The 69,950-nt window shown below is 49.8% G+C and overlaps 4 protein-coding genes and 1 long non-coding RNA gene across 7 annotated transcripts; all 5 read left to right on the forward strand.

Moving 5' to 3' along the window:
* The first annotated feature begins 9,734 nt into the window (after positions 1-9,734).
* On the forward strand, positions 9,735-11,549 carry lingo4b (leucine rich repeat and Ig domain containing 4b). Its single transcript, XM_068760416.1, has one exon. The coding sequence runs from the start codon at positions 9,735-9,737 to the stop codon at positions 11,547-11,549; it is 1,815 nt and encodes a 604-aa protein (XP_068616517.1).
* A 3,990-nt stretch (positions 11,550-15,539) lies between these two features.
* si:ch211-113g11.6 (uncharacterized protein LOC559008 homolog) lies at positions 15,540-30,537 on the forward strand. Its single transcript, XM_068760418.1, has 14 exons — positions 15,540-15,618; positions 19,376-19,515; positions 19,949-20,011; positions 21,637-21,732; positions 21,982-22,087; positions 23,542-23,649; positions 23,800-23,939; positions 24,841-25,019; positions 25,705-25,813; positions 25,894-26,101; positions 28,087-28,202; positions 28,571-28,743; positions 29,404-29,459; positions 30,203-30,537. Exons 1-14 carry the CDS (start codon positions 15,540-15,542, stop codon positions 30,535-30,537), a joined length of 1,908 nt encoding a protein of 635 aa, XP_068616519.1.
* A 3,142-nt stretch (positions 30,538-33,679) lies between these two features.
* On the forward strand, positions 33,680-34,762 carry LOC137917694 (uncharacterized). Its single transcript, XR_011106669.1, has 3 exons — positions 33,680-33,757; positions 34,326-34,474; positions 34,554-34,762. It is a non-coding gene; the product is annotated as an uncharacterized lncRNA (long non-coding RNA).
* A 4,238-nt stretch (positions 34,763-39,000) lies between these two features.
* tlr18 (toll-like receptor 18) lies at positions 39,001-44,665 on the forward strand. Of its 3 annotated transcripts, none has more exons than XM_068760414.1 (5): positions 39,001-39,067; positions 39,298-40,295; positions 40,957-41,916; positions 41,989-42,139; positions 42,459-44,665. In XM_068760414.1, the coding sequence occupies exons 2-5, from the start codon at positions 39,310-39,312 to the stop codon at positions 42,900-42,902; spliced, it is 2,541 nt and encodes an 846-aa protein (XP_068616515.1). In that variant the 5' UTR covers positions 39,001-39,067; positions 39,298-39,309; the 3' UTR covers positions 42,903-44,665. The 3 variants fall into 3 exon arrangements, with proteins under 3 accessions (XP_068616515.1, XP_068616516.1, XP_068616514.1); XM_068760415.1 differs by having other exon boundaries at positions 40,957-41,127; XM_068760413.1 differs by having other exon boundaries at positions 40,957-42,139.
* Positions 44,666-44,962: 297 nt separating this feature from the next.
* Positions 44,963-46,731, forward strand: s100a1 (S100 calcium binding protein A1). Its single transcript, XM_068760419.1, has 3 exons — positions 44,963-45,162; positions 45,300-45,455; positions 45,532-46,731. The coding sequence occupies exons 1-3, from the start codon at positions 45,055-45,057 to the stop codon at positions 45,724-45,726; spliced, it is 459 nt and encodes a 152-aa protein (XP_068616520.1). The 5' UTR covers positions 44,963-45,054; the 3' UTR covers positions 45,727-46,731.
* The last annotated feature ends 23,219 nt before the right edge of the window (positions 46,732-69,950 follow it).

Here is a 69,950-nt window from a genome sequence, read left to right on the forward strand (position 1 = left end):
AGGCCGGGGGGAGGGGCTCCTCTGTGTTTCAGGAAGGGGAATTACATCTGCTTTCATTCTGAGGGCTCGGATCCCGAAAACAGATGTCGTCTCAGGTTACACTCCAGACTCGCTGGCGGTGAACTCGAAGGCCCGAAGGCGCCAGACACCTCAAAAGAGTCGAGCGTTGTTGCATCACATGACCTTGAGAGCTCAACTCGGGGGCTTGGGACTTCTAAACCGTCTAGATGCAACGTTTGGGCCCTCAGGGCCACCGTAGGGCCCGCCTCTTAGCCCCACCTTTACCTGTCGGCTGGTCGCTGGGCTCCTGGTGCGGAGGCCAGGTCGACCGTCACGTCGTTGCTTTCTGACCCTCCGTTTTTCACCGTTGTGCTTTTGGCGCTCGGGGGACGATGACGTCACCGAAAACAGCGACGGTGAACATCCGAGCAAGAACTTCCCACAAAACCAAAATAGCTCGGACATTTATTTAGTCTCCGAGGGATTATTAGTTCCTCTTCTGTTAGTCGACGGCCTCGTGTGTGCGTTTATAAATGAACACCGCCGTCTAAATATACCAGCGTCCGACGGTGCTCGTGCGCCGCGTCGACCGACGGGTGCTTTATTCACCCAAGAACAAAGATACGAGGCCGAACATTCGTACGTGACTCACTCCCGACCGTCACGGCGTTCCGTAGGTAAAGCAGGATGAAGGCCGGACAACCGGAAACCAGGAAGTGTGTTTAGGATGAAGAACACACCGGTTCCTGTAGGAAACGCTCAATGTTTGATCCTGACACCGGCGACGCAACGTGGAGCTAACGCGCGCGTTAGCATCCGGTAGCGGCGCTCCGTAAGGAACGCCGCCGAGCTCGGATGAACTTCAATTCAAACGTCTAACGTGTGGCAGCAAATGCAAATGCATAAATGCTCTTTGGTGTTCAACAGGATGAACTCCTCCAGGCCTCCCGTTAGCGCCGTTAGCGCCGTTAGCGCTTTTATTCAACACGCGGATTGTTCCCACAAATGTTTAACGTGACGACTGCAGGTCTGCTGATCGGCTACTAGCGGTTAGCATGACGTCATTAGCTGATGAGCGTTGTCTCTGAACGCTGCAGCATCAGCACCGCTCAAGGTCAAAGAGAAGAGGCGGGGCTAAAGAGCCGCCGCTCGCCTCCTGATTCCTGTGTGGACACTTTAGATAATGAGACTTCTGGACCACGGTGTCTTTATTGATCCACCGACCAGCTCCGCCCCCTCCCATCTCCCAACGAGGCGGCAGGTCATGACCCGTGTGGAAAAATGCGTGTGTGTCGGATGAAAAGGGGAACGGCTGCAGCCTTTGATTTATAATCCAATATTCCGGACTGCGGCGTTCATTAAGCGCTCGACGGCGCTATTTTTATCGCTGCTGTTAGAACATCGATCAAAGCGTCTCCACAAGCTGACCGAGGATGGGATTCCGTAATCCCGGATCGATTTTCCCTTCCACTCTTCAGCGTGATCACTGGAGATTAAATCACCGCCCCGGCTGGGAGGTAGGTTCCTCTTCCTTCCCTCCTTCGGGGGGCCATGTCTGTTCCTTATTTTGGTGAACGCTGTCCGGAAGCTGCTCACCTCCCAGGATGCTTTGCTCCGTTCACAAAAAACATTTCCTATAGGCGCTGCCCCCCCCCCCCCACTGGCCAGATTACGCGTTCGTACATAAACACAGATTACGTAATCCTGATGATGTATCCCGTTGAACGCCGGGACACATCACTTTGAATCCCGATCTGGACCGTTTGCACTTTTCACTGACCGGTCCAGAGATTAGAGCCGCCGACACCGAAGAGGGTTTAAAGCTTGTTTTCATCCCAGCAGATTAGACCTTTGTCTTTTTTTCATCTCAGATCGGATTGTTTGTCGAGGGAAGTTGTTTTGTTCACGGTGCGATCCCGATCCCGATCATCAAATTAAAGCTCCGACTCTACATTTCCTGGAATGTTTTTTCCTCTGGCATTTTGCACGGACGGCTGTTCAGTTATTGTTTGAACGTAAATAACAGAAAGGTTCACGTTTAATGCTGCAGAAGCTTTTAACTTTGAATAATTTGGCGTTTAGACTCGTCAGGAAGCAGAAGAAACACAGAATGAAATGACTGATGATAATTAACCCCGCCCCACCGGGGTGAAACGTGATGATGATGAGTCTCCGCCCTCAGGCGAACAGACGTCTCACCGTTTCCATGGAAATGAGACCTTTTATGTCATCGGGAACACGGATGACTCTGATGAGGAAGGTGTGTGATGATGATGATGATGATGGTACAGCATGTCTTCACCTGAACCGGATTATTCCGGAGGACCTTTTTGTCCCGCCCCTTTTGCACCGGACATCAGGAGCTTTCGGAATGTTTTCATCCAAACAGATTAGATCAAATTTAAAGCTTTTGATTCCGGGTTTAAGACTTTGGACCCAAACGTGTAAAACAAGCCACGACAGAATAATGCTATGTGTAATAAGTGTGTAATAACAGAGTTCCTCCCCCGGGGTGTGTGTGAGACTCTTCTGAGTTAAAGTTGGGGGAAATTATTCAGATTAAATGTCCGGATATAACTTTGTTCCTGACCTCATTCTGGATCAGAACCAGAAGACATGTTTCATGACGGTTCATATCGGACCCTCTTATGATCTTTGGGGAGTGAATTAAATGCAGATTTTATAAGTAAATGGGAAAATCCAGATGTTTTTGTATCCAGATGGGAATCCGGATCGTTCTCAGAATTTAATGGTTCTAAATTCTAAAGACCAGGACCATCTTCAGATTTTTGTTCATCAAGATCCATCCAGCAGTTTTTCTGTAATCCTGCTAACAAACACACAAACAAACCTTCAGCTGTGTGGAGAGGAACGTTCTCTTCCTGGTTGCATCGGTGACCTTTATTTGCTGCTGTGTGTCTGTGCTGCAACGTTGGAGGGATTAGGATTTATCCTGAGCAGACGCAGACCCCCCCCCCCATTCACAAACACAAGCTGCAGCACACATTCACAATATTCCCGTCACGTGCCGCTCCATCTCCTGATTCCCTCTTCGGGGATTACAACACCGGAGCTCTCCTCTCTCCTGTCCGTTAATTCATATTTTTAGATGTGGGGGTGGAGCAGAAAATCCCTGACACTCGAATAATAAAGTGGGATCAAGATTCGGAGTTTAAGTGACGCTTTCTTTAGAGCGGGGCAAATCTTATAACCCCGAGAAAACCCTCAGCTGCCACCGGCAGCTGAGGGTTTAGAGCCCATGGTGGTCCATCCTTGTGACCTTCGGACCGCCGGAGCTCCCATTCATCAAGATTTACATCAGCCGGGGGGGGGGGGGGAAATGCCCCAATTACACCCTCACTAGCAGTGAAGATGTAGCCTCAAACAAAGGCTAGCGGTGAAGTTGTAGCCTCAAACAAAGGCTAGCGGTGAAGATGTAGCCTCAGACAAAGGCTAGCGGTGAAGATGTAGCCTCAGACAAAGGCTAGCGGCGAAGATGTAGCCTCAGACAAAGGCTAGCGGTGAAGTTGTAGCCTCAAACAAAGGCTAGCGGTGACGTTGTAGCCTCAAACAAATGCTAGCGGTGAAGTTGTAGCCTCAAACAAAGGCTAGCGGTGACGTTGTAGCCTCAGACAAAGGCTAGCGGTGAAGTTGTAGCCTCAAACAAAGGCTAGCGGTGAAGTTGTAGCCTCAAACAAAGGCTAGCGGTGAAGTTGTAGCCTCAAACAAAGGCTAGCGGTGAAGATGTAGCCTCAGACAAAGGCTAGCGGTGAAGATGTAGCCTCAGACAAAGGCTAGCGGCGAAGATGTAGCCTCAGACAAAGGCTAGCGGTGAAGTTGTAGCCTCAAACAAAGGCTAGCGGTGACGTTGTAGCCTCAAACAAATGCTAGCGGTGAAGTTGTAGCCTCAAACAAAGGCTAGCGGTGACGTTGTAGCCTCAAACAAAGGCTAGCGGTGAAGTTGTAGCCTCAAACAAAGGCTAGCGGTGAAGTTGTAGCCTCAGACAAAGGCTAGCGGTGAAGTTGTAGCCTCAAACAAAGGCTAGCGGTGAAGTTGTAGCCTCAGACAAAGGCTAGCGGTGAAGTTGTAGCCTCAAACAGTAGCAATGCCGCGTACACTAACTATCCAAGTTCATTTTGTGTATTTTTGAGCATTTTTGTTCATTTATAACATAAATTAAATCCAAACAGTGAATTTTCTGGAATTGATCAAGACAAATTACACACTGTGGATTTTCTTACAGATTTTTAGCTCCAGGCTAAAATCATTAACCCTTGATTTATTTAAACATTTACTGATCATTCCTTAATTTGCATCATCAAACAAAGCAGAATGACTAACACACACACACACACACACACACACACACACGCATGAGCCACAACTTCAAACAGAAAGGAGCGCTTGGCGGTAACTCCCCTGGGACTGATTCTCCCCGCCTGCGTTCGGACTCGATGGACGCCGGCTGTTTATTTCATGCTGCCGGGGAATCCCGTCACGTTCCTGCCCGCTGACGCGGAACGTGTTCCGGGGAATCCCGTCACGTTCCTGCCCGCTGACGCGGAACGTGTTCTCTACAAATTAAAACAAACTCAAGAACCAAGGATGGAAATATGAGGTTGAATTTGATGAGAAGTGGTCACGCTGCGGTGAAGATGTTCAGATCTCTCTATTGACCAATCGCATGACCTTTGCTGCTCGGCTTTCAACAGGGGCTCCTCCTGGGGGCCAAAGGTCAGGCTCCATGATTCCTCTCTTCCAATTAGCTGAGGCTTCCCTTTGTTTACTGTACTGACTCCTCCTCTAATTAACCCCTCGGGACTTTGATGCTATTCCCTGCGTCCTCCCACTGATGCAGCTCCACATGTAGCTGTCCGGCGTTGCTCGGGGCAACGCGGTCGTCTCCACGCTCAGCTATTGATGATCTGTCGGCGTTCCGGCGCCTTTCTAAAAACGCAGCAGATTTATTCCTCCCCGCGTGCCGTCTCATGCACGCCTCCCTAACCTCGTGCACGTCGACGCTCATCCGTGAAGAGTAGCTTCCTGTCTGGCAGATGCTCCGCGCTCTGCTTCAGGGAGAAGAGGAAGCACAAGGCTGCCCCGCTCCAATCAGAGGCGGATGGATGGAGGATTCATTAAAATTGAGCAGGAGGTTGAGCCCAAATCTGCAGCATCGCATTCAAAGCATCCTGAAAATCCGGAGAACACCGCGGCATCGCAGGAAGAGCCGGACAGGGGGACAGGGAATTCAGGCTGCTCCAAAACCAACTCCATGTGGGAGCGAGCGGAACATTCCCAGCGCTGAAAGTTAATGAAAGATTCCTGCCACCTCACTCCCACACTGAGGAAGCTGCACCGGCTTCATGTGCCTTGCTCACCGGCATAACCTGACCTCCACCGTCTGACAGATTCAGTTTGTGTTAATAATGAATGGACCCCCGCCTGCATCCAAAACAAACGATGGACGCCCCCCCGGGAGGAGAGACGGACGGCCGGACATATTTATGAGAAGATTTTGAAAAGTCATCGAAGGATTTTGGAGAAAGTTGTCCAGGTTTTGAGGAGGATCCGGATGCAAAACAAATAATAATCGACCAATCAGAATAAGAACCCGCCTCCAGGGGCAACTGGGTCGAGGTCGGGATCCAGAATCCGGTACCGGTGTTCGGTGCGTGCTGGGTCGCAGTGCGGTAGCAGAGAGGCGTGGGCCCGTTGCAGCACGTGACCCAGCCAAAGAGAGCGCTTCCAAAGTAACGACGTTACTCTACTCGTTACCGGAGCATTTAAAGCCGGACGCGTGGCGCGGAGGGATGGAGACGCGGAGGGCGCAGCATCAGCCTCTCCACACCGTCACCACGGCACGCGCGAGACGACCTCATTATTCCGGTGGAGCAAATTAACGGCATTACCGGAGGAGGCGGACGCGGCGGACGCGGGCGGGACAGACGCCGGAGAGGTCCGCGCGGACCAGAGACCGTCCCGCACAGAGATGGACGCCCCGCTGACGGCGTGTCCTCCACGGACAGCTTCTCCCGGTGAGTTCGGGCTCCGGTTCTTCGTTGGGTCGGGCGGACCGGGTTGAGCCCGGTGCGGACCTTTCTGCTTTATTTGGTGTGTGTGTGTTTTATTCGTGTGTGTGTGTGTGTGTGTTGTTGTTGTTGTTGTTGTTTTTAACTGTTTGTCCTCATCCGGATAAAGATTCGGATCTATTTGGAAGTTTTAAGGGAGCAGAATTCATTTATGTCCATCAGGTGAGAGCAAATCCCAAGAATAATCCCAGCTTCATAAAACTTCAGCTTTTATGAAGCTGTTAAATAATTAAATGTTGATATTTTATTTCTTTAAAAATCCCAAAACTGATGTGACTTTTGAGTTCCGTCCCAAACAAATGGGGGTCCGAGCGGTCCCGAGCACACGCCCACCTGGTGTCAGGTGTGATGCAGAACTCTGGAAGTGGACATTTAGATTCTCTCTGCATTCGTTTCTTTTTTCTTTATTAAACGCGTCGTCGGCGTGGCTGTCGCGTTTCACTCCTCCGTGTGAAACGCGACAGCTTCCACGTGGCGTTGAGCTCTTTCCATCGGCAGCACCTGGACCCCGGACCTGCTGTCCGGGTCCGGATGTGACCCCGGACCTGCTGTCCGGGTCCAGATGTGACCCCGGAACCTGCTGTCCGGGTCCAGATGTGACCCCGGACCGATGCTTCCCGGTCGCCGTGCTCGTCTTCGGCAGGTTCGCGCGTTGAAACGTTAAACCGAAGCTCTATTCAGGCCAGGCGTCCATTTTAGCCTCTTTATAGATGAACAGGAAGATCGGATGCTGACGGCCCGTCGGGAGCAGCCGGGACATGAATGAGGAGCTGAATGGCGTTGACCCGGGGCCGGCGGCGGCGGTGGGGGCTCGCTTTGATTCCCTTCCTGCACGGTGCACGTTTTCTTGCGTGCGTCCTTTCCAGCCTGATTGTACTGCTCTGTTTTCAGGGGGGGGGGGGCTCTTGTGTTCGACTCAACCCGCCTCTAAAGCGCCTCTTTGGTCGCCGGCTTCCGTCGCTTCAGGCGTTTGTTCCGCTGAAGCTCCCAGAGTGTTGCATGGATAGAAAACGCTGCAGCAGAGAATCACGAGTCTGTTCTCAAAGGCTAAAGTTGGAACGGGGACGGGGACGGGGACGGGGACGGGGACGGGGGGGCAACAGGACCAATCGGGGCAGGCTTCGCTCATCCCGTAGGGAAGCCTGGATCGTTTTCCTGTCCGTGGCTTTAAAGCTGCTTGCCTTTATCTATCAGGCTCCCAGAGGAGCGATCAGGGTGAATGAATGGGGGGGCGGGGGGGGGGGGGGGGGGGTGTGTTTACTTCACAGAGTAAGAAACACCCTAGAGTCGCGTTAAAAACACAACAAAGACGGCGTCGGATGGAGACGCCTCCGTGGTCACTGATCGTTCCCTGTAGCCGATTAGCCGTTTAGCCGATTAGCCGTTTAGCCGGGCTCGCTGGCCTCAGCGAAGACGAGGCTGGGTTGGGCCTTCCTCGCCGCTCCAGCGATCAATAATAAACCCAATCGTTCACCGGAGCTGACGTGATGATGTCAGGAAGCCTTCTTTACGTTGTTTCTGGTATGGAAACAATTGACCCGAGGTCACGGGTTAGACAACTGTCCCCGTCCCCCGTCCCCGTCCCCTGCTGTCTTTACCGAGTCGCCCCGCTGTCCTTTCAGCATTCCAGACTTGAGCCCTTCGTCTCCTGTCAGCTCCTCTTCAGCGTTTGACCTCTCCTCTTCCTCTGATGCGCGCCGAAGCTTCGTCGCTGTTCGCCGAGACGACCTAATTTGTCACATCGCATCGGCGCCGAGCTGAGACTAATTCCCTTCCCTCATTTATTCGTGCTATTATTAATATTGTAGATGGTGCACTTTAACGCCGTCACGCCGGGTGACCGGTAGAATATCTGAAGGATGCAGGAGAAGGAAAACCCGCTTTGACTGACTGGAGGTCGACTTCCAGGCGTTCCTGCCCGACAAGCCCAGACGGGAAAGCCCGGCCGGCGTTGAACCGACAGCCTCAGCCTGCAGGGGGTCCCGGGGGGGGCCGCCGCTCTGCAGCAGGTGCCAGAAGCTCATAAAAAAAAGAAAGGTGCAAACACACCACTCAAGCCGGCGTTCCCTGTGATCCCGGCGCCGCTGCTCCGTTCCAGCCGGTTTAATTGGGGATTTGAGCCGAGCTCTCGTCGTTCTCGCTACGATGAGCTAAAAATAGCTCCTTGACAAGTGTCAGGAGAGCCAGCCGGGACCGGGCTGCGCATTCTCCATCAGACGGACCGGCTGGCTCGGATATTCACAATCGACCTTTGACTGGACTGAAGCCTGATGATGTTCGCAGAGGCAGAAGAGAAGCGTTCCTGGTTCCTGATTGGCCGGAGGGGCGCAGCAGCTGACGGCCAACCCACGTGAGATATGACACACCTGTCACTCCGTGTCTCTCATAAGGCTGCTGAAGCATGAGTGGGGGGGAGGAGGGGGGGGGGCACATTTAAACAACGAGCCCCTCCCATGTAGGGCATGCCCGGAGACTGAGCAGGCAGATCTTGATGGCTGCTGTTTACTGGGGATAAACAGTTTGTTTACATTCCGATGTTGGTGTCCAGAGCGGAGGGAGGCTCCGACAGAGCAGTCGGACCCTCACGGAACTCGATCCGGGTCAACTGGCTGCAGTCCAGCACAGAATAACCTGCCGGTACCGGCGTCCGGCGTCCCGGTGCTCTGACCGGAGTCCTCGGAGTGTCGGGTTGGGACTCGGCGTTCCCAGCCGGGATAAAGAGCATTAAGAGCTCAAATGAGACGGAGCGGACCGGCGCCGGCGAGGAGTCGCTGCAGGCCGGGCCGGTAAAGAACGAAACGAGCGCGTCTTTCTTTGGGTTCCTGTTCGGAGGTGATTTCGGAGGTTCGTTATTTGTTGCACGTCTCGCCCTCCGCGGCGCTCGAGCAGAGCGTTATTCATAATTTACCTCGATTCCTTCCTCAGCTCTGGTTTATTCAGCAGGCAGAGCCAGACGCAGCCGGAATTCTGCCACGATGTCATAACTCGCTGCTGCTTCCCGACTCCTCCGTGCTGTTGAGTCATCTTCACGGAACGTCGTTGAGACGTGGACGTAATTGGGCTTACGTTGTCTGGAGCGCCGTTTCATCAGATTAAATTAAATTAAATGTATGAAATTCACTGATCGTGTTTATTGAGTTATTAAAGAGAACTAATTGCAATAAAACCAATTAAATTCATTCAAGTGTGAAAATAATGACGCGTGGATTAGTTATTAGTTACGCTACCGGTGCAAGTTAAATTTATGCGCGTCCAAATATTTGGCGCCGTGAGGGTTGACATGACGTTCCTGCGTGACTTAGATCAGTCCAGGTTTGTATCAGTTAAAGGTGCGTTAATGCACCTGAGCGTGAGTCACCGTGAGGCCGACGCCCCTAAACGATGCAGGCAGATAGAGCTTTACCTCAAAGACCTCCAGTGTTTCCTGAAATGCTGTCTTCTCTGTTCCGTCCAGGATTCCCTGAAGGCCTCGTCTTTGAAGGCACCACGTTCCTCCAGAGGACTTAACTCCACTCAGATTTCAACTGGTTATGAAAATCTGCACTCGGACCCTGAAACGGTGCGTCTGAGGACAGCTGAAGGGACGTTCGGGATACTCGCGCTAACGTCTCTATGTCTGTGTCTGTTTCCAGGCCGGGGGTAAGATGTTTGTGGAGTCAGTCGTCCGATGGGGGGCCTGGGGGGTCCTGCTCCAGATTGGACTGTGTGTGGCTGCGGGAAGCTGCCCCCCACGCTGTGTGTGTCGACCCGATGCCAAAGAAGTAATCTGCTCTGGCAAACATTTGAACTCGGTGCCGGAGGGCTTCTCCGGTGATGCCAGGCGTTTGGATTTGTCCCACAATAAGATTAAGACTGTGGGACGGCGCCAGTTCTCCAGCCTCCTGCAACTTCAAGAGTTGGATCTCAGTGATAATATCATCTCCGTGATTGAGGTGGAGGCTTTCCAGGGTTTACAGAATCTCAGGACGCTTCGGATTCAGAACAACCGACTCAAGATCATCCCGGTTGGGGTTTTTTCTGGCCTGGCCGGTCTGCGCCTTCTGGATCTGAGCCAGAATGAGATTCTGGTGTTCTTGGACTACACCTTCAAAGAAATGGTGAACCTTCAAACACTGGAAGCTGAGGAGAATGACTTGGTCTTCATCTCCCAGCGGGCTTTCATTGGTCTCCAAAATCTGCAGGAGCTCAACCTGGACCGCAGCAACCTGACCTCGGTTCCCACCGAGGCGCTGTCCCAGCTCCAGAGCTTGACACGTCTCCGCATGCTCCGTCTCACCATTTCCACACTGCCCAACAACGCGTTCCGACGACTCCGCCGCCTTCGGAGCCTCGTGGTTGCGAGCTGGCCGGCGTTGGACACCGTCGCCAGCAGCAGCTTTATTGGGCTGAATTTGACCTCGCTTGTTATCAGCAACTGTAACCTGAGTTCTATTCCTTACTCGGCTCTTCGTCACCTGGTGTATTTGAGCTACCTGGACCTCTCCTACAACCCCATCACTGTCGTCCAAGGCAATATGCTAGGCGACCTCCTGAGACTCCAGCAGTTACACCTGGCCGGGGGGGGTCTGCTACGAATCGAGCCAGGGGCCTTTAGAGGACTGGCCTACTTCCGAATGCTTAACGTGTCCTCCAATCGGCTGACCACTTTGGAGGAGAGTGTCTTTCACTCTGTGGGCAACCTCCAGGTGTTGCGTCTGGACGGGAATCCCCTGGCATGTGACTGCCGGCTCATTTGGGTCGTCCGCCGGCGGTTGCGACTGAATTTTGACGGACGCCAGCCAACCTGTTCGTCTCCTGATGCCGTTCGACAGCGGGAATTCAGAGACTTCTCAGACAAGGAGCTGCCGAGGCTTTTTACCTGCCGCCCCGCCCGCATCATGGACCGCAGGCCACAGGAGGCGAGAGTAGAGGAGGGCACCACTGTTCTCTTCTCCTGCAAGGCTGATGGGGATCCATTCCCATCCATCACCTGGATCTCATCCCACAAGAGTGTGGTGTCTCCAACGGGACGGATCAGAGTCTTGCCCAACGGCACTCTGGAAGTTCGTTTTGCCCAAGTCCAGGACGGTGGCTCGTATCAGTGCCTGGCGGGCAACGCCGCTGGCAACGACAGTCTGACGGTTGGTCTGAACGTTAGGGGGCTCCCCCACAATCGATCCATGCCCTTCTTCTCGGAGGAGGGATGGGTGGAGCCTTCGAATCAACAAGCTGCCAACGCCTCAGCTGAGAGGCCCAAGCCATATCCGTTCGATGCCAAGACCCTGATCATCGCCACCACCATGGGCTTCCTGTCGTTCCTCAGCTCCGTGGCGATCTGTTTCGTCTTCATGTTCTTCTGGAGCCAGAGCAAAGGTCAGATCAAGCACACGGCGACCATCGACTTTGTCCCTCGTGCGTCCGTGGGCGGTGGGGGAGGGGACGGAGGCGATGGAGGCAGATTCACCATGAAACTCATTTAAACGCCAAGGACATGGTCTTCTGCGGACGCCTGCTTGGATGCTGATGGACATCACATGACCCCGGAACGGAATGACGGGATCTCGCTCGCGGTTCCTGCTCGTCATCAACTTTTACTTTTATTAAAGAAATAAGGGATTTATGTTTTTAAGCATGCAATTTTAAAAACGGCAGGACGGTTTGACTCCTGCTTCACCAGAACACACGCTAACACAAGCTAAGTGCACATGTGTCCCGCTGACCTTCACATGTGTCCCGCTGACCTTCACATGTGCCCCGCTGACCTTCCAGGTGACGTTTCTGCATCAGAGCCGATGAAGCTTTTGATAATTGCAATAGATTTATGGAATAAATAGCCAAATAATGTAGATTCTCAACTTTGTGCGGGTAAATGTTGGACTTTGCTGCGGATGAGTCGCATCTTTTGAAATCTTGCTTGCATTAAACGATAAACGCAGACGCGTGAAAAGACTGTTTGCATCCCATAATGTACGGAGAAGGCCTCCATTATCGTTTCTTGTTTCAGTGGGATCCGGATCGGATCAATGTCTATCTTTTGGAACTTCTTCTTTCAGCATGTGCAGCTGGTCCTCACTTAACGACGGAGTTACGTTTGTGTTGTTAAACGACCCCCCCCCCGGCCGACCATCATGCGCTGGCGACGCTTCCGGGGTGTACCCCGCCTCTTGCCCGTAGAAAAGCTGTGATAGGCTCCAGCAACACCCGTGACCCGCAAAGCAGTTAAAGCGGACATTAACGTCGTCGTCAATAATTGAGGAGCAGCTTTATTTACATTAGACGGCACTTTGTCCAATCACAGGATTACTTCGTTTTTATATTTCAGGAACTACTTTAAAAAATATATATTTTACCCTCACAAAACAAAAACATGTGCCTGAGCAACGACAGAGAGAATAATCACCCGATCGCTGAGAGAAATATTTAGGCAAAGTGTGCATTGGCTGTCGTACACGCACACACAAACACACACGTACACACACACACAAACTCTTTCATTTGCTCTCTTGTGCATGAATTAATATTTTTTTTATTTCACTCTATTAAATGCCTGTATTTAAACCAGCCTTGTGTGTGTGTGTGTGTGTGTGCGCGCGTGTGTGTGCGGATGCTTTTTGGAATTGCTTCATGTACAATATTTTGGAGTGTAACCAAACTGATCCAATCATCTTAAACCCAATCTCTCAGAGGATCTTTGTCTGAAATGAGTCCGCTGTTGGGGGGGGGGGGGGGGATTTGTTACGCAAGGCATGGCGCCGCTCTCCCGCCACAGCGCTTAATCTCTGCGCCGGCAGTCCGGCGTGAGAAATGCGTGTTCAATTTGAGACCCAAAGTGGCCTTGTTCACGCCGTAAGACGGCGACGCTGCAGCAGTTAGTCGAACAATCGTCCGTTTATCCTCCTTTGTTGGAGGCGCAGGATTACGCCTCCAGAGGAAGAGCACAGCGTTCCTGTGGGGGCCGCGCCGCTGCCATGCTCTACGCTGACGACTCCCCCCTGCACTCAGAGGATTGCACTTGGGGGGGGCAATAAGCTCAACGTTTTAATTACCCACCTCAACTCGGAGCATTTCAGGGACTTGCGGTGCTCTGAGTGGATTCACCGGACACCAATGATGTCTTTCCATCTGATGCAGGCGACATAACCCCCCCCCTCCTCCCCCAGCCACAAAAACACTGAAAAAAGAAAAGCAAAAATGATAATCACGTGTGTGAGCGAGATTTAAACCCTTTGGATTACCTCTGCGTGTCTCAATCTGTTATATGGGTCCGCCTGGCCCAGCTCTATTTTAATACAACCGTTCACTCCCGTCGGACGGAGGGCCAAAGGGGCAGATTAAAGCGGTGTTCATAAGCCACCCCCCCGTAAAATCCTTCCTGACTGCAGGCGTTCACCGCAGGAACATTATGGTCTACTCACATCTGCTGAAGGACATGAGTAAGGTGAACACGTAGGGACGGCGGCGTGCACGCTTCTCCCAGCACCATCTTCAGGTGGCAGACGATGATGGTAGCTTCCTGTGGCGCTCACATGATCCACATGACCGTAACCGCTAGCGCTAACCGCTACCGGCGAAGCTCCAGGTGTGGCCAACAGCAGAGTGTGACAAATGAAGTCATCACTTATATGCAAACACATCCCACCGCCGCCGAACTCACGGCGCCGCAATTACATGTAAACACGCCAGCGGCCGCCCTTTAAAGCCAGAGCCCAAAGCAGACGTTAGCTGCTAGCAGTCCGTAGCCTGGCCTTTACAGCCGGAGTCTTGTTTTTGGAGCTCAAAGCAAAAGTTAGCTGCTAGTGGTCCGTAGCCTGGCCTTTACAGCCGGAGCCCACAGCAGACGTTAGCTGCTAGCGGTCCGTAGCCTGGCCTTTACAGCCGGAGCCCACAGCAGACGTTAGCTGCTAGCGGTTTGTAGCCTGGCCTTTACAGCCGGAGTCTTGTTTTTGGAGCCCAAAGCAGACGTTAGCTGCTAGTGGTCCGTAGCCTGGCCTTTACAGCCGGAGCCCACAGCAGACGTTAGCTGCTAGCGGTCCGTAGCCTGGCCTTTGCAGCCGGAGTCTTGTTTTTGGAGCCCAAAGCAGACGTTAGCTGCTAGTGGTCCGTAGCCTGGCCTTTACAGGACGCTGGATGACTTCACATCTCTCAGACCACAACCACGTTTTGTTTTACTTAATCTGTTTAGGAACAAATAAATCCATAAAAGGCAAACAGCTTGATTATAAGTAAATAGGAAAATCCAGACCGGTATTCCGGATCACTCTCAAAATTGAATGGGATCTAAATTAGACCGGATTTTATTCAATCAGCAGTTTTTTTCTGTAATCCTGCTGACAGTCAGATAAACGGCGTCAGAAACAGAACCTCCCCCTGGAGGTGAAAACGGGTTCACGGTGATCATTCCCGGGTTTTTGCTCCGGACACCCTGCAGGGGGTCTCTGGGGAGGATTCATCATCTTAAAGTGAAGAAACGGTGATTGAAAATCCTTCTGTTGCTGCCATCTAGTGGTGAACACGTCGCGCACTCTGACACGACCCCGACTGCGTTAACGTGAATGACGTCACCGCCGAGTGAGGTCATACGCAGAGGCTTCATTCCATAGGATGCCGCCCCAAGGCAAGTAGACAGAGGAAGAACATAGTGGTGGGTGACGTGGTTCAGTCTGGGACCGGGAACCAAAGCACCCCCCCCCCCCCCCCCCCCAGCTGCAGCCCGACTGACCCGCAAAGGTTTTATTTAAAACCGCACTGGCTGATAAATACCAGATAAACCTCCAAGCGGTGCACAGCAAGAAGGTTCCGGGTTCCGGTCCAGATGTGGGGCCCCTCTGCGGGGTTCAGGCCCCCCAGGAGAAAACATAAAAGACGCTTTACGTCCCTGAACGGAAGCCTGCTGGCGACGGGAGCGTCTGTTCGGTTCCTTCCGTTCACATTTACGGAAGCTCAGCTTTTCAGAATGTGCCTCGTTTAACGAACAAACACGATCCATCCGGCTGCTGAGGTGGCAGCTGGGCAGCGAACATAAAACGGCCTCATGCGACGTGGTTCTGCGCGCACGGACGTAAGGGGGGGGGGGGGGGGGGGAGTATTCATGGCGATGTCATTCTGAAATAAACGTGTTCCGGATGAGAACATGACGTGAGTGTCCGGATGGAATGAAAACCAGCACGAATCCATTAAAGGGAACAGAACCCGAGCATCACTACCAGCAACAGGTTCGACGCGCGCGCGCAATAATCCACGGAGAGTGTTCGTCGGCATTTTCTTTTCTTTTCTTTTTTTTCAATTCCACTTTTCATCACCGCGTCCCCGTCGAGCGGCTGCACTGCCCGCTGCGCCTTTTGTTTCCGAGGTGGAGCCTGCAGCCCGACTTCTCCGAACTGAACCGGCGGAGCAGACGGACGCGACCGGAACCGGGACCGGGACCGGCAGATCTTTGTGGAGCGCATAAAAACGACTGGACGACGGGAAAGATGAAGTCTCTCGTCCTGGCGTCGCTTTTGGTCACGATCATCGCCGGAAAGTCGCCTCGGCTGAAATTTGTTGTGCACGGTAGGAAGAGCTGCGTTCACATACATATCGAGCATGTTTATTAACGTGGAGGATGAATGCACGGACGGGTGGATGGATGGGGGGGGGGGGGGGGGGTCGGGTATTCACCGCTCCTTCTCTCTAACCCATATTATTGTCGTGTCCATCGCTAAAGACGCACAAAGACAACTAATAAATCCACCTTGACGTCCCTGCCTCTGGATTAATCTCCTAACCCCCCCTCCAATGACCAAGTAGTAAATTACGCGCTCCACCGTTCGGGCCCCGCGCACATGCCCACAAACCCGAAAGGGACGAGCATCTGGCGGAAATGCCATTTTATTGTGTGGCTGTTAACAAAGGGAGAACGGAAACGGTTCTGTGTCCGTTAGATGTCCCGGTCGCCGCGCGTGCGCGCGCCCTCGGACGAAAAGCGCATTCCAAGAATCTGCATGTCATCTGTGCAACTTGTGGCTTCTCTGTTGGCCCGTTTCCGCGTTACCGCGCTGCGTGCCAGACTTTCCAACGCATCGTTCATCAGTTCGGAACTCCTGGACGGGAATCGTGCGTCCGCGTCCTCGCCGCCGCGCGCACCGAACGCAGAAGCGCTCGACGCAGCCTCGTCCTCCGCCGTCCGCAGGAACATGGCGCCGGTGCGCCGCGACGCGCCGCGAGGTTCTACCCTTTAACCCCCCCCCGACTATAAATGTAAAGCACGAGTGTTTGGAGGGTGTCGCTGGAGCCCCCGCGTCCTTGCGGGGCTGCATGCGGGACGCGGCAGCTCCTCCACTGCAGCAGAAGAGTCCCCAGCTCGCTTTGGGGGGGGGGGGGGGGGGGGGGGCAACCGGCACAAATACACAAGCTGCGTGTACAAATACACAGATTGAGAGACGGGGAGGGGGCAGCGATGAATGGAAAATCCCAACCTCACTTATCTATTCCACGCACGCGTTTTTACACATCACGCGCTCCTCTCATGTATTCAGCAATCAGCAGCAAGTCGCGCCGCCCCCACTCCCCGTGGAGGAGCGCGCTACAACACGCACGAGAAGACTGGCGTGCGTGTCACACCGAATCACATTTTGCAGAGAATTGCAGAATGAGATGTAAAAGCCTGACGTCGGGGGCACGCGCGCGCGCACGCGGTGAAAGCTCCTTCAGTTTGAGGCTGAAAGCGGAAGGAGCTGGCGCCGGTTCAGCACCGCGGACAGCGCCGAGGTCCTCGCGAGGCACACCGCGGACAGACTCGGGGGCATCTGGCAGCTTCAGGGGCCCCAGCGCGGGGGCTCCAGTCTGGGTCCGAGTTCTGGTCCGGTTGGAGGTTAAAAAAGAGAAAGGAAAAGAGACACATCAAGGGGAAATATTTAAAATATAAAATATTTATAGTATAGTTTATAAAAGCACCACAACTTCCTGTAAGTCAGGAAGTTAAAGCAGCTTCCTGGTTCTGACTCCATTACATGGTTTCTTTAGATGCACATAACTACAGCGCCTTCTCTAATATTCCAACATTGACGGGTTTTAAAATCACGTCAGGCCCTAAAAGAAGTGTTTAATTTAACTGAAAATAGTAATAATATAAAAAAGGACCTTATATTTCAGTAAACACACTGGGTGCACCGCAGGTCTGTTTTTAGGAGTCGCATAATGCTGTCTCTGTCTCCAGAGGGAGATGAGTCAGCTGTAATTTTCCGTGTGCTCACATTTTCAATATGTCAGGGCGACACGGAGCAAAAAGCAAGCGACCCGAGGAAAAGAGAGAAAGAAAGAGGCGCTGGGGAGAGATGGATGGGCTGGAAGACTGGAAGACAGACAACAAGGCTAATTTGACGTCTCCGGCTGAATCCAAACCATCAGAACCTCAGTCCAAAGTTCAGATGTTGTTTGACCTTCTCGGCTGAATGCTGCGGAGACAGAAATGTTTGATCCACGAGTCCAAGTTCACGATGAAGGACTTCAAATCCGTCAAACAACATCCAGGTGTGAAGGGATGTTCTGGATCTAAACCCAAAAGCTTCTTGATCCCATGACTTTGCCCCCCCCCACACACACACTCTTTAATTAGGAATGATTTATTCAAAAAGGGACTGTCTGGTGTGAAAACGTTTTCTCTCCTGGTTCCCGGTTTAATGAAGCCTTCGCCGGGAAAACAAGGCTGTTTGTCTTGGTTCCTGAAAAGCTGACCTTTTAAGAATTCTCATCTCGGCAGCAAGGATGAAAGGTTTTAGGAAAAAGGAGCTCCAGGAGCGCCGGCGGAAGAGCGGTTCAAATCAGGTGCACGGGACAAGCCAGGCGTTGGGACGGACACGGAATAAGACACCGTTAAGATTACAACGCATCACCTCTGGGAGCGTCTGGTTGGACAGAGGCTCGTTGACCCCTCTCGGGCGTTCCTCTTGTGAGCAACAAGCTTCAGCAATTAGATTACAGCCAATCAGACAGGGCCGCTGTTTCCATAGAAACTTAGTTGGTTGGCTAGCAACGTGTCGCAGCGATCAGCACCACTCCATGGCGGCCCCGCTCTCAGACTGGATGTCTGACCCGCTCCACGAGGAGAGAATCATGACAAATATCACGTAACCATGGCGATCTAATTGTCCCTCGACCTTATGAGAACATCTATTCATGCTGAAGCATCAAGAGCTCTATGAGTCAATTTGCAGTAATTTTCAGATGAGATTTTCTACCCATAATTTTTTTTATCCTTTATTTTCTTGAAAACGAAAGCGGGATGCAATCAGCGATCTGCTCCGTCTCGCGTTCCTGCTTTTTATTAAATCATCCCGTGTCTTTCCGGAGATGCCTCCCGCTGCTCAGAATTCACGTTGTGTCTTTTGTGTGTTGGCGGGACTCTAAAGTGGTGGTGGGGGGGGGGGGGGGGGGGTCGCTTTGAACTCTATAAACTTGAGCTTTATGAAACGTCTGTCAAGATGAATCTATAAAAGGGCTTTTAAAAACGGAGAAGCGTTCCGCCGCCGCAGGAGGGATGGTTCGGAACGGTGACTTGTTCAGACAGAATGAGCAGAAATAGATTGTTTGTTGTGAATGATCTGAGCTCCACTCGTCCTCCTGCCGTGTCTTCCGCCGTCGACTCGCCTGAGGAGAATCAAACCAGCCGAGTCCGGATCCTTTTCAATAACTTCCCGAACCTCGATGCTGCTTTCAGGCGTCGACCTTTTCGTTATTGTGCTTGACCCCGACTTTATTACAGCGCTTTGTTTTCCTGCTTTAGCAGCGATGACATTGATCCTCCATCATTTGCAAACTGCGCTCCTCCCATTCTCCTTCGTAAATAGAAGATCACTCAGAGAGCACAGACCTCCCCCAAGCAGCTCGTCCCCCCTCTTAACTGGATCTACACCGTTCACATGGTGATCTGGATCAGCACCAGAAGGTTCTAGATTGTTCTCGGTATCTTTAAACACCAACCATGAAAAGTCAAAGTGAATCAGAGCTGATGTGTGTTTTTAACTGATTTCTGAATCCATAAATGGGTTTAATGTTAAACTGGAATCTTTTCTTCCTGACCTCATTCTGGATCAGATTTTTATTCATCCAGATCCGTCCTGCAGATTTTCCGTAATCCTGTTCACCTCCTCTGCCGAGGTAAATATTCATTTATTCGTGTCGGCGGTGAAAACTTGGTTCGGTCAGTCCGTTCATTCCTCTGTTTCTGTTTGCAGAATAGTTTTTTCTTGTCTCCCAGAATGCATTGCACTGTGAGACATTAATACCGTTTCAGCGTTAATTTATGGTGCTTTCTTTTTGTGATTCACAGAACCCTCCAGGTTCCACTTCAGCAAACCGGAGAACTACATCAGCATGTTCCACCAGGAAGGCAGCGACACGCTGTACGTGGGCGGCCAGGCGATGATCTACGTGCTGACGTTCACCAACAGAGGCGTCCGTGACCTGCAGGTAGGCCTGTCCTGATTCGCTGATCTGTCTGCAGGCGTTGTGGTGGAACGTTTTCGGAGATTTGATCTCTCAGCTCCAGACGGTCTGGAAGGACGAGCCCGCTGAAATGAGGAAAGCTGCCAAGCATTTCCATTATTCCACTTTGAAACCGAAAGGCTTGAACAAAAACAAGAACCTCGGAGTGGTCCGATGATGGGATGAGAAGATGGACATGTGGGTTTCATGGACTGCTGTCAGAGCAGGTCACATGTAGCGATATGTGCTAAAACAGGTGTGTGTGCACTCTGGAGAGAGCTAGCTTAGCTCGTGCTTCCTCATGGTGATGCTAAGCTAATCAGTCATTAGCTTATCTTGCTGTGTGGGTTGTCCTCCGGCTGCTTGCAGCAAAGGGGGATAGAACCTGGCACAAACTGAGCGCTCCTTCGTCCTGCAGATCCCAGCGGTGTCCGACCAGACGGCGATCGATACCTGCAAGGCCAAGGCTGCACCACTGGAGGTAGAAGCTCATCCTGCATCGCGTCTGCGAAGCCCCCTCATCCTCCATCAGCGTGTGATCATCCTGTTCCCCTTCATCATCATCATCATCAACACTGGCGCGACAACCAAGTTAGTGCTGCAGCAAATGTAATGACCTTATTTCGGTTACGTTAATGTCTCCGCGGGACTTGGGAGACCGATAAATGCTCATTTATCCAGATGAGATACGATTACCCGGGAGACCGCCTCCCCTCTGAGCAAACAACCCTAACTCTCTGCAAACCAGGCAGTCGCGGCTAATTGCGCTAACTGACGCTGAGAGATTCCAGGGAGCGCCGGAAATAACGCGGGGATCCAACAGGGATCGGAATGTTCAATCAATAACGTGAACCAGTTCTCCTCGAAGTCCTCGGATCAGGTGGTTTATGGTTCTTAGGAGTAAATCATTGTTCCTTTCTTTAGGAGTTTCAGCTCAAAGCACACGAAAACAGAAACGATGTTCTCTGTAAGGTCCATTAACATGTTCCGTGTACCAGTAGCGCAGGCAGCATCATCGAAATGTGATTCCTTTAGATCGCTAATCAATAGCTGTGGGGATCTAATAAAGCAAAAGCAGGAAGAGAAGAAGTGATGTTTCAGCTACACGTATGAAAATCAGCAAATGTTCCTCATCTGAGGAGCATCCGTCCTCGCTTTAAAAAAAACAGGGCGGGGCTCCGGATCTTATCCGACAACCTCTTTTATCATGACGGTTTGTAAAGTGGATCTTTTCACAAATCAATCTCAAGTACAGTTTCCATTTCACCTTCTCCCAAAATCAGTTTTCTGGCACCTCTAGGAAATAAAAAAGTCTGAAGCTCCAAGGAGCGCCGGGAGTGTTTGTGCTTTTCCGATACATGTAGTGTTTAGCGCTTTAGAGGAAGGGCAGAATTTGAACCTCTTATCTAACTCATTTTCTGGAAGAAGTTTGGTACTCCGTCTCCGTTACCATGGCGACATGGCCGGCGGTTTAACCCTGACGTTTCTTGCCCAGGCGGCAGGTCTGGAGTACAAAATGAACGGAAAAGCATTTCCCTGAAGGATGTGAAGCTTGTTCAGCCCTGCGTGCTCCCGCCCCCTCACCCGCCCCCTCACCTGCCCACACCCCCGCTACACGCCCACCTACACTCACTTACACAAGCTTGGTTTTTGGCACGAGGTGAAGCACTTCTTCTTCTTCTTCTTGGGTTTTTCCTTCCCATCGGAATATTTGCATGTTACAGACACTCTCCAACAAAATGCTCTCAACAGGGAAGAAATCAAACGTGCAGCGTCGCCGTTAGGGGCGGAGTCCGACTTCATCCTCCATCCAGCGAGGCCCGGGGGGGCTCCGCCTCCTGAAGGGCCCTGCCTCCCGTTCTTCTGAAATCCCTCTCTCCTCGTGATCCACCTTTTGTTCGACTCTCTTTGTTCCTTCATCCCACCTTCCTGTGCTTCCCCGTTTGTTTTCCTCAATCTCTTCCTCTCTAATCACCTTTTCATACCTCCCCGCCGTAATCTTTAATCCCTCTCCTGGCCTGAGTATTTTCCTCCCTCTTGCCTCATCTTCTGCTCGTACTCCTCTCTCCCCCCCCCCCCCCCCCTGCCTGGCTCTTCCTCCCGCAGCTGGAGTGCGATAACTTCATCACCGTCATTCAGAAAGTGAACGACACAATGATCGTCTGTGGGACGAATGCTGGGAGCCCCAGGTGCTGGATGCTGGTAAGAGTCTCCTCCCACCGTCCTTGGAACGCCTCGAGCGGCTCCTCGACTTTTAAACCCCTTAGAATTAGCATTTGTTTATTAGCTCACTTATTCCTTCCTCGGTTTGGTGCCTGATTCATTTCCTTCACGGAAAGGTGGATTTGAATTTCCTGAATTTTGTGTGAAGACAAAGCCACGCCGGAGTGTTTGGTATTGGAATGTTAAAGTGTAACACCGTGACAGCTTAGGCTCCTCCCTCTCCGACAGGTGAACGACACGGTGCTGACTGGCGTCCAGGGAAGCGGTCGGATCGGCTCGGCTTCTGATATCTCGCCGCCCTACCCTTCACAGAGGTCCATCAGCTTGCCTGCAGGTAGCCAATCACCTGTCGGCATGCAGGAGCTGAAATCATCCGCAGCTTCCAGAATAATCTGATTATTTCATTTAGCCTGGGCGTTCTCTCCTTTAGTTAGAGCTCGTTCTGTTACCACGGTGATAGATGCTATAAAATAATAGATGGGTTAGCTGCTTCAACCAGAAACAAAGCGATGGATGGAGCCTCCAGAAGTGTCACGCTAACAAAGTGCAGCGAGGTTTACCGGGCTTTACCGGGCTCACCTTCCTGCCATAAATCTTTCCCGTGTCACAGCCGCGGGCGCCGGCGGGCCGGCTTCATTCTTACAGCGCGAGCCGTCAGGTCGAACGTAATGCTGTTATTCCCGAGTCTTCGGTTTTAACATGGAATACGTATATTATTTGTACATCACCGGGAGATCACACCGTCCTGAGTGCCAAACAGAGTCGGCCATCTGGCATTCTGGGTAAAAAAAAAAATCCCAGAGGAGCCGTTGTGCAACTCAAACGGATTCAGCGACGGTGAAGGCAGAACTTTGTCCAGACTTCATGCAGAGCGAAGACAAAAGAGTCCAGCCGGGCCGAGCGTCTTCAGATTGAAGTATTCTTGTTGTTGAAGGTTAATTAAACCGGAACGGAGCGTCTGAACGAGCCCCGCAGGTTTCCTGGGCTTCCATTCATTCCTCATCGACTCAAATAGCTCTCCTCATTCCCTGAGTCTGACTGACTGGAACGTTGTTCTTCCTCTTGATGCTGCCGGTGGAAATCCAATCAGGAGAGAGAAGCGAATCCAGCATTCATGATTTATTCCAGCAGATGATGTGATTAAGTCTTCAAAGATTGGGATCAAGATGTCTGCCCTGAGATAATTCCCCCAACGGGGTCCAGGCGCCGGCCGTGGCGACGACGGCCGATGACTCTGGCGAGGTCAATGAATTTATGGAGCTGGTGAGTCAGAGCCAGAGACGCATAGACGATCACAACCTTCCAAAAGACGGAAGCAGGATGATCGGTAACGACGAAGGTGCGTCGCCGGTGCTTTAATCGAGCTTCGCGGGCGCGCTACGTCGCGTTAGCCAAACGGAGACGGACAAATCGTCGGTTTGCTAAACCGTCTCATGCCGACGGACTGTTTGTGCAGAAGCTGAGAAATCAGTGGGAGGTTATTTGCGCGGCGGGATTCTCCTCCAGATGGGGGATCGATTACTGAAGCAATGAGCCCCCGCTTCAGCTAACGACGTGTCCTAATTAAGATGGTTTCAAATACCTCATCGCTATGGAGACGGCGCTCTAAGTGGGGCTACGAGAACATGGCGATTGGCGGATATTCATCAGTGCAGTCCGCTCCTCCTCTCCGGTTTCTTTTATGAGCCGGCCTCCTGGGCCTCCTCTCTGTACCCCCCCCCCCCATCGTTTCTGAACCTTGTGCCTTCTCTCTCTCTCCCCCTTCTCTCTGTCTCTTTTCCGTCTCAGATGGGAGCCTGTATTCAGCCATGTCGTCGGTGGCGGGCCACGCCGGCTCGATCCGGCGAACGTTTGGCAGCCAGAAGCTCCTGAAGACGGAGAACATTTGGCTGTTGAGTGAGTAGGAGGGGAGTCATGCAGAAAGTGTCATGGTGGGCGGGAGAAAGACAACATGTTAATGTCGTCCTGTTTATGGTTCCGGGTTGCTCAGCTTGAAAGCCCTTCAGTCACGATGAAATCGTTAAAACGTTTAAATATCATCGGCAGATCCGCAGTTTGCCGGCGCCGCCATCATCCCGTCCTCGCAGAGGTTCAAGGAGGAGATCTATTTCTTCTTCAGCGAGCTCAACAAAACGGCCAGAGTGGACGAGGAGCCTTACAGGGCCCGCATCGGCCGGATCTGCACGGTAAGGAGCCCACTCCTGGGAGGGGCGGGGCTAATCTGGCTCCAGGCGGCCTCAGATCTTTATCAGTCGGTTACTGCTTAAAGGAATTGTCTATCAATTCTTTTGGCTTTTGATGTTCTGGTGGGGACACAGAACCAGGATGCTAGCGCTCTAGCTCTCCCGGCCGCTCCATCGCGTGTTCACGCCTGCAGCGACTCCAGCTAGCGCTCTAGCTCGTCCGGCCGCTCCATCGCGTGTTCACGCCTGCAGCGACTCCAGCTAGCGCTCTAGCTCGTCCGGCCGCTCCATCGCGTGTTCACGCCTGCAGCGACTCCAGCTAGCGCTCTAGCTCTCCCGGCCGCTCCATCGCGTGTTCACGCCTGCAGTGACTCCAGCTAGCGCTCTAGCTCGTCCGGCCGCTCCATCGCGTGTTCACGCCTGCAGCGACTCCAGCTAGCGCTCTAGCTCTCCCGGCTGCTCCATCGCGTGTTCACGCCTGCAGCGACTCCAGCTAGCGCTCTAGCTCTCCCGGCTGCTCCATCGCGTGTTCACGCCTGCAGCGACTCCAGCTAGCGCTCTAGCTCTCCCGGCCGCTCCATCGCGTGTTCACGCCTGCAGCGACTCCAGCTAGCGCTCTAGCTCGTCCGGCCGCTCCATCGCGTGTTCACGCCTGCAGCGACTCCAGCTAGCGCTCTAGCTCTCCCGGCCGCTCCATCGCGTGTTCACGCCTGCAGCGACTCCAGCTAGCGCTCTAGCTCTCCCGGCCGCTCCATCGCGTGTTCACGCCTGCAGCGACTCCAGCTAGCGCTCTAGCTCTCCCGGCCGCTCCATCGCGTGTTCACGCCTGCAGCGACTCCAGCTAGCGCTCTAGCTCTCCCGGCCGCTCTATCGTGACGACGCTGTCGTTCCATGTTGCTTCCAGGTGGATGAGGGCGGGATCAAGGCGCTGCTGGCGGACTCATGGACCACCTTCATGAAGGCCCGGGTGATGTGCGGTGCAGGAAACACTCAGCAGCAGTACAACAACATGAAGCAAGCCGTGGTGCTGACGGCTCAGGACAAGAGGGCGGGGGTCATGTACGGCCTGTTCTCCAACGCGTGGTGAGCCGCCGTCGCCGCCGTGCTAGCTCTTTTCTTGAGCGGCCTGGTGCTTCTCCAGAAATGCAGATTCCCTTCAGGAGTGCAAATCTAAATAATCAGATAAAGAAATGCTTTGTCTGATTTAAAGACCTGCACTCGAATGCATCTTTCACCCCGCTGGTCCCAGAAGGTTCGACTCGTGGCCCAACAGTGAGGGATTCATTTCCTTTTGAATTCGAGGGAGGGATTCATTTCCTTTTGAATTCGAACCGTTTGCAGCTTCTGTTGGGCATTAATGCAGTAAAACTGAGAGAAAGTAGAACTGTCAATACTGCCAACGCACAAAGACACGCCATTATATCGGATTGATAAGGACCGTTTCATGTCGACTTCCAGCGACGTCAGCGTTCCGACATCAGATAATAACACGGAGCGGATTGGGATCGGATTAAATGCAAGACGTTGGCAAAACATGCCTGTAAGTTTTCTACCAAAGGAAATGCTGATTACAGTTTGTCCTACCCCGAAACTGCACCGGCAGCAAGCGGCGGCTTTATCAGCCCCATCGAGGCGACACTTTGGTCACGCAGCCCCCAGCGAGGAGGCTGGGGTTTGCACCGAGCGGTTTCCGATCTACCGGCGTACCTGAACGTCTCGCCCCGTTTCTGTCGTCAATAATCACTCTCGTCTGTTTCCCTTTGTTCAGGGGCAGGACAGTTATCTGTGCTTACTCCATCGAAGACGTCGACCAGGCTTTCTCCACGTCCAAACTGAAGGGCTACAGCAGCCCATTCATCGGAAGTCGCCCCGGGATGGTAAGGCAAACGCGATTGGTGCTCCTCTTCGTTCTCGCAGGCGAGTGACAGCGAGGTCGTCTCCACTCACGTCTCCTCAGTGTGTCCGCAAAAACTCAACGGCGGGCGGTCACAACGACATCAAGAACCTCGGCGTGATCAGGTACCACCCGGAAATCGAAGACGTGATCCGACCCGTCGGCGTGGCGCCCCTCGACCTGCCCACGGACGACCAGATCACACGCGCCGTGGCGGACATCGTCCTGGCGGTCAACGACGAGCACTACAGCGTCCTGTACCTCGGAACAGGTGTGTTCAACATGTTATCGCCATAGTAACCACAGACGGATGTGCAGAACACCATGTTCTTTTAAAGTCCATTGGATGGAGGGGTGGCCTGACTTTTGTGGGCGTGGACCAAGAAAGACGCCCTTAAACTTTGCTGCAGAGCCATTCCACTTCAGGATACTTTAGCTCAATGCTAATTGCGGCTAGTAGAGGCTGAGGAATGTGAACAATCCCAGTTCCTGTGGTTTCGGCTAACTAACAATGGACCCCAAAGGTGTGTGTCAGTAAGAAGCCCAAAGACTGAGACCCAGCAGGGTTCGACCTTTCTACGTCAGGCGGGCGAGTCGAAACGCAAAGTTCCAAGGAGAATAAAATAAATAAGGACACGCATCATTCCGTTGATGCTCTTTCACTGCGAAACTAAAGGCTGGCGCTGGAGGATGAGCCTCGGCGTCTAATCCCAGCAGCAAAGAGTGGAAACTGTGGGAAAGTGACGCCGTGTCTGTCAAACGATTCCCCGCCCTCACGCGACCCTTACAATCTGATCAACGCCACGCCGGAGCGTGGCTGCCGCCGCCGGCGCTCCTTCCAAAAATTGCCTTGTGCCTCAGGGAGATCGCTATGGCAACCGTCACCAGTCATATGTTGGAGTGAGTGTGAGTGTCTGAGCTCGCCGACAGATGAGAGGCTGTCATCACTTCCGAAGCGACGATGTCGTCCGTCAGGCCTCACTTCTGAGCCGATGCTAATTATAGCGTAGCGTAAACATCGAGACGCGACGCCGGGCCGATTGCGTCGGGCGTTAGCGTTAAGATGGAGCGTCGTCGATGAGGAGCGGCTCTGCCCCGGAACCTGAATCAGAAGAACGGCTCCGTTTGGCTGCTTTCTTTTAGACATGAAAGGAATCTTTCTCCTCTGATCTTTTTCTGCGCTCCTTTCTTCTCCTGTTCAATAACGCATCGCCTCGACTCTTACGGCGGCGGCGATAAATATTCACAGGCTCCTAACGAGTTCATCAATCTGCAGAATTAATTTCACACGTGCTCGCGCGTCTGTGCACGGCGTGAGGGCGGACGGCAGGAATCTATTGGGTTTCGGAGCGGCGCCTCGTGTTTACTGCAGCCGCTCTACGTGACATCAATCCAGTCGCCTGAGGGGGGGGGGGGCTATCAGCCCGACCCTGAGGAACAACGCACGAGTCAAGAGGTCACGGTGGGCATTGGCTCCACCCCAAACGGAGGTCATTACGGGTTCTGTTCGGCGCCCCGCTGCACCGTTCTGTAAAAGGCCAGACAAGAAAACGGGCTCCTAACGAGGCAGTTTAGGATTTCGCTTCTTCGCCTTGTGAAGTCGGTGAAGCAGCAAAACGGCAGATTTAAAGCCCGCTGGGCGACGGGGGGGGGGGGGGGGCGTCTATCGGTGGTTTATTTCCCGCGTCTGTGCCACAGCTGCTCGCCACAAGGTCTCCACGCTCGTCTGCACCGTGGCCGCCATGCACAAGGGCACCTTGAGGGCGGCCATTGTGGCCGGCGAGATCATTACTCATTCACTTTGGCCGCCGCCCACAGAGGGGCGCATCTCATTTATTCCAGTCACAACCGTCCGGCGCGGAGACAGAAGGGACACGCCTTACAAGTGGACATAACTGACGGGACGGCGCGGCTCACCGAGCCTTACCCGATGCTCAGCTTTAAACTCCTCCCGGTGGGACTTCTGCCCGTCGCCCGGGGGAACGCCTCAGGATCCGACCAAGTTAACGGCTCCGCCTTTTGATCAGCCGGTAAATCGTTCCGACGCGTTCGTGCAGTAACAGAAACGTCCCCCCCCCCCCCCCTCCAGCAGCGTGAAGTTCTGCTTACATCACACCGAAACAACGTCTTCCGTTCGGATCGTGACCCGATTTCTGTCTCGTTGGCTTTGCTGGCCCAGTTCACGGCTTAAAAGACCGCAGAACCACAACCCGACCGTTCCCTCCATTCACAATGTCCTCTCCTTTGTCTCTGCAGAACAAGGGAAAGTTCTCAAGGTTCTTCACACCAGCGAGGGGGTCTTCATCATATCCCAGTACTCGCTGTTTCACAACGAGGGCCCGGTTCTAAACATGGCCATGGATTCCCAGCAGGTAAGAGGAGATGCAGGGCTCCGTTCAGACGTGGGAGGAAGACGAGGGTGCTGCAGCTTCCCGTTGTAGACGTCGGTACCAAACCATCAGAGCCCATTTATTTACCGTCGTCTGTTCGTTTCTTGATCCAGAAATGTCTAATCCCGAGTGCAGAAACGTTCCGACGGGTCGACGGGGATGTGGAATGTTTGTTCTGGGTTATAAGAGCCTCTGCAAAATGCAGAAAGAGGCTCAGTTTGGGTTTCGGCCGATGGCTGGACGAGCGGTTCTGGAGGCTCCGCAAACCCGAAAGGAATTTAAATGAACGAACGAGTCGATGCCCTTATCGGGTCACGCTTTCAATTCCTCCTGCATCTCCTCTTCCTCAGGGACACCTGTATGTCGGCACGGCGATGGAGGTCCAGCGGCTGCCGCTGGCCGACTGCGGTCGCTATGGCGACACTTGCAGGGAGTGCATCCTTTCACGGGATCCGTACTGCGGCTGGGACAGATCCAGGAGGAGCTGCATCCCCATCCCTCCAGGATACAACGTCACGACTGGGTATGACCGGGCTCGGCGCCGGCGCTGCACGGCTTTGGTCTGGGACGGATTTAGAGAAACACAGAACCGGTCCGGCTGGTCCGGCTGGTCCGACGCGGCGGCCCGGAGATTTGTGATTCCAGTAGGCTTCATAAATCTGTGGCGCTGAAGCAGACAGATTTGTAATTGGACCTTTGTCCCTCAGTTTCGCCCCCCCCCCCCCCATGTAGTCCCGGATCGATAATAACTGGCTTGTACAGGATGAGCCAGAGATCAATGCAGGCCCGTTTTGGTTCTGGTCGGATCCACACCCGATCGCTCCAAACCGTGACGTCCTGCAGCGAGAATGAAACGTTCAGAACCTGCACGCAGGGAGGCGGAGCTGAATTCGGTTGATTCTGATTTGTTTGATCAAAGTAAAGAGACACAAAAGCGTCTTAAAATAGCGTCTGCAGGGACGGACGAACGATCAAAGCGCAGGCTCCATGCTCCGGTGGGGGGGGGACGAACACAAGCCGCAAGAACAGCGTTGGCTTTCCATGAAGTAAAATCAATCACCCCCCCCCCCCACGAGGGATGGGGTGTGTCTGCATGTTTTTATTTCCCAGTAACAGAAGAAGCTTAATTTCATTTGTGAAACTATTAAATGCTGCTAAATGTCCGTCTCTTATTTTCCAACAGGACGCTCCTTCAGAATCTGGACCATTCCAACTCCTCGGTTTGTGGGGAGGCTGCTGGTGAGTCCTTATCTGCCCCCCCCCCCGCTATCTTAATTAATCCCAAATAGAAACGTTTATGAGGAGCTACAGTAAAAAGATGATTATCATATAATTGAACCGACCAAATCCCGCAGGGAGGGTCTTTATTTTTTACTTCCTGTCCCGCTTCAAAGCTCAAAAGCCATTTTTAATCGCGACTGATGACGACCGGCGTCCAGCTACGTCACTGGATTCCATCCGTTCAGATGGGAAATGTAACTTCTAAATAATCTCCTACTGCTGTCGTGTTATTCGACGTAAGGATTCATGCGACGCATTGTAGAGCAACTGGAACTCATTTATTTTGCGTCTTCGTACATCACGATCCACAATCCCCATCTGCTTAACCTTTCACAATAAAACCATAGTGTGACTAAAACAGGTTACACCACAACTGCGACACGTCTTTTTCTTTATTCTGCATCATTCTGGTGAAGTCGAAATAAAGCGTAACATGAACTACCGCTGTTGCTCTGATTTCCCACGGTCCTCAAACATATCAGATCAGTGATTCTGAAATGAGCCATTATTATAAATATAAACACATTCAACCTAAAGATTTTCAGTGACCGTAAAGAGTGGAGGAAAAGAAAGCCAGGGGAACAGTCATAGGTCAGGAAGCGATGTGTGGAAGGCCCAGAGAACCCGGGCCGGGCTGGAGGGAGGTCCAGAGCGGAACGGTTTCCTCTGGTGTAAAACTCTTCACGACTTTGTCTCTGCAGCTCTGAAGCAGCGTCGGACCTCCCCCAAAGAAGTCCTGGTTCCGTCCAACACCTCCATCTTTCTCCCTTGCCCGGTGCGCTCCTTCCACGCCACCTACCGCTGGGAGAAGGACAACTGCATCAAGAACTATCCCTGCTTCTTCTCCGGGGACTTCTGCGTCCTGGGGCCGGCGGTCGACACGCCCCTGAAGGAAGGCGTCTTCCGCTGCATGGCCACCGAGGATGGGTTCAAGGTGGAGGTGATCTCCATCAGGGTGGTGAACAACGGGAGGCTCCTGGCCTCCACCTTGGGGCTGTCGCTGCAGCTCGCCGTGGCCACCCTGTGGCTCCATTAACTGCAGCTAACGCTAACGCTAATGCTAAACCCTCATCCTTACCGGCTCCCAGCGGCGGGAAAAACAGGGAGCCCCCGTTAGGAGGTTTGGTTCACAGAGCGTAAAAAAAACACGGTTGAGTTGAACGGTGAAAAAAAAAAAAAGAATTCCATTTTCATTTTATAAAGAAGGAACAAAAAAAAATGTCAGTGGAAAGAGAGAAATCCTGAATCTCTTGAACCGTCTCAGAAGTGGAGGCATTACCATCCGAGGCGATTATTATTGTCCAGCATTCACACGTCTTAAAGTTCGGTCTACATTCAACCATCATTAGCTCCGCCCTACGAAGCCAAACCGTTTCCTGCTCCATAGGTCAGCTGGTAAATCGAGAGCTTTGCCTTCCTGCCCAGCTCTCGCTTCACCAGGATAAAGAACCTGCCGTAGCGGGAACGCCGCGCCGAGAGTCTTTCAGAATTGCAGCGGCTGCGTTTTTCCTTCGTAGGGCGGCGGCGCTTTGTGAACCTTTCCTCTCTGACACACAACGTATCCTACGAGCGAAGCAGAAACACGCCGAAACGCCGACTCGCCACCATTTCTCTCCTTACTTTGACTTGATTGTGCTTATTTGTGAATATATAAACCTTTAATGCCGCTCATCCATCTTGTTAAAGTTCATTGATAAAGCTCATTAGTACTTAGAAAAACAAAAAAAATACAAAAAACAAAAGTCTGGTATTGAGATTTATAAAGCCTTAACACTTCTGGGACAGAAACTCCGAAGCACAATTTTGCAGTCGAGGCAGAAAACTGCCGACAGCATCGCTGGGAGGAAGTGCCAGCTTCTGGACAGGAAGTAGGCGGATTCTCGAGCATCACTGTGTCTCAGCTCTCTCGCATCGTGTTACCCAGATGGTATCAGACGTCACAGCTTCGTCCGTTGTGTCCTTTTTAGTGTCGTCCTTCCTCCTCCCCAGAGCATCAGAAGCAAATCTCTCGCTCTTAAACGGCGTGGAAACCGACATCGCATCCGGCTCTTTTGGAAGAGTCACTTCTTGTTTATCCCTCGGAATCCTTCAAGGGGGAAAGTACTTCAAAGTAAAATCATTGACTAATTAATCTCTGTCCATCACCGAGGCTTAAATGAAGGGTGTTTTTAAGGGTGTTGTGTTTTCTACCGTCGCTGCCGCCGCGTCTGAAGCTTTGTCTGGGTTGGTTAGCGTTTTTTTTTTTTTTTGCCATGGTGTGTCACCGTCGACCACTTTGCCTCTTTCCACCGGGACGTCTTTCCAGAAATGCGAAAGAGAGAAGTCATTTTTTACTCGTATCTCAATGCCGTGAAACGAAAGCCTCGCCCGATTCCGTCAAACGGCTTCGCCGATGCACGGCAACAGCCAGAACCGGCGGCACAACGTCGAGCTAACGTCCGCGGCGGCGGCCGTTAGCCTTGCTTCCACTCGCGCCATTCAAACTGAGTAAAGCTACGGTGGCTCAGTGTGAAATGTTACGCGCGGTCCGACGCTCAAATGCAAAAAAGATAATGCCGAAGCTGATGAATACTGATCAGCTAATTGACGACTCGCGGTGAATCATGCAGCGGATTATTAGCTTTGGGAATCGTCATTCAGGGATGTTGTAAAAATCTGGCCTTTCGCTGTGCAGAGGCGTCGTTAATAGCTAATTACACGCCGGAGCCGGATCGGCACGCTCCGTGTTAGAGATTTTAATTTACACCGTCAGTGATATGAGCAGATCGGCCTCGGCGCCGCGTTGCCGCTCGGGGATCTGCACGCCGTCTGCGTTGCACCGACGCAAAATACTAAAACAAAGCTTAGTCGAGAAATCTCATCCGATCCGCCTCTCCAGTGGTGTAACGCCTCAGACGATCCCCGAGGAGGCGGGTCGGCACGGCAACGCAACTCACAAACCCGCTGCGGGTTTCGCCGTTGTCGCTTCGTAACCCGGCTAGCAGTTAAAAAGAGAACCGAGCTCGGATGTGCTCGTAGCCTCAGATCGGACATGCGATCAGCGCCGTGCCGGTCCGGTCAGGTGGAATCGGGCCTTCGACGCTTTCTTTAATATTCCCGTTTTCCAGCTATCGCTCGCTAACGTCAGCCAACCCGATCAAGGCGGAGCTCCTCCAAAGCAAGCTCCCGAGTCGCGTTGGGGAACGCATCGGACCCGATCACGCCATCTGCTGTAGGCGAGTCGCCGTTCTGTTTGCTCTGGGGTGTGAGTGTCGAGTGCTGTACATCATGTGTGCCCACGATTCTGTGTCTTTATATATCTAATTTTAAAAGTAACATGCCAAACTCTAAAATAATTATAATAATAATAGATTTCTATTGATGACCTGCTATTCTGATGCCAGATATCTATAGTGCAACAAGTATTCATGTAACAAATCCATGTTTCCCTGAACATGTGCAGTGAAAATTAATAAAATATAAGTATAAAGGACTCTTTGTCGTTATTTCACAGGCTGAAATTTGTTTGTTTTTATTTATTTACAACCATATGATTTATTTCTCATCCTTTTTTATGGCCTTTTTGACCCAGAACTCCAGAATCAAATCCACTGACACCGTCTGAGGCGTAAATCTGTTCCCCGTTTCTGATTCCATGAAACGCAGCCGCTTCGGGTTGATGCCGCCGTCCAATCAGAGCCTCCGCGTCACCAGACCAGGAACGTGGTTTGAATGGTTTCTAAATTAAGACACCAGTTCAGAATGTTCCCGTACTTGAATGCTGACTCACAGGATGACTCATGTGTCATGTTTTCCCTTTTACTTTGCATATTTATGGCGGGCCAGGAGCCTCGATGTAGGGTTGTGGGAGGGGGGTGGGGGTGCTGGGGGGGGCTCTGCTGAGCCCAAGCACAACAGAACTTCCAGGCAAATTCCACTCATTCCTACCTCCCCCAAGTAAAAGCTGGATCCACCTAGAAACTCAAAGTATGTCAGGAAGTGACTTCACTTTACCTTTCATGCCAAAAAGTTGATTTTGAGTCAAAAAGTTGGACTAAAAATGTGATTAGATTAGAAACGTTCGTCATTACTGAGGCACACACACACACACACACACACACACACACACGCACACCCCACCCACACGCACACATCCAGAGTTGCCAGAGGCCAACTCATCCAGTTTGCTTCTGACAGAGCGTGAAACACACAGCAGTGATTAAAACGGGTTAAAACGACGTTAAGCTGAAGGCGTCGACCTGAAAGCGCGTCTCCAGGTGAGTCTAAAGAACTTTCCCTCATGTCTGCTTCTTTTTTCTTCTTTGTATAGAAGGTTTTTAATCAGCCCTATTGGGAGCCTTTGGAACTATTCCCAGCGGATTATGACAGCGTGAACTTAGCATTAGTATTTTGAAGACATAGCAGGAGGAGGCACACTGATTGTACCTTGAACGTGACGTTGAGTTAGTCGAATCATCCCTCGTTAGCTTGACTGCATAGCGTAGCACCAAAAAGCAAAAACAGAAGTGGGTGGGTTTTTTTTTTGTGTCTGTTAGAAAAAGTGAGGAATGAACTTGATCAGTGTGAATAAAATATATTTAATATATATATATTTAATATTTATATAAGTATTATTTATGCCCCGGTTTTAACGCTAACTTCTACACCCATTTAAAGAGAAAAGGGAATATTTTACCAGGAATAAAGCGCTCCAGGGCCTCACATGTCCTGCCTCACGCATTCATTGATTACTTAATAATGGCCCGGTCACACAGCACACAGCAGAGGACAATAGCATGTAGGCGGAGTCAAATCACATTTGCAAGGAACTCCCGTTCTGTGCAGAGCATTCCTTGGGTTTGGAGGAGAATATTTGGGAAAGTACAGTCGTGGTGAGACAGAAAAATCTGAAGCATGTTTCCATCTTAACCCTCGGATCGATCGCTCTTCAGGCAGCACGACTTCATCCCTCCCTTTCTGCTGAAACTACATTTGTAAGTACATATTTGCACATGTTTTCAGAGGTTAACGAGAACGACGGGACGTCCCATGAGCCTGACAGACGTGTCTCAGGTGTTCTGTTGCAGCAGCAAACACCCAGGTGAAACCGAAACATCAATGAAGGCTGAGTTTCAGCAAAGTGAGGCGCAAGCGCGATCCGGCAGGTGCGGCGTGGCGATGGCAGCTAATTAACCTCAGGTGACAGCAGGTGAAAGAACCGGCCGTTATTAATGTTTCTAATAATAAATGCTCATAAATACACCTGCTTGTTTCCTGCTGTGACCAATCATCATAGAGAAAGACAGAAAAGGAGAATAATCAATCTGCCGGATTAAAAACAAGGTCAGATTTGTTTTCTCGTCTTGTTTACAGCAAATAGCACTGAGCCACGCGTCCGCTTAGCTCGCCCCGCCCCCTCTGCCCAGGGGTTTTCACAGTAAATAAATGTTGGATATCCTGGATTAACCTTAAACTTCATGCCCGCCCGCTGGTTTTTGTGTGATGCAAACAGATAAATAAAATAAAGGCACATGGCGGACATGATGAAGCTTTGAAGCAGGACTTTTACTTTATCCCGTCTTTGTTCGGCGGCTTCTTTGTGCCAGGAATGGGCGGCATCAGCCTCACCTGCAGATTTACTGGCAGGGATTAAGTGAATCACACAGGCTACAATTAGTCTCTAAGAGGATTATAAATTCCTCAACGGAGTCCTGTAGTCGTTTGTGTAAATGTTATCTCTAGATCTGAAACAGGATCTGCTCGCCTCTCATGCATGAACTGAAGCCCTGGATTCAGTAGCGGGTGGATCTGGGACCCAGGAAACGGGTTGGCGCCGAATCAATCATTCAGCCGGTTTTAGCCAAACCTCTGGGCCCAGACGAACCGCCCAGCGAGGAGCAGGGAGGTTTAAACACAGAGTGTTTACCTGATGAACTTACAAATTCTGAGAGCGATCCGGATCCCCGTCTGGATACAAAAATAAATCTGGATTTTCCCATTTACTGAAAATGGAGGCTTTTTCTAAACATCCTATCTTGTTAAATTCACTCACCAGAAATCCCTGCAGTCATAAAGGGGTCCGATCTGAACCATCATGAAACACGTCTTCTGGTTCTGATCCAGAATGAGGTCAGGAACAAATATTACATTTTAACATTAAGAATCAGTTAAAAACATCAACTCTGATTCGCTTTGACTTTTCATGTTGGTGTTTAAAGATACCAAGAACAATCTAGAACCTTCTGGTGCTGATCCAGATCACCATGTGGACGGCGTAGATCCAGTTAGGAGGGGGACGAGCTGCTTGGGGGGAGGCCTGTGCTCTCTGAGAGATGTTCGGGTTGTTTCTGGATATTGCCGGTTCCAAGTCGGTCCTTGGACGTCATGTGATCCGGTTGGTTTGTCTGTCTCACAGAGACGGCCAACCGAACAGCTGTTTGCTAGCTGCTATTGACTGGTGTGTAAATATCAGGCGCAGGATTAGCGCTTTGAGCTCACTGGGTGACGCTATTCACGGCGTATCAGAGAGATAGCTCCATTTAATCACATTTTAATCAATGTCAGGACATTTACTGCGTCTTTCAAAGCCTGGCTGGTCAATTGCTGCAGGCGACGACGCAGGCGGGTGGGTAGCACGTTGCTACGGGGGCCACGCCAGCCGGCTGGACGGCTGTAAACCCGTCCTCTGGGCTCCGAGGGCACAGCCTCCATTTGTTTTCTTATATTCGCCTTTTTAAAGACCTTCTTTCAGAAGTTGCAACAAACTTGTCTCATTGCTTGAAAGTCTGAGGCTCGTAATAGTAAAAATAAAAAGTCGAAAAGGCGTCAATGAAGAATCTAAAAATCGTTTCTTGGGGTCCTTTGTTGTCCGTGAGTCAATCGATCTCGTGAGCGTCCAGGTGTTGAGGAGACAGCAAGCATTCCCAGATAAGACGGTTTGGTCTTTCCCGTTTGCTCAAGGTCTTGATTTGATAATTATTCATTTTCAACTAATCACAATCCACATAAAGAGGAGGCGCCACTTTCAATCGATCCGTCACGGAAACCTGTTGCGTCGTTCTTCCTCCCATTCATGGCACAACTCAAGCGCGACCACTTCCTGCAGCGCCGGTCTATCTGGGTCAAAGGTGGGACTTGTGAAAGCGCCCGGCAGCAGGCCAACGTGCACATGGATAATATTGACCGGGAAAACGTTCATATGTTGAGCGTGCACACACACGTGCACACGCACAACTAGCCGTGTCGGCTGCAATCCATGAGGACTTAGAAGCCGGTTGACTTGAAATTTCTGCAGAGCAAAACTCTCCCGAGGCAAACTTGACATTCCTTTGCAAGATAAGGCTTTACGCGCCACTGACCAGGAAGGTCTACGCCCCCCGCACTGACATTCCTACCAGGCAGGGAGACAGCAAACCAGGAAGAGGTCAAGAAGGTTTGTTTAGCCCCCTTTCTGCTCGTAGAAAGGAAGGATTCGCCCGAGGCAGCTTTCCATTGTTAATTAACGAGAAGACGGGACGGTGTTTATCCAACATGGAAGACTTCCAAGCACTTCGGTCTGCGGCTGAAAGGTTTTAGGCGAGATGCTCATGATAAAAGGTCACCAGATCGGGGGAGGAGAAGAACATTTACGTGAGAAATGTGGTGAAAATGTCGGGATTGATCCCGAAGCACTGCATCAGAAAGATAGTTTATCCGTTCATCCGCTCTGCGATACGTTTTGATGGGAAGGAGAGAATCTATTTAGCTGATGCAGATTCAGGAATTTGATCAGAGCTTTATCAGCATTGTGTGTGTGTGTTTGTGTGTGTGTGCAGAAACTTGCTTAAAGACTTGGCCATGCACCCAGAAAGGGGAAGAAGTGCAATTATAGAGTAATAGAGTCGATCCGAATAAACGGGCGGATCGATGATGTATTCTTTTACCCCGACGACAGCGATATTGATGCTTTTGTGTCTCATTGGAGTTTGGATTTGGATCTAATTTAATTAAAAAGGGCTTTTTCCGAGGTAAAAGAGTTGCGTTTCCTAATTTGGTTCAGCTTTTCCTCGTGCCACGGGTGATGTGTTAAACATTTATCAATCAGCTGCCATGTAATTTATTTTTGAGAAATCATTAGCCTCTTCCTGGACCTGGACCGGAAAGCTGGCATTTAAACCCTGAAAACCTAATAATTAACCCAAAAAGGCCTCAGACTCCGACTAAGATCATTAATTATTGATGTATTCCAATCGCTCTGATCAGTTTATTGATCCATAAAGTTTTGTGATTGGCAGGTGGTTCTACAACAGCATTTTAAAATAGATTAAGTCAATATTATTGATGCTGATCTAATCTTCTGTGAATTTCCAGGACGGGCTGTTCCGTATTGACAAGAAGCCGGAGCGGCTTTTCCGGTTTCCTGATTGAAAGCATCATGGCGGCGGTATTTTTCCCTGCAGACTATTTCTATGTGACGAGGAAAGGAAATGACGTCTACAGAGTAAAGACAGAGCGTCGTTAATTCACTCAGACAATACGACCCTTCATAACAGCGAGTCGATCCGATGACTGTTCACCAGACAGGAATGAGGAAGGACTTTATTATTGTTAGCTGCTGAGCTAACTAAGGCTAATACGCCGCGCTAATGCTGCATACATACATAAACACAATGTAGAGACTCCAGGTGTTTGTTTTCCAGAGATTCCCAGGTCGGCTAATTCAATCAGTTACACAGGAAGTCCATGTTGTAATATTTGCATACAAATTCAACAATAAATGCTGTTCTGTGACTCTGTAACCCTAACCCTAGCTGAGTAGCTATAGCATGCAGCTAATGACTAGCTGCAAGTCAAAAGACCAACTTTGAGTTGGAATATAATTTAAATGATCAACTCAGTAAAAGCCCCTCCCCCTTCTATCCATCTATCTATGCACCTGACTGATATTAATTATTTTATGTGATTGGTTGGTGCGTTAGCTTGTTTGTGCCTTAGCTCGTCTGTGCCAAAGCAGCAAACTCTATGAACCCCCTTCCTCTAAATATCTGTTTTTGCAGCTGTGGATTTTAATTGGGTTCCCATTCTGCAGCAGATTGGAACTAAATTAAATGCATTCATCCCTGTCTGTGTTTTTATTCGTGGCTGACCAAGCTGCCACACATTGCCTAAAATAAACAAGGAAACAATGCACTTCCTATGCCTGCACAGATACCGGTGTTTGCTCAGGTCATTTCTGGACCGGATAAAACCAACACTGCTTAACGGGGGCGGTAAAGCCGTGGCTCCCTCATGTGCGAGATGGACTTTGGACCGTCCTTATAAATAAAGATTTAGCAGAGTGTGTTTCAAAGAGTGCCTTGAAGGCTGAGAGGGTGAGTACAGTAAAGCGTTGAGGACCAATGCAAATGTGAATTTTCTTCAGATGCGTTTTTCCGTTTTGTTTTTTCACTCTAGATTTGCTGCTTGGAAGAATATAATTACCGTGAAACCATGTGTGCCGCATTCATGGTGTTTCTCAGGGAATAAATTGAACGTCGGTGATGTTGCGAAGGGACAGACAAAGGAGGAAAACAGGAACCGGGAAGGATGACGCATGAAGGAATCAAGATGTGAGGAAAAGAAGAGCACAGTAAAATAAAATGTGTTTACTTATGAAAAGTCCAGGAATAAAAGCTTCCATTAAAAGAAAGTGGCATTGTTTTAAACTTATGAAAATGATCTTTAATCTGTACGTGATAAACGAAGTCAGCCCCTGGTCCCACGTTTCTGGTTGTGTCCTGCTACCCGTTTCCTTGCAGTAAAGAAAACTAAACTTTTCCCCTGTCCATTGTGTCTTTAGAAACCTGCGAAGATGATTTGGTTGTGGTTTCATCTTTGCGCCCTCCTTCTTGGAGCTGTTGCGTCCCCGACTCCGTCCTCTCAGCCGACGACCATCACAGATGGAGAAATCTGTCGCGTCTTCAACTCCGGCCGCTCTGCTGATTGCCTAGGAAGGCAGCTGGAAAGTATCCCGTGGAGGCAACTTCCCTCCACCCTGGAAGACATAGACCTCACCTACAATAAACTTCAGGCCGTCCATGCTGACGACTTCCAGCGCTTCCCTCGCCTTCGCGTCTTGAAGCTACATTTCAATAACATTTCGTATATTGCTGATGATGCCTTTAAAAACAACGAGCAACTAGAGTATCTTAACATCTTCAATAACTCCCTGCAAGAAATTCCTGCCACAGCTTTGACTCCTCTGTTGAATCTGAAAGAGCTCTACCTGTCCAACAACCTTTACAAACGTGCCACACTGGCAGATAGCTTTTCCAAATTTTCCAAGCTCCAAGTTCTGTCAATAGGTGGCCCTCTGGTATTGGGTCTACAGAAGGGTGATTTCCAGGCCCTGAAGAACATCAGCTTCTATCGCTTCGCTATCAAGTGTTCCTCTAATCTAAGTTACTATGAGCCTGGAAGTTTAGAAGTCATCCAGACAGCAGAGATGGGATTTGATATGGCCATAGATCAACGCCCCGAGACTCTGCTCCACATGTTACGGGACATCGCCAACAAGACCTTCAACGCCATCCAGTTCCGCAACCTCTTTGAGTTCATGTACTACATGGGGGAAGAGGACATCTTCCAGGGTTTAGAATACGTCACAGTACATCAGCTGATCTTCCACAGAGGTAAATTCAACGAGAACCTCCTGAGGATGGCGTTATTGAACTTACAAAGATCCCCCATCAAAAGGTTGAGACTTCAGTACATTGACTTCGCCCGTTCACCCACGTTTGTTGATAGCGAAGCAAGCTCCAGCATCACAGACCTGGAACTGGATCACCTGGATCTTTGGTGAGTATCTACTTTAAGTCTACAGCATTCTACGATGCCTCCCCTTGCTGTTTCCATGGTTACAGCAGTTTGGAAATTGTGAGGTCATTAAAACACCAAGGCGTGCTGACTTCCTCTGCTGAAGGCACACAATCATCATAGGCATTCAACACTGAGCACAGGCATTACTTTCTTTCAGTCGGGGACAATGGTGAGCATTGGTGAATTCTCTCTCTGGCCTGTAGGGGCAGCACTTAGAATGTAACTACAAAGAAAGGTAGTCGTCTTCAATCATTTGCCTTTTCTAGACGCTCAATGAGAGACAACAATGGATTCGACATTTTTAGAGGACAAAATGCTCATTGACAGCAAGGTAAAAGGGGGGGCCTAAGGGACATATATCCAATATGCCTGTCTTTGTTTGAGGGGTTTGTGTCTCCTACAATTGGCTTTTAAAGACTTGGGTCAAATTGAATTAAAAGACTTGCACTTTCCAAACTACTACTACTACTACTACTACTACTACTACTACTACTACGATTCTCTGGCCACTCCCCTTTGTTGCAGTTTAAAAGCCGTTCCTGAGGAGTTCACAACATTTAAATAATGGATGGAAGTGTGGGAACTTTCAAATTTGTTGAAACCAGCGAATCTGAAAAACAAACAAATGTCTGTTTTGCAGGTACGTCAGTAATCCGGACATTCTGCGATTTGACTGGCGCTTTACCTGGTTAAACAAAATCAAGGAGCTGTCAATCCAGTACGTCTACTTCAACTCTGTTCCTTGTGATTCCTGGGTCGAGATGAAAGGTGTGCAGTTCCTTGATGTCTCCAACAATCGACTGGAGAGCAGGTACATTTTCAACCAGCTTTGTGACTACAAGGGCAGCATGCCGAATCTTCACACCTTCAAGATGAACAACAATGAGCTGTCCAGCCTGAAAGACTTGTCGTCGCTCACAAGGGAGTTCCAGCAACTGAATGTGTTGGATTTCAGCCACAACAGACTCGGATCTGCTGAAGAAAGTAGAGACTGTGTTTGGCAAAAAAATATCACGAGGCTTGTCGCCCACCACAATCAGTTTGTAAGTGAAGCTCTCCAATGTCTGCCAACCACAGTCCAATATCTGGACCTGTCCTATTGTGACCTGGACAGTTTGGACATGGCCTACTTTGAGAAAACGAACAACCTGAAAGAACTCCTGCTGAGTGGAAACAAAATCAAGTTTATCCCATCGAAGTGGGAAAGTCTGTCGTTGGAGATGCTCACTTTGGATGGGAATTCATTTGGTCTCGTTAGCAAGGCGTCCTTCGAGAACATGCCTCAGCTGTCTCACCTGAGGGCGGGAAACAATCCCTACCACTGCACATGCGAGCTCCATGCTTTTGTCCAGTACACGGTTTCAGAAGGAAAGATCAACCTCACAGACTGGCCTTGGAATTACAGGTGCTACCACCCGGAGGCCTTTCTCAACACAGTCATCGCCAAATACTACCCAAGTCAAGTGGCATGTGACATCCGACTCGTCATCGTCATTAGCGTTGCGACCACCACAGCAGTGATCTTGATATTGATGCTGATTTGTTATATTTTTGACCTTCCGTGGTACACCAAAGCCACGTATCAGATCATCAGGGCCAAGTACAGAGCACACAAGGAAAAGGCAGCAGGGGGATCAGGGGTTTACACTTACCACGCCTTCATATCCTACAGCCACTCGGATGCGGACTGGGTGAGGGACCATCTCTTACCCTGCCTGGAGAACGGCAAGAACCCCTATCGTCTTTGCATCCATGAGAGGGATTTCATGCCAGGAAGGTGGATCATCGATAACATCATTGACAACATCGAAAACAGTCGAAAGGTACGCCATCTTTTTTATGTTTCTGCACGGCAGCTAGCGCTGACTGTAGTCCAGGCCATGCCCATCAGTAGATACTCTCCTAGCATAGAGTAGCACATCCATTAATCTTATAACTGGATTTTGATTGGTTGAAAAAGAGTCATTGCAGTGCCAGCGATGGCCTTTCTATCAACCACCAGCCAACGGACATGGCTTCAAATGCAATACAAATGTGCTACGTATAAATGTTAATCATACATACATATGTACACACACTTTTATACATTAACTATGTGGAAATCCATAAAGAAGATAGTGTTTTTTGTTTGTGTCCATGCAGGTAATATTTGTCCTCTCCCGACACTTCGTCAATAGCGAGTGGTGCAACTACGAGCTGTACTTCGCCCAGCAGAGCGCGATGGGGAAGACGTTCAGTGACGTCATCCTGGTGGTGAAGGAACCCATTGATCCGGGTTCCCTACCCAGCAAGTACTGCAAGCTGAAGAAGATGCTGAGCACCAAGACGTACCTGGAGTGGCCCCAGCAGGTCAACCAGCAGGCCTTCTTCTGGGCGCAGCTGAAGGGCGTTCTCGGCAAGCCAACGATGACCCGGGAGAGGACTCACAGCGCGAAGAGCAGGACCTCCTCCGTGGGAGGCGTCTCTGTGGTCGGAACATCCATGGAGGATGGGAGGCCAGAGGTGGGAATATGTGACGTAAGCATACATGACGGGAACAACAGCGATACGACGAATCAGAGACAAATCCCCGTTGTGGTATTTTGACTAAAACCCTGAAGATGGGAACAAGAGCAAGTGTCTCATGATGGCAGATAACGTGATCCCTCTCCACCCGCGGCGCTCCGTCACGTTAGCCTGGAGGGCCCAGCTGATGCCCGACGCTCAACGTCCGCCCCCGTTAGAGTCGGCAGCTGGACAGGCGCTGAAAGGCCACAGTTTGACCAGCTGGAACTGACCCCCCCCACCCAGGTTGCGGTCTGGATAAAAAGCAAGGTGTGGTGACGGGGGGGCGCATGCTGAAACGGCCACGCTCTGTTAGCTTCTCAGCGCCTCGCCGTGAATGCTCCAGCCGTGACGTTCCAGAGACGAGTCCCTCCAGCCGTTTAAGGGAAAATCCAAACAACATTCAGACTCATGGAAATGATTGTTGTTGTGCGGCTTAAGTCGAGTGACAAAAGCAATAAATCAATAGGGCGTTTACAGTAGCTCCATTTATTTTAAGATGGCATGATGAAGAGAAAAAGGTACAATAAAATAGTCATTTAAATAAAGTGTTATCCAAAGGGTGTGCTGCAGGTAACTGTCGATGCTTATAAGCATGTCATTACACAGCGTTGTGCTTTGAGTTGAGCTCACACTCGCAGCCATTCTCCACTTCCAGTATTCTTTTGTGCACCGGTTTCTAAACTGTTTTCATCTACTTGCGTGCTCGTGTTTCCTGTTTAGGACATTTGCAGTGTTTGCAGGCGACCGCTAGATGGCGCCGTTGAGTTGACGCGCAGAGACACCAGACGGTTGTCATGCGGGAGGCTTTGTTGTTGGGCGTGTTTGCGTTAATGCCACCAGCTCATCGCTGCACACCTGAAGAGTCAGATTCACTTCTGTAAAGCTTCTTAACCTAAACAGGAAGTTGAGTTTTGGTGCTGCATGTCTGCATATTCTGTTATTTTTAAAGCACTTTGTCTTTCCTGAGAAATGCTGGACATTTATCCTGCTCACTTTGCAGTATTTGCCTATTGTTGAGTCATTGATTAAAAACTATCGAACAATGAATCAGATTTATTTGTTTCAGATTTTTATTTTTTTCCTTCAAAATAAAAATACATTTTTATTTGCTTTTCATGTTTGGTGTATAAAGATACGAAGAACAATCTAGAACCTTCTGGTGCTGATCCAGATCACCATGTGGACGGTGTAGGTCCAGTTAGGAGGGGAACGAGCCGCTTGGGGGAGGTCTGTGCTCGGAGTGCTTTTCTACTTTTCTTTTATGAATTACTTCAATATTTTTATGTTTATTTAGCGTTTGATGAATTGTACGTTTCTATTAAAAAGGTTTACATCTTGCACCAGTCATGCCTTTTGACCCGATGCCTCACCTGTGCCTCAGGTAATGTTGCTGCGTTCAGGTGGGAGGAGTCTATCCGATAGACTGCTTGTTTTTTTTCCCTCTCCGGTGACAGGAGCCCATAAAAGACATGCGTGAGAGTTGATGCCACTTCTATCTGCACGGTTACCTGGCCAGGCCACCACTCAGGTGAGTCCCTGCTGCTTCAGAGGGGAACGGGGGCAGGTCTGTCGGGCTTCAGTCAATCTCTGCAATAAATTGTTTCCATCAACATCGCGGTTAATCAGGAAGTGATCCGCTTTGTGGGTGACGAAGCAGTAAGCTCACGTCGGACACGACAGACCCCACAGGAGGGTCTGTCCTCGGTCCACCTGGCTCCTGGACACAGGTGAGTAGACACAGACCTGACAGATGGGTGGGTCCCTGAACTCCTCGGACCTCCTGCAACTCTGGAAAGTAGATGCGTCTGGATTCAAACAGCCAAAGGACTTTGTGAATAAAACCTGAGTGGAGTTGCCACTTTATTTTTCTAATATTTATTCTGTCTTAATTAACCGCCGGTTGTGTGAAATTCCAGAAGATCTGAACGTGCCAAACCCTGCAGAACTCCTGAAGCCTCGGATCATAATACCCACACGGTGTTTTCACTGAAACCGGAATAACCGGAAATCAGGTTGTGTGAAAACGCGATCCTGAGATCCACCGATGGACTTCTGAGGGAGGGGTCGGGTGTGTTTGAGACATTGCTTCCCATCTATTACTGCATGGCGATCCAAAACATCCCGACCCATCCAAAGGGCGGGTTCCATTTACAGCTGGCTTGTCCACTGTGTTAGCTAACATTAGCGACGAATGCTAGCATCTGTGTTTGCCTTTTTCACAGACAGAAATTCAAAGGAAGTCCAAGGAAGTGACGGGGGGGAGACGATGGAGGCGACGGGGGGGCAGAGTGACCAGAAGGTACCGCCTAGACCCAGAACCGAAGCCCCCAAGGGAGGCCCGATTACCGCGAACACAGCCTCAGTGCATTCGACACGGTTTGATTGGAGTCAGTCGGCGCTAAACTTTCCTGTCCTCTCCCGTCCTGTCGTCTCCAGGTAACGGCTGGACTCGGCATGTCCAACCTTCAACTCTCCATGCAGCTCCAGGCGGACGTGTTCTACCACTATTCCTCCAAAGAGGGCAGCAAGTCCACGCTGAACAAGTCGGAGCTGAAGGAGCTGCTGAACGGAGAACTGAAGGATCTCATCAACGTGAGAACCGTTGTGGCGCCTCTGCAGAACGCAGGTTGATCTTTCTGCTGGACTGACGGCGATGCTCCTGCTTTAGTGCGACAGGAACCCCGAGGCCCTGGAGGAGATGATGGCGGAACTGGATGCCAGCCGGGAGGGAGAAATCACCTTCATGGACTTTGCCTATTACATCGCCATGCTGACCGTCTCACTTCACATGGTTCCAGGTGATCCCGACAGGTGCTCCATGCAGCAGCAGCAGCAGCAGCAGCAGCAGCAGCAGCGGCGTTAGCATGGACAGACATCAGGAACCTTCATCAGGAACCTTCATCAGGAACCTTCATCAGGAACCTTCATCAGGAACCTTCATCACGACCCTTCATCACGACCCTTCATCACGACCCTTCATCACGACCCTTCATCAGGAACCTTCATCACGAACCTTCATCACGAACCTTCATCAGGAACCTTCATCAGGAACCTTCATCAGGAACCTTCATCAGGAACCTTCATCACGAACCTTCATCAGGAACCTTCATCAGGAACCTTCATCACAACCCTTCATCACGACCCTTCATCAGGAACCTTCATCAGGAACCTTCATCACGAACCTTCATCACGAACCTTCATCACGAACCTTCATCACAAACCTTCATCAGGAACCTTCATCAGGAACCTTCATCAGGAACCTTCATCAGGAACCTTCATCACAACCCTTCATCACGACCCTTCATCAGGAACCTTCATCAGGAACCTTCATCACGACCCTTCATCACGACCCTTCATCACGACCCTTCATCAGGAACCTTCATCAGGAACCTTCATCACGACCCTTCATCACGAACCTTCATCAGGAACCTTCATCAGGAACCTTCATCAGGAACCTTCATCACAGCGCCTTCAGCGCTGTATGTTGGAAGCGTTTATCTTCATCTCCGTCCAATAACCTTCATCCGACTCAATAAACACGACTTCCTGCCCCCCCCCGTGTCTCCTTTAAAGCGCACACCCACTGCCACACGTTCTAATGGCTGATACCAGATCAGCTCGCTTGTTGTGAGCTCACTGGTTTCCTCCTGCAGCCCATTCAGATTCAGAATACTTTAATATTTATCCGAGACGTCCCTGCTGATACCTTTTTAGCCCATTTTAGGATTAGCCAGGAGTTCGGCGGCATAAAGCGACGCCGAGCTTCATGCTAGCTCTTAAGAAGCCCGTGGTGACATCACAGAGGCGCACACCTGGTACTGGTCAGTGGTCGCAGTAACCATGGTAACTAAAGCAATAAACCACAACGGAGGTTCTGATTCTGCTGTGGAATCTGTGGTGGATTTGTATCTTCCAGAACTCTGGATCAATAGATCCAGAAGAATCCACCATGACTAAAAGCGTGCTTTTAGTGAATAACCTCTGAACTAATAACGATTTAAATGTGAGTCCAGTTGCTAAAGGTTTGTTTTCATAGTTAAGGGATCTCATATAGATCAAATAAAGGCAGGACCATTATCACACTGTAGGGGGCACCGAGCTGCTTGGTGGAGGTCTGCGCTCCCAGAGCGCTTTTCTGGTTAAACGCGTCGTCCCTCCGGCATCGTGCAGCACTGCAAGCCAAAATGTTTGGACGCTTTTTCACTATGGCAGACGACCATTGAAATGTCCCTCATGTCCCTCATGTCCCGCTCTGTCTTCGCGCAGTCCTTCATTGACAGCGGTTACTGCGCTCGTTTTTATTGTGCCGAGGAAACTCACTTTTTATTCACAGATAAAGTGACGTAGGAAAGACAATGTGAAGCCTGACATCCTGTAACGCTCAGAAACAAACACCCACTGAGGTGCCACCGTGCTCAGGAACTGGGTCAGGCTCTAGATATACGTGTTTGGCAGCATTCACAATCATGCAACGCACCTGTCAGGTAACTAAACACACTGTTTGATTGGCCATCTGAGACTCTGCCTTCGTTAGTCAAGTTCTCCTCTCACCTGACTGTCAATCAATCAATTTATCCAACCTTCCAAGAGATTCCTGTTTGCTGTTGATTCTGTTGCTCGTGTGATGATGACGACGATGAAATTAAAGTTAACTTCATGCATGTTTAAACAGAAGACAGATTTTAAAGGTATTTCAGTGAATAATCTGACGCCTGCAGCAGAGAAGCAAAAGGTCACGTGATCAGGATGTCCTCCCACTAAAGCTGACCTCAAGTTATTACCACAAAGGTCTTCAAAATAAGTTTTTAAAATGACATTTTATAGGCTTAAAATCATTTCGGGAGTTGTTCAAGTTGAGCTTCCTGTTGCCATACAGTGATTGACCAGCAGGTGGCGCCACAGACCAGCTTTATGCTCAATCATACAAGTGTGTTCGGGTTATAATGTTAATTATTTTCCGTTATTTCTTTTTAATATAGCGCTAATAGCTATAATAGGTCGTTATTGAAAAGTAAGTAATTTACCTGGTTAAATAAAAGTAAAAGTAGCCTTTCTAGTTTTACACGATCCTCATTAATGGCATAAACGCAGCAGCATGGAATGAAGCTACACATTTTATACGCTTATAAAATCACAACCTGTTAAATTCAGGTAATAAAAATCACAGATTTATTAATAACGTTGACATGGACTGTGCTAACGCTAACAAACAACCGCTGCTCCTCGTGAACGTTATTTCTTAATGTTTAACCAGGAAGTAACAACATTAAAGTTTAAAGTCAGTAAAAATATCTGCCTTTTTAATTTCCTTCATTATGATCAGGCTTTTCTTCTTCTTCTTCTTCTTCTTTGTGAAAATGTTGTGCTTTAGGCTGTTGGCCTTTGCTAGCATTAGCATTCTTGTGCTTTGCATTTTATCTGCGCTGAGCCCCTCCTGCTTTTCCACATCACCCTTTCAAAATAAAAGGTATCTTTTAAAACACTGCTATTTTACGCGTCATTAAACTGGACATCATGCAGTCCTAGTCGAGCATGACGGCACCGTATGCTAACAGGCTGCTGGAAACGTGCCGTATGGATTTCGTTAGCAGTCAGCTAAAGTGAATCCTGCGGTTTTCTGCCTCATCTTTCCCGGTTTTGTTTCCCGTCTCCCTCCATCCCGTCTGCTCCACAAACTGGGAAGAAACCAAAATTGTTTTCAAAGAGTTTTATTGTTTGAAAACCAAAGTTGTGTCGTCGGCCAAGGAGAAGTAGAGCCGATGGAAAATGCGGCGGACCTGAACACGGAGACGCCATAGTGTGATCTGAGCTCATGGAGTTTCATCCTGCTCATGAGATGTCAGGGGGGGGGGCTCAAGTTTTCAGGATCCACCCCTCCGGCCTCAAAGATATCTGCACCAGATTATCATAATTGATCCTCCCCACGTTGCCGTCCTGAGAACCGCAGCGTGGCTGAAGTAAACGATTGTGGTCGGAAATCAAAAGCAACCATGATTGATCATTTTTCAAGAGGAGGATGTGAACAGTTTTCTATAATGCCAACAATTGCCTGCCTCCAGGTCCAGGAGTAGAAACTCAAACCCCCCCCCCCCCCCAACGACGCTGGATGGACCGGACGCCGTGTCGACGGCGTGGAAGTCTGATGTTGAAACAGGAAAATGATTCTGACCTTCTGACACCAGGTTGCTTTCGAGCCGGAGAATGGATCACGTGGCTAATCTTTAGCCGCAGGCAGAAAGTGCGGCGCCGCCGGTCCCGTCCTCCTTATCAGACGATACTTAGGGTTTACTGCTCGGCGTGAAAGAGAGTTATCAGTGCATCCCTGCTGTTTGCATAGTTCCTCCAGTGAAAGATGGACTTGGACAAGCAGCGATACGGCTCAGGTCAATGTTTACCTGGCGCCTCCCTTATCGAGGGAGGAGTTTGCCCTCCGCCCAGACTGAGGGCCCCACGCCTCTCGTCGCGGCGGCTTGGGCCGTTGTGCAACACGGAGCCGACACCGCCAAGATGGCGTTGTGTTCAAATTCTGAAGGAATGCATCGTGAGCCGCCGCGCTGACCTTTGACCCTTGTCCGTAGGGTCAACCTGAACGGGACAAATCGACTGTAGGCCGATCTCGGATTTCTGAGCTCACCTGTTCTCCTCTAAGGAAATCATACAAAGAGCAGATTCGACGTGATGTTGTTTCAAATCGGAGGCGGAACGCCCCCCCCCCCCCCCCCAACAAACATTCAGTTTGGGAGTGAGACGCTGAAAACGGAAGCATCAAAGCCTCCGGTGCATCAACAGCGATCTGTTGAAGGCAGACTCCGTTTCGCTGAGTCATCCTTATCAAACACAGCTTCCTCTTCTTTCTGGACGCCGGCGGCGGATGACTGTACGTTATAAAGCCGGGCCCCCGCCGCCTCCGGCTCGCCCCGTCGCAGACAGAGAGTCTACAGGCTGAGATAAATCACGTCGACTAATGGCTCCTCAAACTGCCGCACGGAGCCCAGACGGTGGATGCAGCTCGGTGCGACCACAGAAGAAGAACAAGAAGACGCAGCGAGGCGGGGGGGGGGGGGGGGGCGGCGCAGCTGCAGGAGATGCGACTTGCTCGGATCGTCCCGAGTGAATGCCAATAAACCGCTGCGGCGTGTTTGACATCAGGCAGGAAGTCGGCGCGTCACTGAACACGTCCTGCACACTTTTGTTTTCGACCGACACGCTGAAGCTGCGTTCCGCTGCCGGGAACGTGAAGCCAGCCGGCGGCGGCCCAGAGGCGTCATCAGTGATGTCATCACCTGCCATCCAGAGGCTAGGGCCTCATAGCAACAAGGTTCGGGTTCACATCCCGACCTGGACTCTTGCATGTCCTACGTATGCATGGGGTCCCTCCAGGTGAGCTGACTCCTCCCACTCGCCTGCAACAGAGGTAAATCGGTGCATAATGTGAACTCTGGCTGAACCAGGAAGTGTTTCATGTGTCACGCCCCCTGGGTTAGCCTAGCGTTACATGAAGTGATTGCTAACATCGCTATATGTGAAGCTGGAGCCAGGAGGCTCCTCCCTCATTAACGCCGCTTTCTGCCCCCGTCCATCTATTGCCCCAGCTGTGCTCAGGCTGAACGCAGCCTTTGTTCGTTGCCCTCTGCTGACGTTCATGTCTGGCCGGTGCCAAAGGTCCGTTTGAGGCTCTGAACCAATCCAGCGTCAGACCTTCTGTCATCGTTGTAACCGGTCAGCGCAACTCCCTTTCAGGGCAAACCGAGGACACGAATGCCCCTGGGGGGCGAAGCCAGTGTGTGATAGAGGTGGCGTTGGGGGGGGGGGTTAAAGACTGATGGTAGCTGTCAACCCTCTCCGGCCCGAATCCTGTGTGGGTTGTAACCCTCTCACCCACTCTGCTTGTGTGCATGTGTGTGTGTGGATATTATCAGGAGTGGAGGGGCATCCTAATGAATGACCTTTGACCTCCAGAAAGAGGATCCGGGCAGAGGAAGTTAAGGAGAGGTGAAGAGGGGACGTTGAGGGCAAGGGGGGGGCCGCCCGGCGCCACATTATGTCCTCTGTCCATCAAGAAGACACCCCCGGATGTCCCACCTATGGGTGGAAAAACTGGATCGCACTGAAAGTGAGGGCAAAATACTGCAGTGTCATACAACCAGAGGTCACCAGAGGTCACCAGAGGTCACTAGAGGTCCAATCTGACTGGTTCAGTATAAAGAACATCATTTCATAGGGGGGGGGGGGGGGGGGTGATAGCAAACCTGATCACACCCACCCGGGAGTAGAACGGGACGCGTGTTTAGTTATTTTCATTTATTTAACTTTCTGTTCTTCTACAAAAAGCTAATAATTATAGCGCGCAATGCCAAACGGCCCCGCCCTGTGTGTGGTTGGGTGAAGTTCAGCCCCGCCCCCTGACGCTTCCTCGACCACCAGCAGCAGATATTTGACATTTAGCGCTTTAAACGAGCTCATCACAAAATCAAGGCTTTCAAAATGGAAAATGTGGGCGGAGCCTGTGGGAGAACGAGGGAAGGCGTTTCTGCCAATGGGATTAAGTTTTTTGTTGCGATTAAATATGTGGAACAAAATAGGCAACACGAACACACACACAAACACACACACACACACACACACACACCTACAATGAAAACATTTCTCAGAGTGTACCTTCGTCAACTGTGATTGGCTGAATCCGAGCATAAGCCCAACCCCCTGGTTTGACCCCTGGGTCTAGGTTCGCGCCTCAGGAGGGTCAAGGCTGGGTCGCCGTAGAAACTTAATGACTTCCTCCTAACAAAGGTGTGATGTATGAGCGCTGTGATTGGTCCGTGAGATGACCAGCAGGTAACCCTGAGAGAGAGAGAGAGAGAGAGAGAAGCCGTTACGAGAAAACAAAGTGTGCTGAAAAAAAAGGGATGAAAAACAGGATGAAAGAACATCAAAGGGAGCGAGAAGAAGAAGAGCAGAGACAGAGGGAAGAAGAAGAGCGTCCGGCGGCCATCAGCCACCGCGGGATGGTAATTCAGGACACGTTTTCCTCCGACTGGGCCGGCTCGGAAACTCTGATTCATTCGGAGCGGGAGCGCTGGGATCGTCACAGTGGACCGGCTTTACTGGAAGGATTACACAACACCGTAAAAACAGACCCCCCCCCCCCCCCCCCGGACACGACACACGTCACCGCGAAGTCGGCGTCCGACCCGGCGGCAGGAAGCACGGAGCAGTAAACAAAGATGTCCGACCGCTGCTCAACTTCCCAGAATTCCATCTGGGAAGTTGGAATCTCTCTTTTACCTTTCATGCTGGTATTTCTTACGTGGTTGTCGATGGCGATCACGACGACAACAACAACAACAAGTCGTTAGCAAGAGAAGAAGTAGCGCCACACCGGGCCACACTCCCAATGATGGATCCTGGATCGTCCGGCATCCGTTTGGGAACGGACCCGACCCACAAGAGCAAGCGGGTTGGACACGGAGGCAAGGAAACACTTTCCTTTAACAGCCAGAAACCTTGGACAGAACCTAAGACTCATAGTGGACTATAGGCTGGGTAGAGAGAGTGAGCCCAAAGAGCTGCTATATAAAGCTATGAATGCTAATGCTAGCGATATGGACATCAGGTCCAGGTTCTGCAGCACCACGGACAGAAGGACCTGCAGACAGACAGAAAGAGGGACAAACAGAGGGAGAGAGAGCACACGGGGAAGAGAGAGAGATTCCTCACATATATTTATCACATGAATAATCAGAGTGAGAGGGAGGAGCTTAGCGTGTCATAGGAGGTCATCCCACCAGCCGATGACGGCACATTGATTAACTATTAGATAGGTTAAAAGAACATAATCAGAGTGAACACTAGGGGGAGACACTGCGCCAGAAACACCTTCTGGCTCCCTGTACACACACACACACACTTTATACTTTAAAGATAATAAAGTTCGGGTCTGCAAACATGGACTCAAAGCTTCTTTTCCGGTGTTTGTTGTTTTATTGTTGTCGGAGGAAAATGTGAAAGGAGGGAGAAAGAAAAGTAGAAGAAAACAAGAGTCGAAGGGAGGAAGGAGGAAGGAGGGCGGAAAACAAGAGGAGAGTCAAAGGGAGGAAGGAGGAAGGAGGGCGGAAAACAAGAGGAAGGAGGAGGTAATAAACAAGAGTCAAAATCCAGAAAACATCGTCAACAGATTTATCCTCCGACGCCGGACAAGATGGGGAACTCTCCAGAGTCTCTCCAGAACATGTCAATAAAATGTCCCGTCATTGTCCAATCAGTCCTAAAATGTCCAGCGTGTCCCAGACATCACTGTCACGTCGGGGGGAGAGGAAGAGGACAAGACTACAGGGGGGAAGAGGTGCAAATGAAACAGACGAAGATGATAGTTATGGAGGGAAGGAGAAAGGGAGGAAGGGAGAGGAGGAAGAGAAAAGGGAGAAAAGAGGGAAGAGAGGGGGGAGAGCATCTGTTTCCTGTCTGGAAACCAGCTGGAGGAGGAACAAACGACAAAAGAAAAAGAAGAGGAGAAGGAGAAGGAGGAGGAGGAGGAAGTGACGGCCGGCCTGAGAACCTGTCTCATACAGGAACACACACACACACACACACGCACGCGCACACACACCTACACACACACACACACACACACACGCACACGCACACACACCTATACACACACACACACACACACGCTGACTTCCTCAGGGAAAAAACAAATCCTACTACTTCCTCTCCCTCTCTCTCTCCTCTCTCTCTCTCTGTGTGTGTGTGTAGGTGTGTGCGTGTGAGCTAAAGGCTCAGTTAAGGATATTTTCTTCATACATGTTAAAAAGCGTTTCATCAGTAATAATTTCCTTCTCTCCTGAACGTTCCAGGCTGTTCCCGGGACAGTTCAGGTGTCCCGTCCCGGAACACGGAGCCTCGATCCGTTCCTGTTTTTATGTTTTTCACACAGAAAATATTTATTAAAAGTATTAAGGATTTTTATTAATTTTTCCTGTTTCCATGGTTACAAATTTCTCACTCTGGCAGTTGGTTTTGTGGATTTGTGGAGTAAACAAAAAAAAAAAAAGACATTTAGGTTAAAATTGAATTTCACAGTTAAATATTCTGGAGCAGCTTCTGGTCAGAACAGATCAATATTATTTAATATATATATATATTCAGAAGTTCTTCTTTTGTTCTGAGCTTGGAATTTTTTGTTTTATTTATCTAAGAATTAAAAAAACGAAAACTAAGAAACCAAAAAACCTTCTATTTTTTGGTGGTGGGGGGGTGCGGGGGGGGGGGGGGGGAGGTAGGATTTCCTGATTTGTTTGTTAGTCAGACACTTTTCTTCCTGATCCAGGCTACATTTAGACTTCCTTTTCAGAGCTATTCTCAGAACACACACACACACACACGCACACACGCACGCACACACACACGCCTGTGAGCTTTTGAACACGGCTGAGCGTCTCTTCATGTTTCCAAATTCAATTAAAACAAAGAAAACTGGAAGAGGCATACTAACCTGTGCCAAGGTCAAAGGTCAACCCTTCAACAACACAGTAACGCATTGTTTCCATGACAACGAGGGTCGCCGGAGTTTCTGGAACGACGTAAAACGAGTTCAACTGACAGTTAGTGAGATCATGTTTACACACACGCACATACATGTTGATCTTCACGTGTGTGTTCAAAGGCCTTTGATAGCGGGGGGGGGGGGGGGGGCAACAGGTGCGTCATAGCAACAATAACACACACACACACACACACATGTTTTTCTCACAGCCTTGAATCAAAGGGATGAATCGTTTTCATTGTGTGTATTTCCTGTTTACTTTTGTCAACAACGAAACCCATTGGCTCATCGTATCCCACGGTTACGCTCTCCTCCTGTAGACTTCATTCTAAGAGAGAACTGGTGATGACAACAATAATAACAACAACAATAATAATAATAATAACAATAATAATAATTTTGTACATTTATTATAACAATAATTAATCTGGTTTAAACAGCACTTTTCTCCTCAACATAAAAAGACGAAAAGCAAAGATGGTAGCAATGACAGAATAAAAATAATGACAGTAAATAAATGTCACCTAACATTCAAGAGACAATTTAAAAAAAAGCGTCTACAAGAGCCCCTTCAGAGAGGAAGACGAGCCGCTCTTCCTCGTGTCGGGAGGTTGCTGAATCCTCTCAGGCTGCGTTTCAGAGGCGGAAGCAGAGACTTAAAAACCGATCAAGCCAATAATGATCTGTTATTCCCACTTTGCGGAACATTCCAGACACGGGACAGGAGGTTTGGAAAACCTGTGAATTTAAGGACTCGTTTGGATCAGAGTGTAAACCTCTTAGACCTTAATAAACCGGTCCCGCCTCCTCTTTTCGAAGCGTCCTTGCAGGGACAGACTTTGAAGATCACACATTCCTCTCTGGATGATTCCACAACAACGTTTCAGGTCGACAGATTCGAACTCGACTTTCACCTGCTTCCGCTGCTTCAGGATCGCGTGATGAACGTTCAGAGCCCGGACGGAGGAGCAAAGAACCTTCCTCCTTCTCCTCGGCCCCTGATTGGCCGAGAGGGAGCTCATCAGTCATCGGTGTCCGTGGAGACGGTAATTACTGCTGGGGATGTTTGTGTGTCTGCAGGATCCTCCATCGACAAAACATCCAACCACAACAGAAACGCTGCGTCTCCTCCTCTCATCTTATTTATAGGCCTGTTTATTAGACACGCACGGTTTCTGCTGTGTGTCCCTGCTGCATGACGGAGGAGTGTTGTGCATGTGTGTGCATGTGCGTGTGTGTGTGTGTGTCTTTTGATCGGCCCGATGAATGAGTGTGTTCACATCTGTGTGTGTTTGTGCAGCAAAGAAGTGGGATGATTTTTCTGAAAGTTCAAAGTAAAAAAAGAAAAAAAAGAAAGGAACAATCAGACATCCTGCCCCCCCCCCCGACACACACACACGTTCTTTTAATTTTATGGTGGTCCTTGTGGACCAAATACATTCTCTTAATCCTTAACTTAAACCCGAACCCCTAAATGGCTCTTTGAAGGAGAGAAATGTCATCACTTTCGAAAAGCGTTGTCAGAAAAGTGTGGGTGTGTGGGTGTATGTGTGTGTGTGTGTGTGTGTGTGTGTTACTCGGCGTACTCAAACTGCTGTATCAATTTTTCTTTCCGGTCAGATTCACGTTCAGATGTGTAGAAACAGTCTACTCATCATCATCTGCATGCTCAGCAGCAGCAGCAGATGATGATGATGATGATGATGATGATGATGATGTTTTCAGTGTAAACATTCTGTCCTCTCCTCAGCTTGAAGGCTGATTTCTTGTATTTGAGATCTTTTAGGGAAACTGGTTTAATGACACACCAGCGGTCCTGTAAAGCAGGAAAAGCATAAACTCAGACAGAGTGATTACTTTCACCTAAAATTGAAGTCTCCACCCCCCCACAATTATTTAAAATTGTAGAGCATGAAACAAAATAAATCTCAAGTGTTGAAATATCACTTAAATTATAACTTGAAATGATTTCAAAGTGTCTGAGGAGTTTCCCCCGATGTTTCGTCTGCAGCCGACGTTCCTGTTTGGAGAGTGGAACGAAAAAGGAGAGAAGGAATTCATTTCCACAGCAGTTTTCTGTTTTTCTCTCAATAGAACATTTTGTCAATTTCAGAATTTGTAAATAAAAAAATAAAAACTTTTAAGTGTAGTGCCAAATAAAAAAAACACAAAATAAGACTTTATTATTTTAATTTCATTTGAACTATTTTACTCCAAAAAAAAATATGCAACATTATTTATGAATAATTTTGTTTAATTATTTCTTAAATGTGCGGAAATGAATATAAATAGTCGATGTTCTGATTAAAAATGTAACATTTTACTTATTTCTTTTTTTTCTTACACAAATGTGTCCTTTTCCATTTAAACAAAAATCACTGCACACCAAACGCAACGATGAAGCAGCGTGGTGGCGTAGCGGCTAGCGTTGCTAGCAGCAACAAGGTCGTGGTTGCTGGGCAGCCATTTAGCTCGCTTTAGCTCGAAGGTGAGATGTGATTTTAAACTCGCGCGCTAACACACATTTAGCCTGTTTTTCTGTTCTCATGCAGAATTCACGACGCTACCTTTAAGCCCGTTGAGCAACGCCGATGCTTTGTGCTCATCAATCAGTTTGTCTATTTGTGTGTGTGTGTGTGTGTGTTAGTCAGTGGGCGTATTTGTGTACAGCTCATCAGTCGCTTAAAGAGAAGTCACGCCACCAACAACAATCCAGCGAGGGCTAAAACCCCCGTTAGCTCATCCTAGCGCCGCTCTCTGACCGCACGCCATCAGCAAGTTGAAGCCGCTCCAACACAATCCTGGTGGATCAGAAAATGAAAAGGGGTGTAAATACACTAGAGATTCCCTAATGCCTCCCCAAACCACGGTTTCATAACGGGCTAATCTGTTAGCTTAGCGTAGCTGGAGATCGCCCGCCTGCGGTTGAGGCGTTGGCGGGGCGGCTACAGCCGCGGCCGCTGCAGGGCGAGGTGACTCAGGGTGGACTTAAGGGGCAGCGTGCGGTCATGGGTGTCCCGGGGTGGGGAGAAAGGGAGACTGGGAGGGAGGAGTCAAACTCGCCTACCTGATTGGGACACTGCTGAGTCATCAGTGAGGCATGGAGCGGTAAAAATACATCCAGGTGATGTGGAGTAACTGTTCCTGACTCAGGTCTCCGAGTGGCTCAACGCGGAGTTATTAGTGAGCAGGTTTAAATCCAGAGTTGTTTACCGCCGGCGGTCAGATCAGTAACATCACGGAGCCCGAACACATCAGGGCGGCTCAGAACGGTTACAAAACAAAAACTTTATCCAAATGTCATTCACGCAATTCACGAGTATACGCTTTATTTACTTCTAGTTTATTTGGCTTAAAATGTGTGTTTATTTTCAGACCCTTTTCAATTAATTAATTCCATGATAAAATGTGAAATCAAATGTATTTCTAAACGCTTTATGAAATTGAGTTATGATTCGATTAATTTTTAGAAAGAATCCATTCAACTCGGGGAAATTAGTTTTCAAAGCAAGAGATTTAATTTCATGGCCAAATAAAAAGATCATCCATTTAGTAATTTGACAAGGATAATCCATACATGAAAATATTAGATATTAAATCTTTGATTTGCTGACTATTTAAAAAGAGTTTATTCAACTCATTATGTTTCCAAACAAGATAAAATCATCTTATTAGGTCTGACTGCTCATTACCAGGGGTCCGAGTCCAGGACCTTGTGGCACTCCATAAAGACGCCCCCCGTCGACACTTTGTTGTTGCACCGTCACACTTTCGATCGATGGGCGGACCCTTCGCTGTGGAAATGAGCGCAGCCTTCATTTCCCAACATTGTGAGCTCGAGTCCACTCAGAAACGAAAGTGTGAGAAAAGTGGACGTGACACAATGCGGCCATTCTTCGCTCCGCTCAAGTGCTACATCCTTCCTTTTGTTTTCGTATTTATGAATGAAGCACCTGTGGAGGCGACGGGAATGAATGAGTGGGGACACGCACATACACACACACACACACAGACACGCACATACACACAAATCTAAATGAAACATTCACATCTGATGCTTTCTTGATCCTCATTGTGTTTGTCATAAATGAATAATGGCTGAACGTCATCTTCAGCAGCGTCATCGGCCGCCGCCACCACCGGCGCCTGGATTCAGTGGAGGGGATTTACATCTCGAAGCTGCTCAGGACAGACGACCTTTGATCTCTGTCAACCACTCATGCTCTAACGTACCGACGGCGCCCACGAGGATCGTCACGGCGATCCTCGTGAATCAGATCCCTGCCACCGAAGGAAAACGACAACGCGACGACCACAGAGCGCACAAACGTGCGTGACGGCGTGTCTTTGGGCGGGTTTGACGATCTCCGCCGGACCGAGGAATGTGCAGCAGGGAGGCGTCAACATCGGCAGGCAGCGCCGCAGAGCAACACGCCGTTCCCTGGCACGATGCAGGGATTTCAACCGGCAACCGCTGCTGTTTACATTCCTCAGTCTGCGTCTGTTGCTCGCAGACACTGAGCCAGCCACACATGAAGAATGTCCTCGATGTGTGTGTGTGTGTGTGTGTGTGTCATCGTGCAGTAATTAGCAGCGTGGGTGTGTTTGACTCATTAATAGCCAGACATGCATCAGGTGAGTCACGCCGTCTGACAGCTAATGCTAGCGACCGGCTAGCAGCACCAACGCCACGCTGCCGACCGCTGAAAGGTCGAGGAGAGACCAAGACTTCCTGGTTCTCCTTCGTCAATATTCAATATTTCTCTTCACCTCCTCCAGTCGTATCGTCCCATCTCTCTTCCCGTTCCTCCCTTTTTCCTTGATTTGCTCCCTCATCCCACTTTCTTCATCCCGCTCTTTATCTTTTTTTTATGCATTTCATTTCTTCGGCCTCCTCTTCCTCACCCATCCCTCAGCATCCGATCAGATGGCGATAAAGAGAGAGACGGATGGAGAGAGTGGCTTCTCATCTAATCCGGCGGCCCTGATTTTGCCGTGACCCCGGGGGGGGGGGGGGGGGGCGGAGCGCTGAGTGATTTAGGGTTGCCAGTTATGAGCAGGATTGAGCTGATTCCCCCCCTTTTCTCACAACTCATCCACACCGAGGACACGCCGGGACACACAACATAAGTCACCGCTGATACACACACACACACACAAACTACAGGTTCCAGATCCGACTCACCGGGTCCTGAGTCCGAGTGGAGCTCGCAGCAGTTAGCGGTTACCTAGCAACAACTACATCCAGCTGACAGTGAGCAGCCGGTTTCCAGATTCCTGTTTTTGCTGCTCGATTAAATCGATTCATTGTTCGATATTTGACTGATGGTTAAACGCGAGTCTTTACGACCTTTACATTCCCCCTGATGCGTTCTATTTTGGGGGGGATGAAGTGAAAGGAGCTGATTGATCGTGGTTGATTCACCACGTTGGGGTTGGATCTGTGATCCGGTTCCCTGCAGGCTCCTCCGGGTCGCCCCTGCATTGTTTTGCTGCCGAGCCGAACGAGGGCGTTCTCTCAGAGACTTCGTTGCGTGTCTGGAACTTGTGGAAAACACAACTGTGCCCTATTTCCACGCTCTGCAGCCATGTGTCGCGCCGAGGCGTGGCTGTTTTGATCCACCGAGCCGTGTTTTGGTCTTTTTGAACCCGCTCTGGAGCGGATGAATGAATCCGTGCGTCTGGACGTCAGCGCGTCGATTAAAAGACGAACGTGTTTGGACGTGATCGCCGACGGCTGGAGAAAGTAACACATTCAGAGGCGTTTAAATGACTGGAAGCAGCTTGAGTGTGTGTGTTGTGTGTCCCGGGGCCCTCGGCCTTCATCTCCGGGACTCGGGTCGGCTTTCTGCGAACGACGAGCGGCTAACTTTGAACGGATGCGTGTGTTTGTGTGAGAGAGAGAGAGAGTTGTCAGTGCCGCATGTTGAAATGCTCGCAGCGCGGCTGTCTGGGCTAGCTAGGTGTGTGTTTAGCATTTTTGCGTCTGTACATGTGTGTTTGTGTGCGACTGCAGCACGCAACAACTTGTCTCTGCGTGGTGAATCTGTGATCTGATTGGCTGGTGGAAAATCAACATGTTTACAAAACATGGAGCGGTTTCTACCATGCTGTCTGCGCCGGGGTTTGTGTGTGTGTGTGTGTGAACACCTGACAGGCACAAACATCCCGTGTCGGTCCGAAGTTGTCTCATGACACGGCTGGGAGTTCACGCCGTGACACAAACCTCAACGTGTGACTCAGATGATGAAGAAGCAGCAGCATCCGTCATTCTTTCCCTTCCATGTGATGTTACGCGACCTCCGGCGGCCATGTTGGAGGTCTGCCTCCGCCCGCCATCGCTCATCGGCCGGGTTTGTGTTCGTCCAAGCTGCCCGGGACCCTCCACCCTGAATCCACCCCGATTTAAGCTTTGTTTTTACCTCCCCCACGGAGGTTCTGTTTTTCACGCCGTTTGTTTGTCTGTAGGATTCTGGAATAACTGCTGGATGGATAAAAATCTGAAGATGCGTCTTGGTCGTATTTAGATCCCATTAAATTCTGAGAGCGATCCGGATTCCCATCTGGATACAGAAACATCTGGAGTTTCCCATTGGCTTGTAAAATCTGCATTGAATTCAGTCACCAGAAATCCCTGCAGTCATAAAGGGGTCCGATCTGAACCATCATAAAACACGTCTTCTGGTTCTGATCCAGAATGAGGTCAGGAACAAATATTACATTTTAACATTAAGAATCAGTTAAAACATCAACTCTGATTCACTTTGACTTTTCATGTTGGTGTATAAAGATACCAGAACAATCTAGAACCTTGATCAGCGTGATCAGATCAGGTCCATGGATGGTGATTTACACACAGGTGTGAGAACAGGTGATCTGGGTCACAGCGTAGCACACACACAATCTGAGCCGACGCCGACCCGAAGAACCAGACACTGGGAAGAGGTGTTATCAAAGTGTGTGTGTGTGTGTGTGTGTGTCCAGAGGAAGACGATCAGTCAGTGGAGTTGATGGTAAACGGTGTTTAGTGTTTCTGAGCCCTGTAGTCATGACGCTTTGATGTGAGGACAGGTGTGTGTGTGTGTGTGTGTGTGTGTGTGTTCCAGGTGTACCTACTGTCTTGGGACAGACGCTAACTTCAAACAGGCCTTCATCGGTTTCGTCCTCATCCGTCCTCTAACGGATGAAAGGCCGAACCAGGAAGACACAACAGAAGGGGAGAGAGAGAGAGAGAGAGAGAGAGTGGGGGGGGGTCTCTGGAATTTGTGTGAAACAAAAAGTGTTGCTAAATGCCTGAAGCCGCCCCACCCCGGCACCCCCCCTCCCCCGGGCGATGCCGAGGTAAACCCAGAGTTTCCGGGCGTGGTTGGAGCTCAGGTGGATTCTCCCCGCCTTCGTCATCATCAGCGAAATCCCTGCTGTTGCTATGAGAAACCAAACAGCATCCGTAAGAGGACAATCAACGCTCCTCTTCACCCCATGGGGGGGGGTCACTAATGGTGGGGGGGGGTCACAACAAATCAGCAGACGTCTTTACCACTCTTTGGTCGGATCCGGATCCGGATCGCAGACATGTGGCGTTCATACTGGATCCACATCAGGCGGGACAACGTTCACACGGCAGCAGGAGGAGCGCCGACCGCAGCCGGGTTTACGGCGCACCTGTACCTGCGAGTATTTGTCTAAAATAGGTTTCTCCTTCGGTGACACCTGAGCCGTGTTTTGGCAACAGAGCCGGTCTGCAGCCGGGTTGGGAAACCGGCAGTCAGACGAGGTTGGGAGCTGCATTTTTGTGGGCCCTCGGAGGCTGTCTGGCTCGCTGCCTCTCCTTTCCCTACCAGAACCGCCGTCTGTTACCCGCCCTCAGCGACAATGGCCGCTAATCACGCTTAATTCAGAAGCGATTAGCCGTGCACAGATCGGCAAGGTGAGTCACGCTCAGACAGACACAATCGAAAGCATGAGGGATCCACGCACACGCACACACACACACACGCACGGTAACACACCCAGCGAGCGCCGTGTTGTTTCAAACACAAAGGAAAGACAGATCCAGAGACGAGTGACAGACGGAGAGAAGCGTCTTAAACCGACGATACGCTCAACGGAAAACCAGACTATGATTTACAACTGGAATAAAATATATATATATATATATATTAATTCTGTTTAGCTCCGTAGTTTAGGAACCCTTAAAACGAGAACACATCTTTATTCATTATTACCCTGAACCCAGTAAAAATGCATTTTAGATTTATTTAAAAATAAACACATGCATTGATTGGTTCATTCCGTCGTTTTTATTAATACACTATTATCCCCATGATGAGTTTACATGCACATAAAATAGCGTCAGAGTTTTAAGCAGCGGTGCTATACGATGAAAAAGTGAAATATCGTGGAGGATGCCGGGACCAACGCGGACATCCGACAGAGAGACCCACAAACTCTTTCCATCCGTCGGGATCAGAGGCTTCTCCCGCCCTTCACATGCCTTTCAGGAAGGTCGGTTTGGGACCGCAGGTGACAGAGAGGAGCATCAATTTAATGGCACGCGACTCGTCAAAGACACATCAAGGCCTCGGCCGCCATGTTGTCCCCGCCCACTCTGACAAAAAAACGACCACCGTGTTGTCGTCTCATCTTGTCTTTGGTTTCCGTGGACTATTCTGTCTTCTCTTTCATGTCTGCGGCCACTTTCATTTGGTCGACTTTCTGGTCTTGAACGGCTGAACGCCTGTGGAAATGCTTTTCTGTAGAAATTGTGAACAGATTTGCAATTCTGACAGCTTTGTTCCGAAGAGCAAACCGGACGAGGACCTTTTCCACATATTGTTGAAAAAACGGGAGAAAATTCCCCTCGGCTTGTCGGAATAACCAAAATTAGAGAGTACCTGATGCAAATGAACCCTTAATGAGAGAGAGAGGGAGAGAGAGAGAGAGAGAGAGAGAGAGAGAGAGAGAGAGAGAGAGAGAGAGAGAGAGAGCGAGAGAGAGCGAGGTTAACATTGCAGTCATAGATCATGTGCAACAATCACTTCCAGCAGAGCGAAGCCCACACAGTCAGATACACCACAGATAAACACATGTCTGCGCACACACACACACACACACACACACACACACACACAAGCCTACACACAGATCAGACAGCGGCCTGCACAAACACTGAGGCCAAGCAACAACTTCCAAACCGCTTGAAGGGATCTGTCGGATGTTCTAACGGGAACGTTCCGGATAGCGTTCCGGGTCTGTAAGGATTCATCAGGTATAGAGACACGCATCCTGCGTGGGTTCTCTCCGGGTTCTCCGGCAGCTCGGGGGAATTAGTCCGTAGGTGTGAGTCCAGGGTGTGCCCCGCCTCTTGCCCGTAGACTGCTGGGATAGGCTCCAGTAGATCCCGCGACCCGGATTCCGGATTAAGAAAATGCATGAAGGAAAACATGCATCATAAAATGTTGCGACCTTTACAGAGTAACGCGCCGTGAGTTTCGCGATCCCATCACTGCCGTGTAGCCAGAACCATCGACGGAACCCAAGTTGCAACAGGATCCGCTGTGTTCAATGGAGAACTGGAATGTTGCACGGGATGATCAATGAATCAACCAACCGGGAGAATGAAACCGACCGGGCCGAACAAAAGAAGCGCCGCGACCCAGACTAGAACATGTAGGACGCCAAACCTCCACCCTAAACACAGCTGCAAATATGAGCCTGCTAACGCTAAAGGCGCTACATATAGCAGGGTGTCGTCTGCATAGCGGCAGAAACGGGAGACGTGGAAAAGCGAAACAGAGTTATAGAAAGTAGATAAACCATCAAGGTGCTTCATCAGGTCAGCAATGTAAATAGAAATAAACATTTAGAACTTCCTATCTAGGTCTGCTTCCTGCAGCCGGGTCACCTGACCCGCGCCCGTCTGCATCATAACAGCGTGAGTCAGACGGTCTAACAGAAGAACATGTGGAACTGAGCGACCTGGATCCATGAAGGGACTTTCCACCTCTCCTTCCCTCTACCAAAACAGTATTTCTGCTTTTTCAGAAAGAGTGAGACGAAAGTTAGGAGAAGAAGGTGCGAACAGACGATCAGAGTTTTCCGTTGGTTATTTATACTGTCTAAAAATGCAATTTCTTTCCAGCTGATTTTTTTTCCCATCTGGAAACAAAAAGAATGCAGGAACAGATGATCAAAAAACACCTTGTGTGTGTTTTCTTACTCATTCCTAAAATTCCCCTGACAATTCCAACAGTTGTCAAACCCACCGCCGGCGATGGTCCGACATTTTGTCTGTTCCTCTTCTTCTGATTTTTAACGCCTTTAGGAACCATCCTACGACCTCCTGTCAAGTCAGGACCCCGACCGTGAACCCGAATGTTTATATAATTAATGTGTCTGAAGCCCAAAATCTAATCACTCAATTTGTGTTAATTATGGATGGAATTAGAGATTTTAAATGGTGGAAACCCCCTGGCCCCTCCTCTGGGACCCCTGTGGAAGCCCAGGTCCACTCTGAAAACGCCTGCTTTGAATAAGGCGTGTATATTTATTTGAATTTGTGTTGTAAATGTTTGTTCTTGTAAATATTTTTGCTGTTGTATTATTTACACAACTTTGTAATTTATCAGGACAATAACTGGATGCCATCCTACAGAAAATAAATATATTTAAAAACTGAAATTCATGCTCACATGCATTAAAAAGCCCTTCACCGAAAACAGACAATCAATAAAGTTAAAGGTGAATTTGACTATTTTGTTTTTTTATTTTCTGATCAATTCTTCTGATAATTTTTATTTTTTTATTTTTGTTGGCTGCGGCAAACTTTGGTGGGAAAGAACGTAAAATTCCTGCTTGTCTAGAGAATAAAAGTAAGTTCATGCAGGGACACGTGGCTTGTTGTACAGCGCACACACATGGAGATGCACACACACACACACACAGTTACACTTTGTGTAGGTTTAAATTGCCCAGATTTGGTCAGCTGATGATGTGACCACACAGGAACACGCCCATAAAAGGAGACACATGGCTGGAAAGAATGCACATCACTAAATACAAACATTAAAAAATATATAGAATAAATTTATTTAAGATTTTATTATTGTTCAGAGAAATACAATCTTAGACTGTCCCATCATGCAAAATGAACTGGCCCTTTAAGGCGTGTTTGGAATCATGTGATCTTCTTCTCTCCTCAAGTCAGACAGGCAGACAGACAGACAGGCCTCCATTGTTTCTAAGCATTGTTTCTGTAAATCCACAAGTGGTCAATTCCCGTTGAAGGGATCACATCCCGAGGAAAGCCCGCCTCTCTCCTCCCGTCTGGCCCGGTGGTTATTAATGATCCCCGGGATCTCCAGGAGGAACTGGAACAAGAGGCCAGACAGAGGGACGTTTTCATCTTCTTCTGTTGCCACAGCGACCTGGCCCCAGATGGATGGGAACAGATTTGGCGTGGATCTGGATTTGATCGACTGGTTTAACATTTGATCTTTGAGCCAATCGGCCACAGATCAAACTAAAGATGCGACTGTCGGTGGAGCCCAGTCGTTTCCCTCGCTGGCGTTCTGGAGGAACGATCTCGTTCCACTGGGCGACAACCAGCTTGAAACGTTTGAAGAGTCAGATCAAACTCACAGGGAAGAGGCCAAAGACGCTTTGTGTTGTTGTTGTTGTTGTTGTTGTTGTTGTTCTGTGCCAGCCGCTCCATTAACACCAGCAGAAAAAGGGATCTCATTGAAACACAGCTTTCGTTTCTTCTTTAGTGATTTGACATTTTTCTTTATTGTCCCTCGCTTCCTCTTTTCCACTTCTCTTTCATCCGCCCCTCCTTTGCTGATTTCTCTTCCTTTCTTTTTCTTTCTCGTCCGTCCGTCTCTCATACCTAAACGTCTGTCTGTCTGTCTCCGTCTCTCTGGGTGGTCTGTGGTCCAGCAGCCTCCTCTTCTTCCTCCGGTGGTGGTGTGAGGGTGTTCTTGGTGGGGGGGCGGGGGGCAGGGTATTGGGGGGCAGTTACTTCCTTACCCACTCTCCTCCCACCACTAACCTTCACTTCCTCCACTCCTGATTGTTCCAGGCCCATAAAGAACAGAACGTGCCCACACGCCAGCGCCGATGCTCGGACCCCCCCCCCCCCCCCCCCCCGACCACCACCAATCCTGAAACCCTCCAAAAAATAAAAAGTTTAGGGGCTAACCGCTGAAATCCTGCTGAAGCCCCTTCCTCCACGGCGCCGTAAACAGGGAGGAACGGCGGGCCGACATGCAGCACGGACGCAACGCAAACACCGACACGCAGACATAACATGCCACACGCAGACAGCGCCGCGACACCGGCATCAAAGAGCGCCGCTTCCTCTCCTCCTCGTCCTACCTTCCTCCGGTTTGGCAGCCATCTTAGCCTGGTTGCGCTTAAGAGGGATTTTTCCCGCTGAAGATCTGGCAACCGCGACACCAAAGCAATCCGAAGCGGGAGAAAGGAGGGCGTGTTCGACGTTTCCCTTTGCGTGTTGTTTAAAAAGCACATTACGAAAGAGACACAAAAGCTGTTAGCGTGTTAGCACAGGGTGGCTAATATAGCTTCTGCAGCATAGGGCTAAATACACGATAGCGTCTGCTGATTAGCATCTCTTCCTGGCTAGAACACATCTTTATCTTCATCCCTCTCCTCCTGTTTATTGTGTGCAAAGTTTAACGAACCTAGAAAATATAGTTTGTGGGATTGAAAGTGACTTTTATCTTAAATCCCAAACCCAATTCTAAGAATTTGAATTTTTCCCAATTTCATAATGCCCAGAATAATCTGTGACCTCCAGTGACTCCATATTTTATTAAAAAATCATCAGTCGAGGTTTGAGCTGCATGAAACTATAACTGAAGGCTGAGAATACTGCTCTTCCTCCTCATCTTCCTCCTCCTAATGACATTATCGTTCACAGCTGAAAAGAACAGCGATTCATGTCGACTGAGCGTAAAGTTGTAATCTGTAGTGATTAAAATATTTCTCAAGTCACTCACACCTACACACACACACACACACACACACACACACACTCACACACAGCAGCTGCAGAGGAATTTTCTACTCACAGATTAACCAACGCTTTCTCTCCATTCTGCTCACAAATGAGGATTAGCACGAATTAGCGTAGTTAGCAAGGCAAAAGCTAATGCAGTACCTCATTGCTTGGGGATTATAATGAATTAAGAATTTATCTTAATTAGCAGAGCATCAGATGCGGCAATGACTCATCAACCGAGGATTAGCATCGGTTTAGCATTTAGCCCATTTAGCAAAATCAGAAAAGCATGAGCTCATGCACAAAAGCTGAGGCGGCAGTTATTGTTTTAGAGTCTAAAGAACAAATATTAAGATTGACATTCATCTGTAGTGAGTCACGCTAGCATCACGCGAGCGTCTAAGCATCCATCTTGGTTCTTAGAGCGGCAACGCCTTCTGAAGCCGATGGTTTTCCATGGGAACGGTAAAAATACACGTATCTCATAAATATGAGACGACGCTAACAGACACCGAGTCACTTCTTGAAAACACTTCTGCTTCTCTCGCTGCGGTTTGGGGAGGACGGCGCGTTTGTTGGCGACAGAAAGAAGGCGAAGATGCAGCTCGGATTATTTCAGAGCGTCTGCGTGAGAATAACGTCACGGCAGCCACTTCCTCCTTCTTCTCACGCCACGGCGGACAGCTGAAGGACGCAACGGCGTCCGTGGGGCCTTTCACACGTCTCCGTGTCGTCAGTCTCTTTCAACACGCCGTTAGCCAACCTGAAGCCACAACACACGCTTTTCACTTTTGCAAAAATGTGTGGCGATCATTTCCCTTCGGGGTGGCGTCACAGAAAGAAAGTTTTAACACCCAGCATGTATGTTCAAACAGGAACGGCGTGTCAAATGTCCAATAACTGGACAGAAACGCAACTAGCTTCGACGTGACAGAACGGCTAGCGGCGGCTTTGTGTTGGAACGCCGCTGCAGCACAGCGAGACTTGTTTAGGACTCGTCTTAAGACTTGTAAGTCTGGACTTTGGACTTTGGACTCTGAAGACGGTGTCTTTGACCAGCTGGGGCAGCGTCACTGAGAAGCTAGCCCCAAACGCCCGGCCTTGGCCGGGGGACATCTTTAACCCCATATCATCTTGGAGCTGATGGCGGCCCGCCTCGCCCGTCCTGTCATGTGGTTCTGGTTGTGATAAAAGTTATGTGGTCTGGACCAATCATGGCTCACACCATCATGCACAGCGGTTCTGGGGGGGACGCATGTTTGTTGATGTATATGTGCAGGCGGTTTGGACTGGGTGGGGGGGGGGTTCCGGAGCATCCCTGCAAGACAAGATTTAAATAGACGTGGATCAAGATCTAAATCGTCTTTCTGCGTTTTCATTTACGTTTCTTTGAAAAGACGAACCAGTTTAAACCCAGTAAGACCTGAAAGTGTTCCGGTTCAAGCGGTAACGAGCGCTGATGCCAGTTTTAAATGAGGTCACCTGGTTTGTCCCTCCAAGGCTGTGGACCAATCAGGAGCTTCGTCAGTAGAATGGAGCGCACCTGGGCCAGGTAAAAAAAAAAAAAAAAGGGACAGCCCTAATGGAGGAGCTGAACAGGAGGAATGATTCGGAGTTGCAGCAGCCGTGCCGGTCCGAATGATCCCTCTGTTTATTCCTCTTTCCCATCCCCCGCTCTCGCCGCTGGATCAGCACATGAAGCCGGCAGGAAGACGAAGTGAAAGTGTTGAAAGTGAATGTTCTCCATCGTTCTGTCAGACGCACAGGAAGCGGCCCGACAGAGGAAACGTGTGTGTGTGTGTGCGTGCGTGTGCATGTGTGTGCGTGTGCTGACTGAGGCCTTCGATTGTGGACGAGCCGCTTCGCAGTCTGTGGCCGTCGAAGCTGATTAGAAGCAGCTCAGAGACCCAGAAGACGCAAACATGTTGTGCGATGTGTTGACAAAATGGGGCTCAAACACACAAACAGCTCGTTCGGGTTTCCCGTGACAACGAGGCCACACGGAGCCACGCTTTGACGAGGCGGAAGTCACAGCTGGATGCCAGGGGGGACCCGTTTGTCCTTCATTAGGGTCCCCGGATCAATCTACACAATATGAACACAATATGAACACAACAGAAGCTTTGGATGAAATAGAAAATGATAAATCAGAATCAGGAAACACAACAGCTACATATTTTATTCCCAATACTTCAAAATCAAGTGTATTTTATGCAATAAATAAAAAAAAGATGTGAAAAGATTTCTGCTGTTTTTGGTCACAGAAATTAGAAGAATCAGCTTTTAAAGATTTTTTTATATCTGGAAAAATACTTTTTTATAACAAGACCTTTTGTGTTTTTCCAGAACTGTTCATGTAAAGAACAAAAATAAGCGTCACACAGACTCGTCCTGAAAGACGTTCGAGCGGCGCTGCACGTCCATTTTATTCACCAAATTAAAGATTCCTCCTCTTCTGTTCATCGATCGGATTCTTTGCGTTTGACATTGACGTCGTTCACGTCTTTGCTGTCACTGATCA

The sequence above is a fragment of the Brachionichthys hirsutus genome, chromosome 3 (genome assembly GCF_040956055.1).
Source record: "Brachionichthys hirsutus isolate HB-005 chromosome 3, CSIRO-AGI_Bhir_v1, whole genome shotgun sequence".
In the NCBI taxonomy this organism is placed as follows: Eukaryota; Metazoa; Chordata; class Actinopteri; order Lophiiformes; family Brachionichthyidae; genus Brachionichthys; species Brachionichthys hirsutus.

Coding starts and splice junctions, on each gene's coding strand:
- tlr18 (XM_068760413.1), top strand. CDS start 39,310: ATGATTTGGTTGTGGTTTCATCTTTGCGCCCTCCTTCTTGGAGCTGTT. Junction 40,296..40,956: donor CTGGATCACCTGGATCTTTG/GTGAGTATCTAC, acceptor TCTGTTTTGCAG/GTACGTCAGTAATCCGGACA. Junction 42,140..42,458: donor ACATCGAAAACAGTCGAAAG/GTACGCCATCTT, acceptor GTGTCCATGCAG/GTAATATTTGTCCTCTCCCG.
- s100a1 (XM_068760419.1), top strand. CDS start 45,055: ATGCTAGCATCTGTGTTTGCCTTTTTCACAGACAGAAATTCAAAGGAA. Junction 45,163..45,299: donor GGGGGCAGAGTGACCAGAAG/GTACCGCCTAGA, acceptor TGTCGTCTCCAG/GTAACGGCTGGACTCGGCAT. Junction 45,456..45,531: donor AACTGAAGGATCTCATCAAC/GTGAGAACCGTT, acceptor CTCCTGCTTTAG/TGCGACAGGAACCCCGAGGC.
- si:ch211-113g11.6 (XM_068760418.1), top strand. CDS start 15,540: ATGAAGTCTCTCGTCCTGGCGTCGCTTTTGGTCACGATCATCGCCGGA. Junction 23,940..24,840: donor GCATCGGCCGGATCTGCACG/GTAAGGAGCCCA, acceptor TGTTGCTTCCAG/GTGGATGAGGGCGGGATCAA. Junction 26,102..28,086: donor CGTCCTGTACCTCGGAACAG/GTGTGTTCAACA, acceptor TTGTCTCTGCAG/AACAAGGGAAAGTTCTCAAG.
- lingo4b (XM_068760416.1), top strand. CDS start 9,735: ATGTTTGTGGAGTCAGTCGTCCGATGGGGGGCCTGGGGGGTCCTGCTC.